This window comes from Camelus dromedarius, chromosome 2, assembly GCF_036321535.1.
Source record: "Camelus dromedarius isolate mCamDro1 chromosome 2, mCamDro1.pat, whole genome shotgun sequence".
Classification (NCBI taxonomy): Eukaryota; Metazoa; Chordata; class Mammalia; order Artiodactyla; family Camelidae; genus Camelus; species Camelus dromedarius.
In genome coordinates this window covers 110,311,775-110,383,863 of record NC_087437.1, presented here as the reverse complement: position 1 = coordinate 110,383,863, position 72,089 = coordinate 110,311,775, and the positions used below count along the sequence as shown (strand labels likewise).

The 72,089-nt window shown below is 35.9% G+C and overlaps 4 protein-coding genes and 1 pseudogene across 4 annotated transcripts; all 5 read left to right on the top strand.

Moving 5' to 3' along the window:
- The first annotated feature begins 39,910 nt into the window (after positions 1-39,910).
- Positions 39,911-40,483, top strand: LOC116155365 (keratin-associated protein 21-1). Its single transcript, XM_031460017.2, has one exon. It carries the CDS (start codon positions 39,954-39,956, stop codon positions 40,212-40,214), a length of 261 nt encoding a protein of 86 aa, XP_031315877.1. The 5' UTR covers positions 39,911-39,953; the 3' UTR covers positions 40,215-40,483.
- Positions 40,484-45,364: 4,881 nt separating this feature from the next.
- On the top strand, positions 45,365-45,950 carry LOC105086835 (keratin-associated protein 21-1). The gene has a single exon (XM_031459552.2). The coding sequence runs from the start codon at positions 45,464-45,466 to the stop codon at positions 45,704-45,706; it is 243 nt and encodes an 80-aa protein (XP_031315412.1). The 5' UTR covers positions 45,365-45,463; the 3' UTR covers positions 45,707-45,950.
- Positions 45,951-51,398: 5,448 nt separating this feature from the next.
- LOC135318985 (keratin-associated protein 21-1-like) lies at positions 51,399-52,091 on the top strand. The gene has a single exon (XM_064477864.1). It carries the CDS (start codon positions 51,556-51,558, stop codon positions 51,796-51,798), a length of 243 nt encoding a protein of 80 aa, XP_064333934.1. The 5' UTR covers positions 51,399-51,555; the 3' UTR covers positions 51,799-52,091.
- Positions 52,092-56,325: 4,234 nt separating this feature from the next.
- On the top strand, positions 56,326-57,052 carry LOC105086782 (keratin-associated protein 21-1-like). Its single transcript, XM_010977361.3, has one exon. It carries the CDS (start codon positions 56,482-56,484, stop codon positions 56,782-56,784), a length of 303 nt encoding a protein of 100 aa, XP_010975663.3. The 5' UTR covers positions 56,326-56,481; the 3' UTR covers positions 56,785-57,052.
- Positions 57,053-67,024: 9,972 nt separating this feature from the next.
- Positions 67,025-70,759, top strand: LOC116152659 (keratin-associated protein 21-2-like; annotated as a pseudogene).
- Positions 70,760-72,089: the final 1,330 nt, after the last annotated feature.

The following is a 72,089-nucleotide window of genomic DNA, read 5'->3' as shown; positions in this document are numbered from 1 at the left end:
GTTGTGAATTAAAATAAATCCCAATAATGTTATGGTGATATTTGTCTCACATTATGCTAAGAAAAGGTTATCCTTGTGAGTATTCTCAACAGGGAAGGAATATGAGAAATACATTTTAAATTTCTTTAAATATAAAAGGTCAGGAAAGATGACTATTGTTAGGTGAGTTGTATTTCATATTCTGATTTATTCCTGAATCACCAAACTTGATGTAAAAATGGACCTGGAAGACAAATGGCAGAATTCACTGTGTTAGGAGATCAAACTTGATCAAAACTACAGCTCCTAGAATAATATTCAAACCCCCTTGGGTCTCTAATTTTGTGCATTCATGGTCTTGCATTGAATTAGCTGTTGATGCTAAGTAATCTTTAAAAAATATTATTATTATTAAATATCACTTTAAGAACACTTCCATAATTAACGTTATAATGAGTTTATAATGTCTATTTCTTATAGTCACCTTCAATGCAAGCCTACATGGCAGCATAAAGCAAAATCCAGCATAAAGCATTCGTATAGGTAGCAAAATACAGAATTAAAATGTAATGTAGAATTAAAGCTCTCTGAAAAACATAACTGTATCTAAAGATAAAATCTGGATCATCTAAATAAATGGAGAATTTTATATCTTTAGGGAAATTATCAAGTCAGCTTAAATTTTTAAAAATCAACATACAATAAAATTGTATACATGTTTTAAAACATGCATACATATATCTTTGTAATTATCAGAGCATTTAGGATATAGAACAGTTTCATCACCCCAGAAAACTCATGCTGTCCGTATTTTAGTCATACTGTATCTCCTAATTTTGACAACCCTTGGCCTGTTCTCCATCACAGTATTTTGTCCGTTTGACAGAGACATACAAATGAAATTATACAGTATATAACCTTGTGAAACAGACGTCTTTAGGTATGTCCTATATGGGGTTTGCTAAGCTTCTTGAATCTATTTTTGGTTAGGAATAAGCTTAGAGTATAATCCATCCAGAATTTGGACCTCCAGGTTGATTGGCCTCAGAAAAAAAAAAAAAAAAGAGAGAGAGAGAGAGAGAAGAAATTTAAGGATAGAGAACCTGGAAGTTTCTGAAAATGTCTTATCAACCATGACAGATGTATGAAATAGTGTGAAATTTATTTTGCAGTGACCTACATTTCATGGTTTTCAAATCTGAGCATGCATAAAAATTCTAGCCAAGCTGTTAAAAGATGTAGACTTGAGGGCTCTGCTTCCATAGACTCTTCTGGTCTGGTGTCTGAGGGCACACCCTACTTATCTGCATATTTAACCAGCACAAAAGATTATGAGGTTGATGACATCAGAGTCACCTTTAAAGAAACACTGATCTCGATAAAGAAATTGACATGTTCACCACGTTTTCCTAGCTTTGCTAACTTGAGTGATAGTCTCAAACTTTGGAGATTAGGAATAGATTTCAAAGGTGACTGAAACAAAGTGACCAGCAAGAATGAAGTTTGGCATGAGAGGGACCAAGTACAAGGCAGTGCCAGGGAAAGAATGGAGAAATCTTGACTCAGGAAAATATTGTAGAAACCAAACTAGTCATACACTAGGAATGAATCAGTAATGTAACGTATAATTTAAAAAGAACCAGATACAAATGTGAGTTAGTAGAAGTATGTCACATAGAAAGTGAAAATTAATCCTTTCACTACATGGCTCTGTCCAGACCGTTATTAGAACAGTGATTCTGTTTTATCATCTGAATTTTGTTAAGAATGTAGGAAATTAAGGAAGAGTCTAGAGAAAAGCATTAGAAGATATTGCTTAGAAACAACTAGAAATTTCTCTATATTAGAAGTAAAGGGAAAGAAATTCAGCTCCATAGGAAAAGGTTAAAGGAACATGAGTTGTGATTAACTTTTATAGAAAAAATTAAAAAATCTATTTTTCTATGAATAATTATTCATTGCAAACTGTATGGAAAATAGAGTAAGAAAAAAATACGTATTATCCATTAATCAAGAGAGACTAAAAAAAAAAGAGAGACTAATATCATCTCTTTAGTGACTGAATGTACTTAATACTTTTTACAGTGTAATTATTTTGAAAGCTCTTTTATAAAATTGAAAATTATTTGAAAACATATTTTAAAAATGACTACATTGTATTTCTTTACATAAATACAGCATATTTAATGCATTTAATCTCAGTTTTACACATTCAGGGTGTTTTCAAACACCGATTGAAACAGTATTTTAATGAACACCATTAAATAATCACTATTGCCAATTTATTTCCTTGTTTTAGACTCCAAGTAGAGCCAAGATACTTAATCAAAGGTCAGAAATATTTTCAGTATTTAGGACACATGTTATCCTTCAATGTCAGGCCAGTGTAATGAAAATAAATTCCTTATTTCATACTATGTCCAATAGGGCCCTAGAGAGAACTTTCCTGAGCTAGTGGGTCTAAATTTTCTGTGGTCCTGGATGTCTGTTTATTTTATATCGACAGTTAACTTATAGATTGACTGGTTTTCTAGGTTAGAAATATATCTTTTTTTTTTCATCTTACTGAAAACATTGCTTCATTTTCTTCTGGCTTCCAATTTTGCTTCTGAGATATCTAATAGCATTCTGATCTCTAGTCCTTCGTATGAATGATTTCCCACTCCCCTCCCCTCTGTGAAAGTTTTAGGGTTCTCTTCATAAGTACTGGCTTGGAAATAATTTTTAAGATATATTTTATTAGCAGAGTAGATCATGCAGGACAGTTTCCTGTGAGTTTTCTTCTAGAATATCACACTTATTAATGTATCTGTGTTCTCCTTTAAATACTGTACATTTAAAAAAATTTCTCTTTCTCTTGGAAGATCCTTGCCATGACTCATGATCCATAACACAGCCCAACTAAAGGAAAAAAAAAAAAAAACAGTACAGGGTGAGAGAGCAGGTGATCAAACGGCAGCAACATTTCCTGTAAATTGACTGGCTGGTTGAGCTCAACATTGTTTTGTCAGTCAATAAAATGGTGAGGCCAACACTCAGGGCAACATGATGAAGAAGTTAAACAGTACTCCATGGGAAGAGAGTAGCAATAAATATTTTTCATTGACTGTTGATAAGAAGCAGGATTGGTCAAGAGAGCAAGGAAGTGTCCATGATAGCGTGGAAAAGATTACATTCAGACACCTGCCAAAATGTTGTTTCTTGTAACCCTACAAATCTTGCCTTTAAGGCTTCTGACCGCTACAATCCTTTATGTAGTTCTAACCTTCCCTTTGACAGCCTAGATTTCTATCATTACCGTGTGATTTTGTTGATGAGCATTATGTTAAACATGACCATTGGCTATAATTTTGCCTTGAACATAAAATGGCTTTCCATTTTACAGAATTTATGGCTATATGTATAATTATTTCTATTTACTTTCTATTCTTTTACTTGTGATAGCATAACAGTTTACCTTGTGTTTGCACAGCAATTCAGAGTTTTTTGTTGATTGCACCAGCACTTTGTGATTGTGAATAAATCTATCAGCACATTGCCCTTCTCAACGTAATATGAGAACAAATAGAAAAATAGAACTCTGGGGTGAGGATGGGATTTCTGTAGGTTTCAAAGTCCAATCCAGAGATGTACTGAGTAGATAAAATTTGTTTGTGTTGCTTTACTGTTACAGAGACAAATTAAAGTGTAGAATCGGCTTGATTTTCAAAAGCTCTTCTTGAGCAGAGCCTTGGGGCCTCTACTTGAGCTTTTCATCAACTCAGAGACTGGCAACTATTAAGTTTAATATAATTTTTATTGAGCTGAGGTATTCATTAAAAGACCTGCACACCCTGAAAAGTAAGTGAAGCCATTTACTATCTGTTGCTGCTTTTTGAGAGAAATAGCCATTACTTCATGTCAGCAGTGTTAGTTGTTGCTGGCGGTTGCCTTGGCTGGGGTCTGTCAATATTTCTGAATTTTATCTTTGGGCAATTACTACACTTAGCCATGTCCTGTCAGTCACTCAGCTTTCTCGGGGTGGGGGGGAGTGCAAGGTGTGTGTCACCTTCCAAAATCCTGTGCTATGAAGGCAACATTCTAAACAAGTGAGTTTGTTCAGAAACTCCCAGTTTCTGGGGAAGGTTCATCTCAACAGAGGTTTTGAGAGAGAGATATGAGGTCTTATCAGAGGGGAAAGAAATTTCAGAAAACTGAATGTGAACAGAATAGGATGCAGTCTAGTTCCAGAGCTTTACATTTGGGATCAAAAAATTGAGATTTTTCTCTTCTCAGTGTAGATCACAGATGGAGATGGGTTTAGGGGAGTTGCAACTTGACATCAAAGCATATTTAAGTGTCTTGAAATAAGTACAAAGTCGGTCCTCATGTAAAAGGACAACTGATTAATGAGGTTGATGAATATTGTTTAAATCAGTTATTAGAATGATGAGTTGGGGTTGACTCGCAGTGTCCCCCTCATTGTTAGGTAGACGTGGCTAGAGGTGTGGACCAAGGAGACTGTGACAGCCTAACTTTAATTACTTACTCCCAGGTATCAGAGGGTGCCGTTCGTTTCAATATAACATATTACAGCAACTCCTATTCTGACTGGTGCCCCCTTGCCTTTAGACATTTCTAAACTTTGTGATTCTTGATATGGTGTCTTGAGATCTGGGTTATTGCTGGGACTCTGGCCATGGGTACTGCTATGGTTGCTATACCCAAGTTTCCAATGACATGGATATGGTTGTGGTTGTGTCTTTGCTATTGGTTGGGGATATAGAAGCCCCAGCTAGCTGGGGAAGATACTGGCCATCTGAATTCTCCCATGTTTTAACTGGGGACTTCTGCACCTTGATCACTATGACTTGTCATCTTATCTGCCTGTTCACTTCATACCTATGTGCCAATTCCTATATAATTTTTTTTGGGTGACTAATTTTCCTGTTCTTTCTTTTACCTGGGACTCCAAGGGCAAGTGCTGAACTGACTTTTTGATTCAAAGTGGATTGACTGGAATGAATTTTATCTGAAGTTCCTCAGATCCTCTCTGTTTAAAAGTCCATTTTCCTCTTAATGGAATGCTATGCTTGGGAGATGGAGCTTATAGTTCACTATAGTTCAAGCTGAGGGCCATTTTGCTATGCTGATTATTCTAAGTATTCTTCACCTGAAGTAGCAATTGTTGGTCCTCCTTTCTTAATTTTTGGGGCTATTTTGTTGTGTTGTCATTGTTATGTATTTTTTTTCCATTCTGTATTCAGTTTGGAATTTGGTTTATATCTATATCCTGGATCCCAGAATAGTTTACCTGCCAGTTTTGCCTTTTGCTTTCCTGAATTTGCCCTCTGTTTGAGTGGTTTATGATTTTGAACTTTCAGAGGTTCACATTTGGGCCCAATTTTTTTCTATTCTGAAAAGCTGCTCAGATCTATGTCCATGTTTTGACGTTTCTTTTAGGATTGTGATCCTCTGAGGGTACTTTCCATTTGATCACTGTTGAAACATTAAGATATTTTGACTTGTGTGGTCCCAAAAATGTCCAAAGAGAAGCATTTCTGTGTCCCAAAATAATGTTACACCCCTCCTTTGGATTCAAGGCTTAAATATTATGTAAGAAATTCTCCAGAGGACGAAACATATTTGTTGTTTATACTAGACTATTTCTAATATTCAGTTAGTAGCAATGATAAAGGACGGAAGTCTTTAATTATTGACTTTCTCTTTTTTAGAATTTCTTTTAAGGGTTGAGTGCCTAGAGGAATGAATGTATAACGCACATTTACTTCCCTTAAAATGTAGCACCATGTAGGCTATGGTAGCCAGATAATTGATCATTTCAGATTGTATTTTCTGATTTGGTTCTGAGTATTTATAGATTACACCTTAATCTTCCTTGTGTGCATTCAGAAGGCATGATCATATCTATTATATAAAGGTCTTTTAGTTATTCTTGTTAATTTGGGGGGGGCATGGGGACAATATTATTTCTAAAACTTACGGTGTTCTTGTAATATTAATTAATCTTCATAAGAAAAGCACAATATACATAACAATCTTAACACTATCTTATTTAGTTTGTCAAGATATTGACATGGGCTATTTTACAGAAATAAAAGAGCATATCAATATGTAAGAGGGTAGAATTCATCCATTTTGGCTGAAAGATTAAGTATGTTCTAGATTGTATGTTAGGAACCTGTTGTCCTGCACTCATGCATGAACATATATTCTTTTTTAAGATGAAAAGTAGCAGAAAAAGAAAGAAAATACATTGGCCAGGTATGTACAGAATAAATTTAACATTTGCCTTGATATTAGCTTCTGGAGGTCTGCACAGCCTGATGTCCACTCTCTGAGCTTTTCATTTTTTCTGATCTTATGATGGTTCCAGTAGTGTGACGATCACCAGTCATCTAGACAAGGCATGTTGTTGGGATTTGTAGTTATTGTAGGTACCGAAAACTCACTTCAAATGCAGGCAAACAGCCCAGATGTAACTTGAACCACTCATGTTTTGTATATTGAAGTGCTAATCGAGGTATTTGTGATCATGAGAGAAACATGCTGCAGTAATTATGGATGATTGTGAAAGCTGTTGGGTTTTAGATCAAAACTATTAGGAATTGATAAACTTTTAAATGAAGAGAGAAACGCATTGATAAACAGTCCAAATAATATGGGAGTGTATGCTATCTAGATCAGTGTTTATCAGACTTTAATGTGGGCCCGTCACAGTGTGATTTATAATAAGAAATACGTGTTTGATCTTTGTCCCTATTTCTGCCACGGAGTTCCTAAAACCCTAGAATTTTCTAAGTGATAGGAGGGAAAAGTTATGTTTGTTCTGTTAATGAGCTGATATTTGAACCTCACCTAAGGATAGGGGCTGGTTGCCATGGGAACCAACTACAAGATCAAAAGGCTGGTACTTTCAGTCCCACCCTCCTGACCTGCAGGGACCCAAGAGGTGTTGGAGGTTGAATTGTGGCCAGTGGCCATTGACTTAACCAATTATGTCATGAAGCCTCCATGGAAACCCAAAGGAACGGGGTTTGGAGTTTTCAGGTTGGTGAACATATGAAGATTTGGGGGCAGCAGTGTATTCAGAGGGAACATGGAGGCTCCATGCCATTTCTCCATATCTTGCCTTATGCTTCTTTTCCAGCTGGTTGTTTGTGAGTCAAATTCTTTTATAATAGACTGGTGCTCTAGTGAGTAAAATGTTTCTCTGGGTTCTGTGAGCTGCTCTAGTAAATTAAGTGAACACAAGTAGAGGGTTGTTGGAACCTCTAATTAATAGCTAGTTGGTGGGCTTATGATTGGCATCTGAAGTGGGGAGAGGGGATAGTCTTGTAGGATTCATGCTATTCCAGGGAGATAGTGTCAGAATGGCATTAAGTTGTAGGATACCTAGCCTGTATTCTGGGAATTGCTTGGTGATGTGGAGGGAAATCCATCCCGCCACCATTGGAATTGAGGGCAGAACCCAAATTAGGGCCCAAATCACATGAAGTTTTGTTAAAAATCAGATTCCAATTTATTGGGTCTGGAGGGGGTCTGACTGTCCTCTTTTAGTCTTGACTAAAAGAGAAACTGCACGAAGTAAGAGCTGTGAGTTACGTTTTATTCAGGGTCTCACTGAATACTAAACCCTGAGAAATAGCCCTTCAGAGTTGCTGTGAGGGGATGGCTGGCTCCAGTGAGGTTGGGGTAGAGGCCAGTATATATATGATTTTTGGCTGGTGAATAGGTGCAGTCAAGCACATATCTCAGTAAAATATTACTGCTAGTTACAAGGAACAGATATTGTGTGAATGATTTTAGTGCTTTGCTAGGTATGGGAAGATGCAAGAATCTGGGTTTGTTGTAACTTTTCCCTAAGATATACATCTAACTACCTAAAGGGACTCTTTTCCCAAAGCATATAGTGCCTTATTCTGTCCTTATTTTTTGTTTTCCTTGAATTCCCTTCCAGGTGCGTAATCAGTCAGCAACTGTAGTGACAATCCTTATAGACCTGGATGGTGGGCAGCATTCTTTACTTCACACTAGGAAGCTCCCAGGAGTTGCTGACATTACTGGTCTGAGGACCACACTCTCAGTACCAAAGATCTTAGATAACCTTAGGTATACACAATGTGCCTTTTGAGCCAACAAATATTTTTAAAAATTTAAATATTGATATAGAGCAGAAAAAAGTTTTGGTTTACATATGAATTCTAATCTTTGTAGAATTGTTTATGTTCCAGTCTATACAATGTTAAACTATGTACCTTTTAATTTTAATTATTAATTTAATTTAGATACAAGTATTTCAAGAAATACTCTACATGGGATTTTTCAATATATCTTTTGAGAATGAAGTAGAAGCAGAATGTTAAATATTAAAATTCACTAGTAGCAAAATGACTTAGAGAAAAAGAAAGCACCCAAAAGACATTTGACTTTCACTAGAAAGATTCAAAACAACAGACTTTAGAAAAATGCTTAAGAAAGACACTGCCTTATAATTTTGAGTCTATGGAAAATGCATGTTGAAATTAGTGCCCCAGACTCTTAGGCTGGAATTAATGCCACAAACTCTTATGCATTTTTTTTTTGGCGGGGGGAGACTTTTGAGAGTTCCCCAAGGTATGACTTAAAGGTACAGATTTTCTTCCAGAAAATATTTAAATTAATTTTAACTTAAGTTTTCTTTTCCTGAAGTAAATTATTCTGTTCCCCAAAGGATGATATAATTCAATATGCTGTTTCTGTATCTTGTATATTAGACATCTGAACGCGAAGAAACAATTAAAAAAAATTCTCTTAAGGTAGATAATATGCTGCGTTAATAATGAAACCCATGGTGATTCTACTTTACTCTTTTGCTGAGAGATCTCTGGAACTCACACCGTGGACAATATTGTGACTCTTGTGAAAAAATATGTTTGTATAAAGGAAAGTCAGTTAAAGAAAAACAAAAGTAATTACCATGGACAGTGACAGTGGAAAAAACACAATGGAGGCTATAAGTGATTTAGTGATTATGCACGTGGTGATTTTTGTTCTCACCCTTTGGTTTTATGTTCAGGGCATAAATACAACACACAGTAGAGAAACAGAATTATTGCCTATAATCAGTGAGATAGTGAGCTAATTATTCGTTATTCTTTAGCCAAGGACAAACTGCATGACATAAAGAGAATCTTGGAACTTCTTTGTCATGTGCTTATATAAGAGGTTCCAAACATGATAGAATAACATTTATGATGTTAAGTGGTGCTTGAAGAAACACCAATATTGCATTTGAAAGATAATACCCATATAGCAGGATATCCAATTGCTTGCAGATAGTTAATCCATTGCTTGAATCTGCTATTAAAGTAACCAAATTGATGTATGTATTTCTTCCATCATATTTGCTTCCCATCATTCTGTTCTAGAGGAGATGCTGAACTTGGTGTCCATGCAATGAAATCCAAGGTGTAGATAGTTCATAAATAGGTTATATTGAAAGTCAATAACACTGCTCCATTACCATCCAATGTTTAAGGAAAATTTTTTGTCAAGTGATTGAATGAAGCAACAAGTATGTGCAAATGTATTAACCAAGTCCTTTCTTTTCTGTATTCTGTTGCTTTGATAATTGGGGTCTTGCACTCTAGAGGGACTGCTCTTCCCGGGGTTAACCAATTTCCGAAGAGAGCAAACAAATGACCATGAGTCTACCTTTCAAATGCAAACCAACAAATCCAGAGCCCACACCCCCAACCACCTCCTTTATCATGCTGCCACACTCTAACCCACTATCCACTATTCAAACCACCCCAGGACCGAGTACCAGACAACTAGGAACAGCCCATATACCTCAGAGCCTGCTGAATTATTCAGACCAGCCATTCCTAAGCCTGTTTACCCTGTTCTTTTCCATGGAAACTATAAGAAAGGCTCTTATCCTCCTTTCTCCCCTCTACCTTTGCCTTGCAACTGACCCTAGTGCTTTTCCATGTGGCCTCGTGCAGTGTGGCATGCCTAACTAAAACATCAAATGTTAAAATTTGTCCACATAATTTTAATAACAAAATAATAGTATTTTAAAAAATTAGATTTATTTCTATGTAGCAGAATTTTATTGTGATAGTGATATTTCCTGTTGGCCTCAGTTTCAGTTGAAACTTGATTTTAACTATGGCCATTTGGCTTTGGTCAAAATGTGTCTTTAATGCCCTTCAAAGATTGGGCTTACATTTACAAAGACACATTGAAGATTCCTGTTCATTGTACATTTTTTACAGTAGATTTTCCAATATACCCATTGACTGATTTTAAATCAAATATAAATATGTTGAGGATGAATAATTGAGCTAAAAGGAAATAAACAAGTGTCACCAAGACAATTTGTACCTAAATAAAGAAATGAATTTGCAGTAACCAATATTCTTTTGGAAAAAGTTCTGAAAATATGAGTCTGGATAAATGTTCAAGAAAATGCATAAAACTAACATCTTTTACTTGAAGATATAATAGTTATTTATTGGAAGTAAATATGGAAAAACTTTTCCTTATCATTAATATCACTCAAAGTATGCAATAATGCATAGACCAAGATATACTAAGCTCCTAAATGTGCATTAAGACCTAAATCTTCATCTTCCGATCTTAAACTTCTCCTGTCTATCCAGATTGCTTTGCTTCCTTATTTTCTGAACTGTCTTCTAGATGCACACAGATATGTCTCACAGTTAGTTCCCAGCTGAGTTAAATATTTTCGCTCTCAGTCTTCATCATCCCTCTGTGTCCACTGCTTCAGTGAATAAATTCCTAATCTGATCCCCAGGCTAAAAATCACTCAAGTGGCCTTGATCTCTTATCTCTTTAATGCAATAAATCCCCAAATCCTGCTGATGGATCTTCCATCTCTTGATCCCCCAATTTTTACTTTCTCATAATCTTCATTGCCCTTCACATAGTTTAGGACAATCTCAAACATGGAAGGTTTGCATTGGCTTCCTAATATTTTCCAAATCTTCTCCACTCACTTTTGTTCATTTTGTTGCTGTCAAATTATCTTTTAAAAACACATATCTCCTTACATCACTTACCAGTTTTAAGTCCTGCTTCCAACTGCCAATGAGAAAAATCCAAATTTCCTAGCATGCCATATAAGTAGGATAAATGTATAATCTATCATACAATCTAGAACATTTTGAACAATTTAAAGAAGCCTGCTATAGTCTGAATGTTTGTATCCTCCCCAAGTTAATATATTGAAATCTTGATTCCCAAGGTGATGGCATTAGAAAGTGGGACTTTTGGGAGGTGCTTAAGTCATGAGGGTAAACCCTCATGAATGGGATTAGTGTCCTTCTAAAAAAGCCCCAAGACAGCTCCCTTGTCCCTTCCACCACGTGAGGGTACAGAAGTCTATGACTGGGAAGAGGTCCCTCACCTGACCCTGCTGGCACCCTGATCTCTGACTTCTAGCCTCCAGAACCGTGAGAAATAAATTTCTGTTGTTTATAACCTACCCAGTCTGCATTTTGTCACAGCAGCCAGAAGAGACTAAGACAAAGGCTATTAATTATACTAGAATCACAGTGACTATCTCTGACAAACCAGAAACCATGGTCACTCAACATGAAGTTATCATCATATTGTAAATAAGACTTATATTTCAAGCGTCATCTATTATGAAACTTTGCTATATGCCTTGTGCATTCACTAGTCATCCATTCAAAAAATGAATTTTGGGAACCTACTCTCTACTAATTACTATTCTAGGTGAAAAATCACTAAACCAGTAGAGCTTACATTTTAGTATTGGGGAGATTTACAATAAATAAGTGAAAAACATCGTATCACATGCTGAAAGGGGATTTGGAGAAAAATAAGGGAGGTTAATGAGAAAGAACAGCAGGTAGGGGAGCTGAAATGTTAAATAAAGTGGTCAGTGAAGGTATCCCTGAGAAGATGGCATTCAAGAAAATCTTAAAGATAAAATGTGACTCATGTTTATGTGGGGAAAACATCGGAGACAGAGCGAATAGTGAGTGCAAAGGCTAGACTCTGCTTGGTGTATTGAAGAAGAAAGAGTTGGAGTTTGTGTAGGGAGGAGTGAAGTTGGTGGGTGGGGAGTAGGAAATGAGGTCAGAGAACCTACATGAAGGGTTTTAGCATTTATTCTAAGATGGGAGTCCATTGCAGGGTTTGGAGCAGAGGAGAGACACAACTTGACATATATTACCTGGATCTCACTGGCTGCTGTGTTGGTAATATCCTGCTAAGGAGTAGGGACGGGCAAGCAGGAAGGCCAGTCAGAAGGCTACAGTTTATTGCAATTGGATTTTGGTGATGGCAATGGAAATGGTGACATATTTCAAAGGTAGAATTGACCAATTTCATTGAATGATTGGATGTGAGGTGTAAATGAGGTGGTAAGGATGATCCCAAAGTCTAGGCTGAGTGACAGGAAAGATAGAACAGTCTTAAACTGAGATAAAATAAACTGAATGAGCAGTGACCAAGAGGTCACTTTTGGACTTTCTGTGTTTCAGATGCTCATCAGGTAGCCAAGTAGAGATGTGGATTAAACAGTTGGGCAAAAACATCCAGGAAGAGATCCGGGTCAGAGCTTTAAATCTGGTAATTGTTGGAAACATAGATGAGTATTTAAAGCCATGAAACTGGATGAGATCATGAAGGAAGAGTTTGTGGGCAAAAAAGGGAAGAAGTCCAAAGAGAGTTCCAGGTACAAAATCCTGCTACATCCTAACTGGATCATGACTCTCCCTACTCTCTACCTTCATATATTTTTCTTCCTCCCTGGAATATTTTTTTTTGATCCTTTGTCCTATGGTATCTTGCTTTTCTTTTTGGATCCTTCAGAACCCTCTATGACCTAGTTTGTCTATGTTCTCCTTGTCTTGTTAACTTGGATTTCCCTACTTGACATGTTTTTATCACACATCTGATCCTTGAGGAAGAGGATTATTTTGCATTTCCAGGACATAACACGTGAAAAACATTCAATTAATATTTACTGCACAAATGAATAGATACTTTAGTTCATGTAATACACCTGCTTATCAGACAGCAATAATGAAAAACCAGAACCAAGGTTTTGATTATATGATCCAACATGTTATTTCAATGATATTAACCATTTGAAAGAATGTGCTCTTGTTTTACTATAGACAGAGCCTTATATTTAGAGCAAGGAAACTTCACCTGCAATTTACGTCTCTTTTCACTATTTGGTTGTCCAATATGCAAATAGTTTAATGTCTCCAAACCTTGGTTTTCTTTTCTGTAAAATGGAATTAATAATTTTTAATCAGCATACAAGATCATATACCTGAAAACACTTTGTGTAGACTAGAAAACACTATAAAATGTAAGATGGTATCATTTGTCTGGAAAGACAATCATTATCAACCTATGTTTGCCCTAGGTGTTGAGTGTTAAGATCAGGTGTGTTTAGGATTAGTGTGCCGTGTTCCAGCATGCCACTTGTGGTTGACACAGCTTGTGGCAACCGAGTTTCTGTTATGACAAATCTCCTTTCATTTCGGGGACTGTAATGCTCCATTTGGCTGCTATTATGTTTTATATGTTGTCAGTTACAGCCTCCAGAGCAAGTTATCACAGTGATGTCAGAAGCAGATTAAAAGAAGGTTGTACTGGCTTCGAATAAAAGTGATTGTGGTGTTCATGAGTTGGATGCTTGAGCTGGAACTTGTTTTCCTTATCTGCGGCTCACCAGTCCACATTCTGAGGTGTTAGGCTGGCTTCAGCCTTCATTCTCCTGTTGGAAATCAGAACACGTGCTGATTCACAGAGTTGGGGTGAAATAAGAGAACTGGTTTCTCTTTCATATTGGAAATACACAGAGATTATCTCTGAATTCTCTTTCCAGTTCTGATCTGCCTGCACCTGGAGCAGAATGAAAGCTCCCATGAGTTCTGGCTCTGCTACGAGGCTCCTGTCTCTCTTTTCAGTTCAACAAGGGCTTCTTGCATCTGCTGCTCTTTGTTAGCCCCGTGGAGAAGTGTGATTTTTCTTCTCTTAAGGTTTTCCAGGTTGTTAGGGAGGGAAGATCTTTCTTAATCTTCTGTATGACAACTGGAAGTAGAAGTCTCTTCTTAGAGTTCTTTATTCACACTCTACTCACAAATCAACTTACGTTTTGGGAAGTTTCTGAACTTACTAATTTAATGACTGTGACTCTCTTGACTTTGCTGTATTTCCTGGTGCAACTGAATTCCCTGCTGGGGAAAACTCAGAACTTTGGAGTAATGCTGAGTATAAAGGAACATCTGGTCCAATTAGCGATTCCTGTCTATGGCTCCATCAATAATGTGGAGGTCACGGGTGTGATTCTTATTTGGGGGAGTTGAGCTCAAAGTGTTCCACCACCATGGCTTGGCATCCAATCTGGGTTAATCACCTTTGATCTGCATGTTGTCATTTCTAAAGGAGAAAAAAAAAAAAAAACATGGGTTAATTATTTCCAGTCCACCACTGCTCTTAGAAATAGCTACTGAAGTACATGTTCTACCCATGGCTTATTTCTATCATATTTATAAAAATGGGAAACTATGCGACTGCTCATAGAACTAGATAAAGCTGTTCAAAACATACCACACGCCTTCATAAAAGAATGTTCTCAATTCCCAGATTTTTAGAAACATTAGTAAGTAGCATATTAAGCCGTTCTGTAAGTGAAATACTTGGGCAAATAAATTCATTTTATTTCTCACTTTCCTCAATGCCCTCATAAATCCTAGAGAAAAGATTATTTTATTTTATCTTTCAAAAATAAAATAACGTATGAAGCATTTAATTAAAAACTACTCTATTCGTATTAACAATCACTTATTTATATCTGTTTCATCCTCAGAATTTCCTAAATGCATCGTGTTTGTATTCCATGACTGTTAAACTAAAACTAATATTCAAGTTCAATTGTTGATGTTTCTATGGAATATTAACATACATTTTGCCTCAGGTAAAATGTAGCAAAGCTAATAACTATTTCCTTCTAAAAGTTTCACAACCCCAAAGGTGCCTATTAATATTCTCTGTCCTTAATGCTATGTATAACCAAATAATACAGTTTTAGTTGGTTTTCTATCTCATATTTGTTTTACTTCTGAAGTACCAGAAGCCCTGAGGGTGTGTTGCTTTTCTCTCTCTCTTTCTCTCTCTGAATGTGTGTTTGGTTTTAATCTATGGAATAGTAACCGTGGCTAACATTTAACGATATAATAATAATAATTACCGCTTCCAGACACTTTTCCCAATGCTATCCATGTATTAACTCACTTAATCCTTAAAATTTACTCACAGCTGAAGCAATTGAGAGACAGAGGTTACACTTCTCCAAATTTACACAAATAGTAAATAATAAAACTTGGATTTGAAACTAGACAGGCAGGCCCTCAAGTCAGTGATACTAGGACACTGAGAGAATTTATTATCCAAGCTAGAATACCCTTGAGAGAAAAGGGTGTCAATATTAATAATTATATGGATGAATCAGACACCTGGTCCTGCTAGCTTTTATTGGTGAGTGCACTGTAATTATGCTGTTGCTCAGTAAAACAACACATTTAAAATGCATTATATTTACGATTATGATATTTCCTCATTTGGGTATGGCTGTATTTAGGCCAATGGCCAAAAGATGAGTGATGTTTGGCTATGGAAAAAAGAGAAACAGAAAGAAGGGCAGGAATTTGAAGAATACATTGGAAAGTGTAGAACATTTTTACTAGCTTTACTATAGGAATAACCTTTGAATAATAGAAATACTTAATACAATTACGTGAAGAATGGGTAAATTATTAATATATTATTAACTGCCAGGTTAGGCAGAAGAGATATTATAAAGAGAAAAAATAAATTATTTGCTTAGAGCAGACTTTTGATGCAAGTGTTGATGGTGTTCCTCATTGATTAACGCCATAGATTTGATAGCATCTCTAACATTGTTACATTGTTAGAGTTTTACATTGTTCTGAAAGCAGGTGGATATAGACATAATTCCATCTCTGCAGCTTTATGCATTAATGGGAATATAATCTCCTGCCTAATCTGATGTGTTAAATTGTAATGAGGAAGAAGCTGAGTTTATGGTCTTATGGGAACTTCACATTAATAGAGGGTGTCACACTGCTGCTTAAGTATCATAAAATCTGAGCAGTACTTTTCATAAAAACAGAACTTCTGCTTTTAGACTGAAGATTTATTTGGGGGAAACCTGAGTTAGCAGGAGGTGACCTGAAAACTTCCTGAGCTGCTGTGACAAAATCTTTTTTAAGAGGATCACCACAAAATAACGAGAGGCTGCTGCACAAACTGATGTGTTGGGCGAGAGGGCAGCATCTATGAGACCTGGTCCACCCATTCCTGGCACTGTCTGTGACTCTTAGTGAACTTCCCCATGTTTTCCATTTAATATAAGATTATTATAGGATAACTGCTAATATGACAATCTCTGTTTTACAGGAGTTGATTCTTCCTACATCAAGCTGAGATGTCTACACCTCCTCAGTCCTTTGTACACCCCCTCTTTTCTCTTGTCTATTTTCTGGTGTTTCTTGAGTCTATGGAAATTTCTTTCAGAAGCTTGTGTTTCTCATCCATAGGAGATAATGAGAAAATCAGAAAGGAGTATTAAATAATATACTGGTTCCTAGGACTGCAAGGAGAGGAGATCTCACTTCATTAGTTATTATTGGCATTGTTATAACTTGTGTCCCAAAGGGGTTCACTGGAAAGAATGTTCCACTCAACAGTAAGGTTGTTGGTTAAAACCCTGTGTTTTTGCAGATATTTTTCCTTCTATTTGTTCATTTTATGCATGTCTATGTTTCACAATGTTTGGCTCCACAGATTACCACTTGTGTAGACTGAACACCAAAAGAAGTTTTTCCCTCCTGAAGAAGAAAATATATATAAATTTTAATACTTTTAAATTCCCTCCTCAGAATTAAGCCGGAATTCTTAAATTGCTGATAAAATCAGGGAATGCTTAATCAGACGTAATGGTCTAGTACTCAATTGATTGCATTAATCAATGGCCTGAGGGGTTCCTCAGAAATGGAGTGCAGGACTGATTCTTTTTCTTTTTCTTGGACCGTGACAAATATTTGAAAATTAGAAATTTTAGCAAATATAGACACTGTGTTCAAGAACTAAACATTCAGATATTTTAAATAGCTAGAACACTGTCTATTTTTTTTTTCAGGTTTCAGATATGACATTTGATTACATGAAGACAGGATCTAGGTGTTTTCCTAGTTACATTGTTGAAAAATCCAGACCTTTCTGTGAGTTGGATTATATGAGGGGCCAATGAGAGGTGTATTTTTGTATTTATTTAATTTTGTCTTATATTTGATCAAGCACTATTCTGTGGTATTTATTACCTGAATTAATAGTTCAAAGCTTAAAACCTAGGCAGGGAGATAAAATCTTGCTACTGTTATGGGGTAGAAAATAAAAATACTTACTGCAATTAAAAAGAATCATCTACCAAGCTATATCAATTCATTTATTTTAGAGATATTTCAAGCATAAGGAAATGAAAAGAGGAGGTAAGAGATCTAATGTATTGTTTCCTGCTTATTTCTCATTGATTGAGTATAAAACTCAACGGAAGTGAAAATAATTGAATTGTGATATCATATTTATATGCTAATTTATTGATGCAATTGTTTATATTTTCTTTAGTATGGAAAGTCAGTTAATTTCTAGCTATGTGTTTTCTAGTGCCTTGTATAACTTTGCATTTGATGTTTAACTCCTCTATTTTTCACTGTTAAAGAGAACTGACGGTCCAGAAACTATTTTGTTTTCATTTTTTGACACTGTTTATGCTATTGTCCCTCCAAAATAAATTTTGAAAATTAAGCAGTAACCTCAAACCGTCTCCCCTCCTTCTTTCTTCTACTCAGCCATTTTCTTTTTTATTTTGCCTATTAGTTTCTTTCTACAACAATTTGTAATGAATAGATATTTACTCAATGATAATATAGAAAGGGCATCTTGCGAATTGATTTGCTCTGCTTTCTGCATAAAATGTTTAAATAAAAAAGTGATCAACTTGGTTCTCATTAAGATGAAAGTTTGCTTCCATTGAGATGAAACTGATTAAGAAATTTAGGAGAATTTTTTCCTTAAGTTTAACAAAAGAATTTGGATTTTAGATCTTTAACTTGTAAGAATAAAATAAGTGATTTAAAAAGATGAAAGTTTAGGAAGAGTCAAATTATATTGTATAAAACATACCGGATTGTAGCTTTGCAATTTGTTTGTGAGCTTCTTAAATTCTAGGGACTTACAAATAGAAAAGTTGGACTTGGATATATTATTTCAATTATCTGTTAAAATATAAAATTTTAATCTGTTCTAGACTTTTGTCTTTTTTTAACCGTACCTATCATTTGAGCAATTTCTATTTTGATCTGTACTCTTCTAGCCACTGTAATTAATCTAAATAGGAACAGTCAGCCTCCTGACTTGAGTGTTATTGTTGCAACTAAAGATGTCAGAACCAGATCTAAGCTGATAATAACTATATTAGTCAGCATAGACTGGGTGGCTTATATAGTAAGAATTTATTTTTCATGGTTCTGGAAGCTGGTAAGTTCAAGATCAAGGTTCCTTGGTGAGAAATCTCCTTCTGGCTTTCAGATGGACTCCCTCTTACTATGTCTTTCACAGGGCAGAGTGAGAGAGAAGAAGTAAACGCTTTAGTGTACTCCCTTCTTATAAGGACACTGATTTCTTCATGAGGAAGAAATTATCCTCATCCTCATGACCTCATCTAAACTTAATCAATTCCCCAAAGCCCCATCTTCAAATACCATCACATTGAGTGTTAGGGTTTCAACATATGAATTTAGGGGGACACAATTCAATTCATAGAAATAACCTTATGCCAATTGGAAAATTAGGTTAATTACCAAGTGTCATATATAGTGCAGAGAGGACCATCATGAATTCCCTTGCTACCTGTTTTAAAGTCTAGTTTATTATAGGACTTTTCATGAATTTCAATTCTGAGCTGCATATATATAACATTTCATAGGATTGTAGACACAGTTGTATCTTCTTTGAGATAATTTTCTTTTTCTTTCAACACCATATGCCATGTTGCTATAGATTTCTCTTGTGAAACACAGTGAAATTATACAATTGGCACAAAAAATATCTTGGCTCACATCCCACACGTGGTTTGCCATTCAGTTCTAGTTTAGGTGACTCGGCTGTTACAAACACAGTCTTAGTACTTGTGAAAGAAGCATTTCTTGCTTTTCTAACAGCATCAGCATAACTCAGATCACAAGACATGCACTGGCTCCCCTGAATTCTCCTATAATTTTAAAGAAGTATTGACCAGTTGTCATTGAAACTTATGTTCTCCAGACATTTAGCCAATTAGAGTTTGTTGGTGAACCAGAGTTTTTCAGGAAAAAAAAATATCTTATGTAAAGCTGGTAGGGTCATTCCTAACAGGGACACTTAGGCAGGCCCACATTTATACTTTGTCGTGGTTACCCCACTTGCTGTTATGCTACGATGACAAAATAAATGATGCAATGACTGCAAACTGTGTTTATAATAAGGGATTGTGGTGGTTACAGCAGTAGTCAAAGGTGCAAAGCTAATAACTAGATCATTCCTTTTATGAGCATCTCCAGGCTGTGAAATACCCAGCGGAGATGAATATCAGAGCTTTCATTACTCATTTTAATCACTGTTATTGCCAGGTAATGAAAACTGGGCCACTTTCTCATCATGTTTTGTGGGAATCTTTCCTTGATCCCAAAGAGCTTACACATAGAGAACTGAAATCACCTCAACTGTAAAGAGAAGTAAGATAATAAATATTAAAATGATGTCATCTTTGCCAAGTTGCAAAGGTCTTAAAGTTTAACATCATCCTCCAGTTCTCCTTTACCATCACTGCCAAAGCCCATCTCTTGTATTTGTGTATCTTATATCTTATCCTTCCTTGGAGTGTCATGTCAACTATCTAGGCTGGAAATTCCTTGCCTTTTATCTAGTGTAAAAATCTTATAAAGTTCTATATGACTTCAGTTTTTCTTTTCTGTAATCCATCCTAGACATTATCATGAAAGTTAACTTTTTGTATCCAAGCCAATTCCATTCCATTCTATCCCATTCTGTCTCATTTCATTCCGATCCATGTGAGAAATAATTAAGCCTATATATAGGCTAGTTTCTGTGCATGATAGGCAATGGGAGAATGTAAGGTAAATGAACAAACAAAATCAGTGTGCCCAAGCTATTCATAGACTTTACAAGAAAAGAAATTAAAAAATTAAATGAAAATTGTCACAAAGTTATGCTCAGCATACTATGCTGTTGCTTTTGATTAAGACTTATATATACATCTTTACTTTGTATTTAAGGCTCAAAATGAATACCAAAACAATAGATAAAAGTAATTCCTCTTTTTAATTCATGTGTCTACTAATCTGTAAAGCCATTAATGTAATACTGTGCTAGACACTGCCTAGTATAAAAGGAGGTCTTAAAAACTTCACAAAATACATAAAGGCTCGGTTTGCCCTGATATTCCAGGCAGTCAAAGTAGCATGTGAAAAGGCAGGAGAGTATGAGAAGCCTGCTATTCTTCTTGCCGACTAAATACAACAGATACTTATTAATAACCTCCTGCAGTCTAGGATCCATATCTTTGTACTGTGAGTAGTTTGGCAAAAGTAAGGCCATATTTAGTATGACATGTTATAATTCAGAATTTGTGTTTCACTCTCATGGTGATGGGGAGTATTGACTCGAATTAGTGAAGGCACTCAGTTAGACTTGCAGCTTAGAAAAGTTATGGTATGTTTGTAAAATGAATTGGTGTCAGAAAGACCAAATAATTCACACTAATAATGCAGGAAAGATGACGATGATGATGATAGTGAATAGAGCATGGCCTGAGGGGATGATGCAGATTCCAGAGATACACATAGGAGGTAGAATCAAGGCTTGATGACTACCTGGATGTTGGTGGTTGATGGAGATGTTATTGTTAAGGGTAATTCTTAAGTCTGTGGCTTGAGTGATTGGGTTGTACCAATCATGGGGAGTAGAAACATAGGAGGAAGAGAAGATTTAAGGATGAATAAGGTATATTTACTCTTTGATCCATGTAAGAATCATCTATTGGATCTAGCAAAGTTTTGGGCACTACTTCAGATCCTAAGAAATACAGTGGTGAGAAAGAGCTGTAGGCTTTATGGTATCTGGGGACATTCATGAGAAATTTTCTTCTTTAGCAAGCTGGATTTAGGTACGTGGAATTACAGGTAGTTAAAACAATGGGAGAGGAGAGGTAACTTGGTAAGCACACAGAGAATGAGAAATAGGTGGTGAAGACAGAATTATGGCAACCCTACTAAATAAAAGAATAAACAGAAGGTACATTAAGAGGAGCTAATGAAAAATAAGAATTTTTTTAGAGAAGCAGGATTAGAACTAAAAAAGCCTATTATCAGGAAACTGAAGATAGCAAGTTTTCAAGAAAAAGGCATGGTTAATATGCTAGAAAATGGGCAAATAAAATAGATATTGACAATTGTAACATGAGTCATTACTAGGGTTTTTTTTTTACCAAGAACAGTTGCAGTGGATGATGAGGTTGAAATGTCATGAAGAAGTAGAGGTCAATAACATGAAAAAAAAGTACAACTGGGTCACAGACAGGAGACATGCAGGGTTAAAAGGGAGTTTCTGAAAAAGAAGTTTAAATCTAGAAGACAGGGACACATTTAAAAATTCAATATATTAATGCATTTCAGATTGTACGTGCTTAATAAATGTTCACCAGTTGTCTGACAACCACAGAAAAGCAAACAAGAGAATTAATGCAAATAAAGATTATTGTAATAAGATCAACTTTGTGGTAATGGCAACGGAAAAACACATTTATAATAAGTCCTAGAACTGGAAGGATTGACATTTCAGAAGATTATTATAGGAAAGGGTAATCACAGCCCCCACAATAATAACACAGGCTGAGGAAAGTTTGAATAAAAGGCATGTCTTCAACATGGAGGTTGTGGATTTATGACACGTTATTACATAAGATTAAAAACTAAAACTATTAGAAAAATAATTGTTCTTTCTCCTTAACTCTTAGTATTCTATAACTCCTTGTCATAAAAATAATGGGGTCCCTCTTTCCAAAACCAGAGAATAACATAGAATTACCATAAGAACATGGCACCTTGAGTTTGAAGGTAGTTTTGCAGCAAATCCAAGAGCTTATTAAAGCGATTTGCTTAAGAAGCATTCCTGGTTCAACTACAGTGAAGAAGATCAAAAAGGAGATAAAAAGATTTGATATGTAAAAGGAAAGAATCATGAATGTTTGTTATTTAGAAGATGTAGTGAATATAAAAAACAGTAATGAATGCTTTTATTTATCTTTCTCTTGTTTTGAGACATTAAGGAAAAAGTATGGAAGTCAGATTTGAAAGACCTGGTAAGTTCTGATGCTGAAAAGCTGAGTGGTCTCATAAATAACTTAACCTCTAACACCAGTCTGTTTATAAAATGATGAGAACAAATATAAAATATTTCTCGCAGGACTCTTTTGAGAATAACATGGGCTAACATGGGTGGGAGTGTTTTATAATCAAATATGATTGCTAATATTTGTGGTTAACTATTACTGTTGAAATTTGTGTTTTTTTCTCTATATTAAAGTAATAAAAGTGGAATATTAGAATTAGAAGGATATTAAATATTATTAGATCTAATGATCCTTTGTCTTTCATTAATTTAATCATTTCCCACTCATTCATTCTTTCCTTTATTAAACCACCATTTGCTCCTTGCCTCCCTTGAATCAGACATTGGGCTAGGTCCAATAAACAAAATGAAAGGCATATCAGGTAAGCAAATGAAATTCAGTAAGGAAAGTAGATAATCAAAGAGCAAATTATAGGATAATGTGCAGGGGTCGTGGTAGAGATAGAATAAAGCTGCAACCTCAAAGAAGGGGTACGTGAATCAGATTGTGGGAACAGGGAGGGCCCTCTGGAGAAGGTGATGTTTGTGTTGAATCTCAAATGATGAGTTGGCTTTTGCCAGACATTACTCTGGTGGGAGTATGTGTTACACATTTGAAGCAGCTATGGGAGGTGTTGAATTTAATCGTCAGTATTCCTGGAAGTACTATGGAAAGAGGTCAACAAAGAGAGGCACTGTTATAATTTAAAACCGGGTTATTGAATATGTTTTAACAGCAAGGACTTGGGTGATGTTAATTTCCTTCAAGGGTTGGTGATTGGCTTGATACACTTTTTCAGTAAGAGCAAATTAAACAGAAATTTTATAACAAATCTGAAGTCACCAAAATAATGAGCTCATTTTATGCAAATTACTGGGATGAGACACAGATTCATACTGAGAAGCCCCACCCACTCCTCACAGATTTTGAGTCCTAGGTGTGAGTGACATTAGGAACTTCCTACTGTAACCCACTGGCCCTGAAACCAGGGGCTGCTGCTACTATGGGAGCTTCTGTGGAGGCTGTGGCTGTGTACCTAGTTACGGCTGTGGGTATGGCCGTGGCTATTGCTACGGCTATGGATGCAAGAGCTACAAAGTACTGAACTGTGGATACGGTTCCAGGCATGGTTGTGGCTATGGGTTGTGGGTGTGGATCCAGGTATGGCTGTGAATATGGTTCTGGCTATGGTTATGGTCCATTTTGCCTCAGACGATGTTATTTCTCTTATAGCCAAAATATATGAAAAATTATAAAATTATCAGAAAAAAAGACAGCCCAGTAGAAAAATGGAAATAAAACTTGGACACTTAACCAAGGAGGACATTCAAACAGCCAGCAAACATTTTAAAAGTCTTTGTCTTCATTATTAGGGATATGCAAACTGAAACTACAATATGATGTTATTATATATCCACCAGGATGGTGAAAGTGTTAAAAAAAAAAGATGATATCAAGGGTTATTAAAGATATAGATAATTAGGGTTTCTATTTACTGCCAGAGGGCATATATATTGGTATAATTTTGAAAAATTGCTGAACAGAATCTTTTAAAATAAGCTTACACATATTCTATGATCAAGTACTTTGATCTAAGACTGTTTCCAAAAGAAATGCATACATGTTTATAAAAAGACATAACACAAGAATATTCCTGGTAGCATTATTTTTAATAGTCAAAACATAAGACAATTCAAATGTTTATCAACAGTAAAATGCATAAATCAAATGTGATACTTTCATAAAGTTGTATATTGTGAAGAAATGAAAAAGAGCACATTACTTTGAAAATGTAAAATGGGAAAGAGTTGTAGAAGTACAACGATGAACAAAAGAAGTCATATATAAAAGACTCAAAATAACAGATGGGAAGATTCTGTTTATTTAAAGTTTAAAAACAGGTAAAACTCACTTATGATATTGAAAGTCATGGTATTGGTTATACTTTTGGTTTTCCTTTTTGGGAGGAGAACTGGGATGGTAGGAAGGAGGAGGAGAGAGGTGGCTTCAGAGAAACTGATGTTTTTTTCTTGATATAGACAGTAGTTACCCAGTTGTGCTCACTTTGTGAAAACTTACTGAGCAGCACACTTCAGACTTGTACTTTTCTGCATACATGTTAAATTGCAATGAAAGTTTTATAAATATTCTACCATCTGTCTCATAGAGGATTTCACTCTGGCTAACTCTCTCCTTATTAACCATCATTTGCTATGTCATCTCTGTTCTCCATTTCCAAATTCTCTCTCTCTCTCTTTTAATACGTGGAATAATTTAGTTTTCTTCATAGCTGTCTTCCAGGTTATGCTTCTGGGACCTTACTTTTCTCCAGTAAAATAAAAATAGTGTAGAAAGTTGCATTCCTAAGTTAAGAAACCGTTTACTTTCTGGAGATGAATCCTCTCCACTCACTCTTCTCCTAGATGTCTGGAATTAATTACACCACATTTTAAATTGTAATTATTAATTGTGGCATTCACAAAGGGCATAGGGAAGATTTTCATGTTTATTTATGAAGATTCATGATATATAATTATTTAAATTAGATAGGTATCTACATGCATTAAAATAAGATGCCATGGAGAGCAATCAGAATATAAGGAAAAATCATATATTTATCGTTGTGTGATATTTGGGACACCCTGATTAATGGGAACCTCTGCATTCTAGGTGATTATTGAAGGAAACATTGAACACCACTAAAATCTCCTGTTACAAGAAGTAATGATTTCAGTTCATTAAAATTGGGCATTTTTAAGCCTAAACTTAATGACATACAATGATTGAAATTCCAGGAACTAGCATGAAAATTCCTGATTTTGAAGCTATAATCTTCTCTCTCTTATTTACTTGTTTTGTGGTCTTGGAAAATTTACTTACTTTTGTTATAAGCTGCATTTTAAAAAATAAATTATGGGGAATAAGAACGCCTGCCTCATAAGAGTGTTGTGAAGATTAAATGTAGGTTTTAGACTAAGACATGACATTCTAAGAGTTAATCATCTAAATGTCATCAAAATCATTTGATGGTAATAAAATTTCAAGGAAGAATTGCAACTATTAATAATTAAACATATAGAAATATCTCCAAATGGAATGTTATGTGAAGATAAAATTTGTTCATCCCTTAGTTACTGAACTCCAAAGTATCATCTGATACAGAATGCTGTTATTAAATTTTAGATAATAAATTGTTATATTAAGCACTTCAGGCAAAGTGTAATAAGGCCACTAAAATTAAGAGCTTGTATTTCCATCATTGAACATAAAATAATAAAGGAATTATTTCAAAACTTCATTTAGGTTTGATGATTAAGAGGTTATGGTGTTCTTCATGAAAATACTGAATACTTTAGCAGAGTGGTGAGAGTGAATGCAGGTTGCTTAACTTGGGACTGAATGAATAGTAAAGAATTGAACAAAATGAGTACAGGTTACTGTTTCAAGAAGCATTATGGTCAAGAGAAGGAGGGAGATTAATGGTCATTGATGATGCAGGGTAAAGGAGGAACTTCCAAAACATGCTCTCTGAAAACATAAAGTGAAGAATATATATAGTCTTCAATTTTGCAACTCCTCCGGGATTCATTGCCTATAACTGTGCCACAAATTACCACAAACTTAGTAGCTGAAAACAGCATACATTTATTATCTGCCAGTAGGTCAGGAGCCTGGAAACAGCCTCACTGGGTCTCCAGTCAGGGTCTCCCAAGGCTAAAACCATGTTGTTGGCCAGGCTGAATTCTTAACTGGAGACTGAAATAGGAGTTACTTTGTTTCCTTGGGTTTTGGGCAGAATTCATTTCCTTGATCCTATAGAACTCATTTGTTTAATTTGATTCTTTAAAATCAGCAATGGGGGAGGGGGAGGAGAGAGAGAGGGGATGTGCTGTTTTTGAGTTCTAGCCTGACGTGGTCAGTAACATCCAGGATAATCTCCCTTTTGATTAACTTAAAGCCAACTGATTACAGACCTTAATTGTATCAGCAAAGTCCATTCAGTCTTATTTTTCCTTTTTCAGTTGTGTTAGGTAGAATTATTACAGTTTGACAGCACATATGCATTATGTTGCATGTAAATATATGTATACAATATATTGCACATCCTTTTAAAAAATTTATATATATATACTGATCATTTTTTTCCAAGAACAGATTAGAACTTTAGCTTTTTAAACTTACATAGTTATCAAAGGAATAAAGCCAACTACAAAATAAGAATCAACAGAATGCAGTAATCCAATTATAAAGGACAGTCAAATGTGCTTATACATATTCAAGAAATCAATCATCTAAGTTATAAATAATAAGTAGTTCATTGTGTCCTTATTTTTTTTTTTTTTTTTTTAGATTCCACCTATAAGTGATATCATATGGCATTTTCCCATTCACTTTTGCCATGGGAGGTAACATAATCCTTGGAATGATGTCCAATCACTTTTATGGTATTTTACTGGATAGAAGGATGGTACAGGTCCTGCCTATGATCAAGATGAGGGGATTACAACAAGCTTGGATGACAGTGGGTGGGAATCATAAGGGCTGTCTTAGAATTCTACTGGCCATGGCATGACGTCTTATATGTTGCCTGTGTTTAAAAGAGCTGTTGCTTATTAAGACAGTCATGTAATTAATTACAAATACTCACATTATAAAACGACTTGAGAGAGAAGACATATGAGAAGCAAATGCAGAAAAATGCTTGACTTCACGAAGAATGGAGGGAAGATGGCTCCTTTTTAATAGATAAAAGCTGTTGAAGTTTACCAATCATGATTGAATAATAAAGACTTCCTACAAATAGCTGAGAACTTGAGGGTTTGTTTTTAGGATGAGTATTTTTGATCTTTGATACTCTACTTTTCTTTACTATATATAAAAAAGGGAACTCCTGGAGTGATTCCACTTTTCTTTCTATAAACTAACAAAATACAACTTTTAGAAAAGAACAGCAGTGACAATGATATTCTGTGCCTCAGAGAAGAGGTACAATAGGATTGTGAGCTAGTCACAGTGGTGTGCTTGCAAAACAAACCATTATTCGTTCCATAAAGATAAAAATAAATAGAAAAATGATATATGGGAAATATAAGGAAATAATTTAGTGCTAAATTATCAGATGTGTTGAATACTAGCATTTAAAAGTGAAAAAATGGGTGATTCCTCATTAGGAAAAAGAAGCTTGCTTTCATAGTATTTAAAATGATAGAAATGAGGGCAGGAAATACTGTCTGTGGTGTTCGATGTTTGAAGAGTATTAAATAACTGCATTTGATTTGCTTTTTCTAACTCAAGAGGCCATAATTATTAGAAGTCAGTGGAAAATTCAAGGAGTTAGACTTCTCGACATAAGAAATTCCTCTAAAAATTAGTCCCTTCTGAAAAGTAGATTGGCACTATGCCTGGCTCCCCTAGGTCTGAAGATTTTAAGCCAGTTCAAGTTGCTAATTTGTGGACATGTTGTGGATGGAATTTTAGCATCCGGAGGAGAGGCAGAGCTAATTGTCCTCTCAACTCTCTTCTTACTGCAATACTTGGAGATTCTACAAGCAAAGAGCGGCATTGAAATATAAAGGCTTCAGAAGAAGAAGAATGCTGGATATAGAAACAGAAAAATAATATGATTTTCTACAAGTTTCTGTAATGGACGGTGAGATCAAATAGTATTAGATAGTTTTAGAAACCTCAGCTCATCATGGAGAAATGTCTTTCAGCATTGACTAATTTTGAGATCCAAAGTAAGGGGCAGATAAAATGTGAGCGTGTGTGTGTGTGTGTGTGTGTATAGATGCTTTGAAGAAAGACAAAAATTCACCTTTTATGGGCCACTCTGTATTTTAGATTCCGAATTATAAACATTCATGAAGTATGATGTATTGGACTTCACTAGGGGCTGTGAATTTAATGGTAAAAGATTAAGTTCTAAACTCCAAGGCATTCACACTCTGGTGTATTGGGGAAATAATGAGATCACGCATGCCATTTTATATCAAAAATACAACCTCTTAAGTAGCACTTGTTAGAGACCTGGTATTATTCTAGGTGATTTAAAGATATTTACTCGGATTTTCTCAACAACTTTAAGACATAGATAGTATCATTTCATATACTCATTTTATAGACGAGGGAATTGAGGCACAGAAAAATTCAGTGAATTGCCCAAGACTCAAGAGCTAGTGAGTGGAAGAGCCAGAATTCGAAGCCAGAATCCGTGTTTTTCAAGTGCCACACGAGGCCTCTCCTGCGGAATTGTGCTGAAGCCAGCCTGTACCAGCTTGTGAGGGCGACCGTGTGCTTCTCTTCCCAACTCCACATCAGCGACCTCGTGCTGGTGGTGTGAAATTAACCAAGATGGAAATATCTATCTATTTTTTTTCAGTGATTCAGTTTATGATACAGATGACATAATTGGTCTTATAGTTACACATGAGATATTTTAGAAAAATCAAAAAAGAGAGGCAGCAAAACCAGACATGATGGAGAGTGAGAAGATCAAGACACTCACATTGATAGCTGAAGGATGGAGGGGAGGTAATCATACAGATGACTGGGGAAATGACCTTGTTGGCCAAAGAAGGGAGAAGGAATCAATAAGGTGTCATCTTACTGAAAGAGGTCTGGCTTTTACTGGAAAAGCCAGATTAGGAGAAGCAATCCTAGGTTTCTGCTGCAAATATTCTTAGAGTCTGGGCATCTTGGAAGGCCTGGCGAGAAGATGTCATATCAGCTTATCTGCAGCAGTCAGTGGGACCCATCGTGTCATCTGGGAACTGGGATCAGAGAGAGACCACATTAGGCAAAGTGAGTCTGAGAGGAGCCCAGTGTAGATAATGGTATTTCCACCAGGGACCCTAAGTACATTGGGACTATTTATTGTTGAATTATGAGAGAATCTGGGGTAATTTGGAACTCTTTCTCAATGGAATGGGTATCCTTGGGAACCAGTTATCTCTTTATTATGACAAGTCTTCAGTAGGAGACTAGGAAATCACTTTGTAGGACACAGATTGGGTTCTGGATTTAAAAGCTGCTGTGTAGCCACTTGGGAGCTGGGAGAGGATGAGGAAAACCCATTCTTTTTCAGTCTCATTTTTATTTTCTCTGTAAAGCTGGAATTAAAATAACTGTGTTACCTCTTTCACATCATTTTTACTGGGATCAAATATTAAAAATTTTAAAGCCACTGTTTAATTTATTAAGCATGCATAGATATTTCTGTTAGAGGATAATTTTTCTTCATGTGAGAGAATGACTCCATAGTTTCTTGAATTAGCACTGATGGCATTTGCTGAGTTGCCACAGGAAAAGAGAGCATTTAGTATTAATATAGTATTTCCCTTCCTGTATACTATACATAAATCGGTTCCTAGGTCACAAGTATCTAGCAGGCAACAGCTATTTTAAGGTTGATGAACTCTAAACTATGGCATGATGCCATACCTAGTAACATAGTGTTTAACATTTATTTTTGGTAATAAATTACTATACAAAATGTTCCAGGCAACCTGTAAAATTCCTAAGGCTAGTTTGTTATTTGAGTGTTTGGCCTTGGTTGTTTCATTCTTTATCAAAATATTAATTAAGACCTATTTACAACAGAATAATCAGACTTTACTGTAGATCAACTTAGGAATATATTTTAGAATATTTTATGGCAAGATCAGTAGAGATGTCACCAGCAAATATAGATATTTGACCAGTTGTGTTTTGGGGGGACTTGTGCGTTTTGACGGAAAGATTATGAGGTAAGGAGTTAAAATTCAATAGGGAGTTGGAGGTGTATGTTGTTACATGGTCCAGGGAGATTAAACAATGCTGAGGTCTGTTCGGTAACCAGGCAACAAGGCCATACTTGGTGACTTATTAAGAGTAGCTGTAGACATCTGACGGGGACGGAATGTAAATTGCAATGACTTGGGAGACCACTGAGTACGAAGAAGGCCACACCCTGGGTGTAGCTGACTCTTAGAAGAAGTCTGATGGTGAAGGGAAGCAGTGAGGTAGAGTGAGCACTGGACCACTTATAGGGTCAAGTACTAATTCTGAAATTTTTTTTTAATGTTTCATTGCTTTATTTTAATTCTTAAAATATTGATGGAATTTTGAAGGTCTGAGAACACATGCTCTTCCTACTTACATCCTCCCAATCCTTGGCACTGTGCCGAGGGCCAGCTACATAATCTGCAGGGTCCAGTGTAAACGAAAACTGTGATACCCTTTGTTTAAAAGGCAAGAAGAAGGTCTTTTTCCAGTATTCTGTGGTCTCTTTTGGCATGCCATGGTGCTTTTTGCTTGCTATCTAATGTCAGGTGCTTTTGGGCATGAGGATGCCTGTTGAGTGAGTCTAGACCCACACTGGATTCCAACCCTTCCCATGCCGGTGCTCAGGTTCCCATCAGGGGAGAAGGTAGCAGAGGTCACTGGACAGGGATTGGGAAGTGGGAAATTGAAGACTTATTCTGGGGAGGCAGGAAAGTGATAAGAGGTGGGAATGCATGTGAGATAACACTGCATATACTCAGTTTTTTTTTAAACTTTTTTTAAAAATAGAGATACTGGGGATTGAACCCAGGACCTTTTGCATGCTAAGCATGTGCTCTGCCACTGAGCTACACCTTCCCCCCTAACATTGCATATACTCAGCACATGTTCCATCATCCCCGCAGACTCCACTTACAAACCACAAATTCAAAGACAAATGTGTTAAGAATTTAAAGCTGGTGACTGTGGAGACTTTAACACCAAGTGTAGGGCCCCTTCTGAGGACTGGCCCTTGTGCACATGCAGTGGCTGCACACTCGTGCAGCTGGCCCTGACTGTAGCTCATAAATTGGCGTGCACTCAGTACATGTTGAATAAATTGAATTGCTCTGTTTGGTGACTACCTAGCGAAGAATCCAATTAAACTTGTGCAAGTAAATATCAGCATTCTGAACTCGTCTGGAGAGATGGCAGGGAAGCTTTTGGCTATGTGGGTGGAATCATGGAATTATGGAGGACTGCATGTGTACTGGGGACTTTTTTTAGGGGTAGGATGGGCATAGGCAATGATGATGGACATCTGAGCCTCAAGGTGACTTTTACTTTATGGCTTAATTTTATGTGATCATGATTAATGTTATACTATTACACAGGTCTGGATCCAGATTTAAAGCACTTACAAACAGACTTAAACCTGTCTTTACCTACCTCTTCTTTCAGGAGGAAGAATAGTAGGCAATTCTGACCTCAAGGAACAAAGGCTGGAGTTGTATGCCTGGAGAAGCAGGTAATAATGGTACTTTGTTCTTGAATGGGTACTCAGAACTCACAGAAACATAGTTAAAATGATCCAATTGCACTTGGTTTATACAAGGCTACTGAGGTCAAATGAAATGTAAGACATGCTCTATTAATATAAAAAAGCGAAGCATGGCGATTGACAATTTGCAAAATGTAAATATTGGCATTTTGTTGTTTTTAATGAAAGCTCATTTATTAAATTCTGCCTTTTTTGGAAGTCAGATGTAATGTATATATAATTTGGAGTCAAATGTCTAAGTTACATCACCAGCCTTACACAGCTGTGTGATTCTGGCCAAGTCACTTAATTTTTGAAAATTTCAGCATCGCATAGTATTGTTTTCTATAAAATGAAGATAATGATAATAATAATACTAGCCTTGCCTTGTCTAACAAGAATAATCATATACACAAACCTTCACAACATATATACACACACACACGTGATTTCAAGGCCATGGAGTTTAATTAGAAGACAAAACACTGATTTTGGTCTTTGTAAGGTTATGAGTCACATGAGATATGTTTTCAGGAGAGTTGAGGTGAAGGAAAAGGAATCAATGTTATTCCAGGCTTATTATTAACTACAGAAAACCCTGGGTAAAAACAAATTAAGGAGACTTCCTAACAAATTTGCAGACCTAGTAAAATGAGCTCACTTGAAGCAAATCGTTATGTCACTGAGCAGGTTGACTCAGTGTTTCCTACCCACCTCTGATTGCATGTAAAAGTCTGAGATTGTGGGTAACACTCAGATTTGCAGCCCCCCTCACTCTCCACACACACCTTACATCGACACTTTCACCTCCTAATCCCCGTGAGTTGCTCCCGCTGTAGGAATTTCCATGGAGCGTGTAGATGCAGCGCTGACGCGGGCTAAGTCCAGGGATGAAGGCACTCCTGGACCCTGGGGTGTGGCTCTGGCTCTGGCTATGGTTGTGTCCATAAGCGTCAAGCTCTTGTTCCAGCTGTGGTTGCCATGGCTACCATTCATTTTGCTAGAGGAGGTGCTATTTCTCTTGCTGTTGGCATATCAGTACCAGAGCATCCTTTGCTGCTGAAGTGGCAAGTGGAAATCTGTTCCAAGGAGCAGTCATCGACTACTTTTATTCCTTTTAAATGTTTTTTCCATAGATGGGCTTTGATACCAATGGAAGAAAGAAGACAAAATTCCATTTGTTTTATGAAATTTAACTCTTACATCTGTCTCATGGTTTCTTTCTTTGCTGTGTCCTTGGCTGTGAGCCTTAGTGCTCCACACTGGGGCAAATCAGTTTCCCAATGAAATGCTTTCTTTGAGTCTGTCAGCTCTGTGTCATCAATCTTACGTTAAATCATCAACGACTACGGGTTTTGCAACTTCCTTGTTTAACAATTTTTTATTTTTTTACTTTTTGTGCTTCCCTGTGACTTCACTGGTTTAGCCAAACATTTCTCAAACATGTTTCTTCAACAATTTAGTGTTTAATGATTATTCACACCTAAAATAATAAACACACACACTTGTATATGCACATGCACAGAAATAAGAATTAACATTTATGGGGAATGAAACCAGTATTGTCGTACAGAATGGACTGGAAGAGGAAGAAATATGAGTCTAGGAGAATTCAGGGAAGAAGTGGTGTGGACCTGAATTGAGTATAGACACGTATAAAGGGAAAGAAGTGATAGACTTCTGAACCCATCTATAGGGTAAATCTCTGCTTTCTGGACACGATGAGAGGGAAGATAGAAGAGATGTCCAAGAAAGAGAAATTTAGTGGAAAATGTACCCTTAAAATTTCTAGACTTGTGAGGAAAGAAGTGACATGAGCTATCAAAACATATTTAAAGATTTATAATCTGATAGGCGAATTGGATTTGTTTCCTATGTCCCAGAAATCACAATTGAGACCAATAGGTAATAGCTACAGGGAAAATGATTTCTAAATATATCTTTCCAATAACTATGGCTCAAGAGCTGAATTGGCTATTCCATGGGAATGCACGTAATGGAAGCCGCGTGATCACAGGCAATGCAACCAAGATCACCAAAGTGAGAATTCCAGGATAAGTGGTGGCTGAGTGGACATCTGGCCCTGAAATTCTGTGAACTGTTCATCAAGAATGACTGAGGAATATTGAGCCTGACTGGCAGGGAAAATGATGTTGGTACTCCAGAAACAAGAAAGTAAAGGGGGATATTCTTTCTCTCACTCTGATTTTTGTCTTCTGTATTTCTGGCAGGAGTAGGGAGTGTGGATGAAAGGGACAGTCAGCTTGTCACACTGCAAAGTATGTAGAAAAATAGGAAGAACATCATGGCAGGTGTGAATTTCAATCATTCTGTCTTTAAATAGAATCAGCACAGGTCTTCTGGATACTCTGTGGTGTAGGAAGGTGTTGTTACCCAATTTAAAGGCTAAGGAAAGAGAGGAAAGGCTTGTGCTATGGTAGATGCTGTGGACAATTTATCTATGTATCTATTTACCCATGTATGTATGTATGTCTGTGTCTGTCTATCTATCCAAATGGGTCCAGTTCTCAGTGAATTCATAATCTCCTGTAGAAGTAACATAATAAGACTAAAAATAGAATGAAGTAATTGTTTTTATAGTAATATGCTATGAAAGTTATAAAATACAGTGTTATTTAGCACTGTGAGAGTCAGGAAAGAGTTCTGAGAAGAGGGGCACGTGAGTTGAGGCCTGAGGCATGAGTAGGAATTGGCCATCAGATAGGGAAGTGGGATAATCAGTCTTTGTGCACATTTATGATCACTTCTGGGGAAGTGTAATCACCATCTATATCTGGAAAGGAATTCTCAGGCTTCCGTACTCTCATAAGAGTAGCTAGAGATCAGTGCATCTCTCTCCCATGAGCAAGAGGGGGCCTGGCCAGAAGGAGCACATGCCAATGAGCCCACCAGCAGAAGACTAAGAAGACTTGGCTCTGATACTCATCTGCTGTGTGACTTCAGGCTAGTGACTTAATCACTCTGAGCCTCAGCTTCTTTCTCCAAACACTTGTTTGTCAAGTACTCACTCTGTTCATTTTACAAAGTTGTGAGAATGAATTGAGATAATGTGCATAAAGGCACTTTACAACATAGAATGTAGATGGACTGGTTAGAAGGAATATTTTTGTTGTTAATGAGAGTTTAGACTAGAAGATTTTTGACTGGAAGCTAGAAAAAATATAAGGGGGAAATTTATGCACATTTCTAATTATGGGAAATTCTAGAACATATTTCACATGGATATTGAAAATTTACTGTTTAGTAAATCTTTGATATTGACTAAAATGTCTTTCTTCAAGATAACACTTAATCCAAGCTATCAAACAAACAGAGTCCTGAAAAATAAAATACTTTTTTTACTATGAACTGATCTTTTGACTTTTGTGGAGTTTCAAAAAAATCAGATATACTTTTGACATAATATAAACCTAAACATGTTCCCAAGTCATATGCTGTATAAATACAGCATAAAGTCACCTTTTAATTGCTGAACTTAAAAATATGCGTGATCTCACACCCAGTGACTTAATGTTGACACTGTATTTTGGTTAATAAATTACTATACAAAATGGCTCTGTCAGGGCACAAAAAGGCCACTAGGAGGGTAATTTATTTTCTGAAAGGTTTTGCTTCCTCATCATAAAAATGTTTTTAATTAGGGCATATATATGCATATGATTGAATAACCTCTTTTAAGTTACAAAGCTATTACATCAAATTCAGACAAAATCATCATTTCAGTACAAATAAATATGGGTATTTGGAAATATTCAATAGACAAGAATTTAAAACTATGGTGTAAGAAAAATGAGATAAAGGGAATAACATTTATTAAGCAAAATTCCTGCCCCAGAGTACCGAACAGGCATGAAACATGAAAAACAATTACGTAAAAATACTTACACCACATTTTAGAAAGAAGAAACTGGTGTTCCGGCAACTTAAGCATATAATCAAGTTTCTTATAGCTTATAAGTAGCACACCAATGTTTGAACATATGTTTGACTTGATCCATCCATTTTTTTCATGGAGAGATATTGAATTCAAATTATGTGTCAAGTACTGTACTCAGAGCTGGTTATTCAGGGATGCACAGAATAGAGGTGGTTTCTGTTGTTATAAATGAGTGTCCAGAGACTTGAAAGATATTAGAAATAATGCAATAAAGACAAAAGATGTTTTCAATAATCCAGGGGTATTATGACCATAAAGAGTGTGTTGGCAATGGCATTGAAAAGAAAGAGTCTATTCCAGAGAATCTGTGAAGTAGAATTTATAATTTTGAATTTCAATGAGGAGAGAAAAGGTAAGAAACTAAAGAAAAAGAAAAATTGACATGGGAATTTATTTTCTTTATGTTCATGGTTAAGGGTGAAGCGTAACAGTGATCAGAATAGACCAGTGATCAGTATCAGGAAAAAAAATAAGTAGAAAGATTTCTCCACTAAAGGAAAATTATCTAATAATGAAAGTTCTCAAGAACTGAAATCAGCAGCTTTGTGAAAATCACTGTTGAAGGCATTCCATGAAGCGCTTGATCGCCGCATTCCTTTGCTGTTGAAATTCGAGTATCCAGTTGAGAGAGTGATCTTGAATTTAGACTCCCTTCCACCTTGGATTGTGGTTGTTACAGTAAAAAATAATTTAAATTTTAGAGTCTACCTGATTTTGAAAATGGTGATTTAAATCAAACCTAGAAAGTAAGATAAGCAAAAACAAACAAGCAAGCAAGCAAAGCAACACCTTTTTTTTGGACTGCATGTGTGGTCATGGAAAGGTTGGACGTTTGGTATAGAGTGAGGAGAAAGGGTACGTTTGGATTTATAGACTTAGAGATGCTTATTTATAGATGCAGAGCTGTAAACCAAGGTTTCCAGACCTCAGCACTACTGACATTTTGGACTAGAGGCTTGTCGTTGAGGCTGTTCTATGTTGTGCAGAATTAGCCACATCCTGATTTCTACCACTAGATGACAGTAGTAGTATCTCCCCACTTTCAAGTCTTGACAATTTGAAAATGTCTCCAGCTATTGTCAACTGTCTCCAAGAGTCCAAGAGGGCAAAATCATCCTGGTTTAGATCTACTGACTAGAAGTGTCAATAGCTTCATTGTTTCTATTCTTCTTGTAGTGTGGAAAGAAGATGAACCCTAGAGAATAGATGGTTGAAAGGTAGAGTGACCCTGAGAACACTAGATCTCCTTTTGGGGAGCCCCATTATGTTTGTAGATGCTTGATCCTGGGGCAAGCATTATATGTGATCTGTCTTGGCAAGCTTCCATTTCCCAGGATAGCACCTTATTTGTAGCGTGTGGCTGATTAGTGTCTGTGGAAGTCAGCTGAGTTGTTCAAGGAATACATAGCAAGCAAAACCACCACCAAATATGTGTAAGTGCTTATTATATCTTAAAAAACATATGTGGAGATGGGAAAACCTAATTAGAAAAATTGTGTATTATGAGTAGCTTCAGTGAAAATTCAATATATTTTCATTGGAAGAGAGGATGCAGGAAAATGGCTCTGTGGTCTCCTTCTTTGGATTAAATGTGGTATGAGATCTCTAGGGGTAGATTTTAGGGCTACAGGCTCCCTGTGACACAAGAAAGCTGGGAGGGGATATTTATTACAGAGACCAGGGCGCTGAGGGCACAGACATTGTGTCCATACCCCTCCACATCCCATGGGAAAGGTGTGGAATTCCTTTCTAAGTTTATTTCAAGAACCAGTCATCTTTAGAGTTTAAAATATTGTCTTAAATGGAAGTTCATAGAGTTTAAGTGTTAAGTCTTTCCAAGATGGTTATATAAATGCAAGTGCAAAAAAAAAAAAAAAAAGCAATAGATCAGGAATTTTCCCATTTATTTGATTCCAGCAGGACCTTACTACATAAAGAGTTGTTTGTCAATAGTGTAACCTGTGGACAAATCAAGGTGAGAGGGAAAAGTCAGGCCAAGATATGATGCTCAGTTCTACTTAGCACCTCATTTTCTACTAAGCTTTTTTCTATTATGGCTTTTCTGAAATATCAAGAACTTAGAGCAAGGGTCCTTACGATCACTTCCCACTATTATAAACCACCTGGATCATTGCAAGGCAAATCAGTCATAATAAGTCTGAGGAGTTCTGATAAGTGATTCCAAACGCTAATCTTTCCTGTTTTATGAGTGTGGATAAACTTTGTAATTCTTTAGTGATTGGAATGCAAAGTTCAACTTCATTGAAAAGTATATTTTTCCCACAGATTCTTTGCTTATTTAAGTCACTTTTAGTATATCAGAAGGATACTTTGCAGGGAGTCTGAGTTGTGTTGCACATGAAATTTTGCAATTGAGGAAATACATGGATGAGGTCTATACCTGCATCTATCTATCTATCTATCTATCCATCCATCCATCCATCTATCTAATCCCAAGTGCTAAATACAGGTATCTTCTTGCAGAATTACCATGGTTCAGTTGAGGCTATAAAGATAAAATTTTAAAAAAATTCATAAAAAATAAAGAAGTCATAATGTCAGACATTTTTGAAAGGTGGTGGAATTTGAAGGTCAAAAACAAACACCATTTCCTGAATCCGGGCCACACTTTGAGCTTCAGTGAAAGGCTACTCAGTGTGGCATCAGAACAACTTGTCACAGTTATGCCTCCCAGAAGTGGCTTTAATTTGGGTCTATTCTTTAACCCCCACTGATCCTTAAATTTCTCTTTTGTAAAACAAGGATCAAATGCCCTCTCTGCCTGAAAGTTCTGATGTGGAAGGCGCAATCCTTCCTCAAAAACATCATGTTTTAATTAGTGAGGCAAGACATAGTTTCAGTAAAACTTGACAAGTGCTATGACTTGTGTCTGCACATAGGAGCAAAAAAGAGGGTGATCCAATCCAGACGATAGCAGTGAGGAAAGGATTCCGTAAGGAACTGATTCTAGTTCTGAGTTTTGATGTATATATAGGAGATTTATTAGCTGAGAAGTAAGGGTGGCAAGAAAAATATTAATAGCAGAAGAAATAAGGCTCATTTTCATCTTTTGTATGTTGAAAAGGTAAGTGTGATAGGATTATTTGGAAGAAAGGGGACACATTATCTTTCAAACTCACAATGAACATTTTTGTAAAAGGTTGAGAACTTTTGATTAATGAATATATAAATAGAGGACAAAATTGAGTTTTGTCCTACTTTATGTCATGAATGTTTTAGGAGTTGACGGTGAGCTTTTGCTGTAGGTATCAAAGTTATCCACTCACCTTCAGCTTCATCTTGTATGAACTAAACATTCAAGGAACACTAGTCATAGGAGAAGAAAAGGCTGGTTTATTGAATTCTAGGAATGTACTGACATTTCATAACACAAAACTCTGGTTAAGATCTGCACATGAAAAAAAAAATTTCTGGGCTGAAGTTTCCTGCTTCCTACACAAATAAAGTTGGCTAGGCTGTGAAAGTTTCATCAGTGACAAGACATATGTAGCTACAAGAACTGGGAGAGAAAAAAGGGCTGCCTGCCTGCACCCTTTGCTGGGTACATGGAAGGAGGAAATACAAGAAGAAGCCCTTACATACAGCACACTGTATCTACCCCTGTAAAGTAGTCACTGCCCCAGTGGGAGGACTTGGCTTTGATTTATCAGATATTGATCTGCTTCTCAGGGTTTGAGGAGAGTTGGACAAGGGGGAGATAATGGAATACAGAGTGGGTAGGAGAGGCCTGGCAAGAAGTTGCAATGATTCAAGAAAGGAGCCAGTATGTCTTTCCCTATGGCCAGAAGCAGGTGTTTTAGGAAGATGAGAAGGAAAAAGGGAGAAAATTTTCCTATATCCCCACAACTTTGTTTTATAAGATATATGCTAAATGATAGGAAGTTTTGAAAATGGATATCAGTTTGGGGGTACATGATTCTACTGAACAATTCTTAGGCAGAACAAACTTAAATGATGCTCTTTAAATAAAAACTGGAGTCTCCAAAATAATGAGCTGTTTTAAGTAAACCATTATTGTCAACCATGACTGGCACATGATGGTTGCTCACATATTTGTTGTCTAAGTCAGCGAATGGATGGTATGTCTGTCAATTATTGACAGTATATAAAGGTCCCAGGGAAATAGAACATAGACACCCATTTGAGAAACCTCCTCTTGCAACCCACCGGAATTCACTTCCCTTGACAACATGTGTTGCAACTACTACGGCAACTACTGTGGCTATGGCTGTGGAAACAGCTATGGCTGTGGATTTAGCCCTTATTATGGCTGTGGTTATGGAACTGGATATGGCTGTGGATATGGCTCCTGCTATGGCTGTGGATGTGGAACTGGATATGGCTGTGGATATGGTTCCTGCTGTGGCTGTGGATATGGCTCTGGCTCTGGCTCTGGCTACTGCAGCTACAGGCCAGTTTGCTATAGGATGTGTTATTCTTCTTGCTGCTAGACCATCACTATCCAAGCCCCATTTGCTTCTGAAACAACACATTTATAGATAAGGCTGATTCAAGGATCTATAACCCATGGTTGCTATGTTCGAGAAATTATATGCCTGAGAGAGGCTTTGACCTCTAACTACCCATTTTTTGATTGGCATCTTTGTGGCTGGAGGCCCCGTGATATCATCTGACTATTTTCCAAAAGGTATCTTCTATGCACTCAAGTTCTGATTCTCTGCTATGACTGTATTGATGATCCCAGCATTTTATAGTTGGGGAAATCACTTATTGTCAATAAAAATAGTTTGTTGTTTCTAATAATTCTCTGTGTAATTGCTTGTGAATTAATCTTTTTTTTAAGTGTTATGAACTCTCTTGAGGATCAGGCTCACATGTTGCCTGAATGTTGAATTCTTCCTTGACATAATATAAGCATATTTTCCTTATATTTGCATCAGGAAAAATGTCTTCTCCATTTCTCATACCTCATATGCTCAGACACTCACATACTCAGGAACAAATCTCACAATTTATCAGAATGGTGCTTTGCAAATCCCATTGTATCTAGGATGGAGCTGGAGGGGAAAGAGAAGGTGGAATGACATCTATTCAGGAGGTCATGACAAGGGAGGACCAGCAACCTTACCGGATTCATGGAATATAAGAGGTTGTTTCCAGAATTAATGAGAAATTACAAGTAGACATAGGTTTTAAACACTTCAGAATGAAAAACTAAGGAACAGATATGTCAGAATAAAAAATTCTATCATATTATCTGCTTTAGATAGAATTATAGAATTTTTTTGCATAAACTGAGGTAAGGAAATTGATTTCAGTCACTTAATTGACAAATATTTTTGAGAGGTTCTCATCGTAGACATTGAAGACACAAAAGCAAAATCATGAGCAAGTTTCCTACTCTCACAGTGTTTAAATTCTAGTAGATGAAGATAAAAAATAGTAAAAATAATGGAGATACATTCTGTCAGACAATTGCTATGGAGGGATTACAACAGCTTAATGGGAAAGAGCTGAAGATTAAAGTGTTAGAGGAATAGTTCAGGGAGGTATTTTGAAGTTGTGACAAATGAGCTGATGTCAGTTGCAAAGAAAGACTAGGAAGGACAGAAGCAAGTGTAAAGGGGGAAGAGAAGTTCACTCAGTTTTGGAAGAATATAATTTCATTTATTAGGCATGTATGATATAATTTATATATCCAGAAAAGGATCTTCACAAATGAGCTCTTCACATACCTTGACAATCTGAAATGTTGTGACTTTCTTAGTAAAAGAGCAGTTGATACATTCAGCTTTAGAAAAATGAGATAATGGTGGTAATACATCCAAATATCTTACAGCCTATGAGGGACACACCAGTGTTTGAATTAATTCACCTGTTTTTTAACTGATGAAATTTTGACTGAGTACAAATTATGCACCAAGCACTGTTCTCTGTGCTGGTTATTCAGTGATGCACAAGACAGATAATTGTTTCTGTTACTATGCATTGATATCTAGAGGTTTGAATGGAAAGATATTAAAAGTAATGCAGTAAAGATAGAAGAATTTTCCATATGATTTCATTCATATGCTAAATCTAAAAAAAGAAAAAAAAGCAGAACTCTAATGAACTCATCTGAAAAACAGAAACAGACTCTCAGACATCGTAAACAATCTTTTAGTTACTGGCGGGGGCTGGGAGCAGGTATGAAGGGATAAATTTGGGAGTTTGAAATTTGCAAATGTTAGCCACTATATATAAAAGTAGATAAAATTCCAAGTTTCTTCTGTATAGAATAGGGAATTATATTGAATATATTGTAATAACCTTTATGGAAAAAGAATATGAAAAAGAATATATGTATGTAGATGCATGATGGGCCATTGTGCTGTGCAGCAGATTTGACACATTCTAACTGAATATACTTCAATTAAAAAAAAAAAAAGTAATGCAGTAAAAACAGAAGACTTTCAATAACTCAGGGTTATTGTAGCCAGAAAGTGTGTGTTGGCAGCGGAACTGAAAGTAAAATGGCTAATTCCAGAGAATTTGTGCAGTAAAGTTGATAATTTTGACTTTCAAAGAGGACAGAAAAGGAAAGAAACTGAAGAATAATAAAATTTGTGATGGACGTATATTTCCTTTATGCCTATTTTTAAAGATTAAATATAGCAGAGTGATCAGATTATACCAGAGAACAATGTCAGAAAAGTAAAAAGATTTATCACCTAAAAGAAAATTGCCTAATAATTAATGTTCTCAGAAAATGAAATTGGCTGCTTTGTGAAAATTCCTGTTGAAGGCACTCCATAAATTACTGGATCATAACTTATTATTGTTGTCACAATATGAGTGTCCAGTAGAATGAATTATCTTCCCAGTTTATACTCCTTTTCAACTTGGATTTCAGAATTGTTACTGTAAAAAGTCACTTCATTTTAATAAGAAATAAAAAAGAGGAGAAAGAACAAGTGATATGACAGACATGCAAAAAGCCATAAGAGTACTGTGAATAGTTATATGCCAACAAATTAGACAACCTATAAGAAATAGACAAGTTTCTAGAAACATACAAAATTCCAAGACTCTGTCAGGAAAAAACAGACAATTTGAGCAGACTGATCACCAGAAGTGAAATTGAATCTGTTATTTGAAAAACTCCCAGCAAACGAAAGTCCAGGACTAGAAGGCTTCATGGGGATTCTACCCAATGTATTAATAAACCATTCCAAAAAGTTGAAGATGAGAGAGCACTCCTAAATTCATTCTATAAGGCCACAATTATACCTCAACCAGACAAAGACACTAAAAAAAAAAAAAAAAAAAAAAGGAAGGAAAGAATAGGCCATTATCTTTTATGAGTATAGATACAAAAATCCTCAACAAAGTATTAACAAACCAAATTCAACAAAACAAAAAATGATCATACAATGTGAACAAGTTGAATTTATTCCAGGATCACAAGGATGGTTTAATGTATGCAGATCTATCAATGTATACACCACATTAACAAAAAGGACAAAAATCACATGATCACCTGAAAAGATGCAGAAAAAACATTTGAAAAAATTCAACATCCATTCATCATATAAACTCTCATCAAAGTGGATAAGAGGGAAAATAGCTCAACATAAAAAGGCTGTTTATGACAAACCCACAGCCAATATAATATTCAATGATAAAGTCGAAAGCTTTCCTGCTAAATTCGGGGATAAGATAAAGATGCTCTGTCTCACCATGTCTATTTAATATAGAACTGGAAGTCCTAGCCACAGAAGTCAGACAATCAAAATATATTAAAAAAAAAAAAAAACTCCAAAATGGACAGGAAAAGGTAACACTGTCACTATGTGCAGATGACATGGTACTTTATGTAGAGAACTCCAGTGTCCACCCAAAAACCATTAGAACTAACAAATGAACTCAGTAGGCTGCATGACACAAAATTAACATGCAGAAATCTATTGTGTTTCTATACACTAATAATGACACATGAAGAAATGTTGGTGAAAATAAAAAATACCATTTAAATCACATAAAAAATACACCCAGGAATAAATTTAGACAAGGAGGTGAAAGACCTATAGTCTGAAAATTATAAAATTTTATGAAGGAAAGTGAAAATAATATAAAGAAATGGAAAGATATCCAGCAGCCTTGAATTGGAAGAATTAATATAATTGAAATGGCCATGCTACCCAAAGAAAACTACAGATTTAGTGTAATTCCTATCAAATTACTCATAACATTTTTCACAGCACTAGAACAAATAATCTTAAAATTCACAGAACTAGAACAAAGAATCCTAAAATAATCCTAATATTCATAGAAAAATAATCCTAGGACAACAAAGGACCCTCATTTGATAAATCACTCTTCAGAAAAAATGGAAAAATCGAGAGGAATAACCCTCCTAGACTTCAGACTATACTACAAAGCAACAGTAATCAACACATCATAATATTGGCACAAACACACACAATGGAATATTACTCAGCCATAAAAATGAAATATTGCCATTTGTAGCAAAATGGTTGAACCCAGAGAATATTATGCTGTGTGAATCAAGTCAGACAGAGAAATAACCCAAAGACAAACAGCATATGATATCACTTATATGAGGAATTTGAAAATATAAAATAAAGGTATATGCAAAACAGAAACAGACTCATAGACACAGAAAACAAACTTGTGGTTACCAAAGGGGATAGAGATGGGGGGAGAGACAAATTAGGGCCATGGGATTAACAGACATCAAGTACTAAAATAGATAAGCAATAAGAATACACCATATAGTGTGATGTCTTGTAATAACCTATAATATAGTCTTCAAAAATACTGAATCACTAAGCTGTACACCTGAAACTAACACAATATTGATAATCAATTTTACTTGAATAAAAGAAAAACATATTTTGGAGTCTGCCTGATTCTGAACATGGTGATATAAGTAAAACCTATACAAGTAAGATAAGCAAAACATCTCCCAAATCAAACCAACCAACAAACAAAACAACTACACTTTTTTGACTATATGTTGGTGATGGAAAGGTCAAGTGTGTGTTTTGAGGGAGAAGACAGTGTATGTTTGGATTTAGACATCTCTAGATTGAGAAGGCATAGCTATAAATCCAGATTTCTATTCTTAGCACTACTCACATTTGGGGCCAGATTTTTTTTCCCTTATTGGGGATTGTTTCATGCTCTGTAGAATTAGCGGCATCTTTGGTTTCTATGCAAGATGCCATAGGTATCTGGCATAGTAGGTATCTGGGTGGGAGAAGCCTGGCAAGAAGTTTCAATGATTCAAGAAAGGAGAAAGGAATATTTCTCTTCCTACAGGCAGAGGCAGATGATTTAGGAAAGGTGAGAGACAAAAAGGGCCACATTTTTCTACACATTCCCCAAAACCTTTTACTATAAGATATATGTTAAATAATAGAATGTTTTGAAAATGGGTGTCAGTTTTGGGGTACATGATTTTACTGAGACAATTTAGCAACAAAAACAATTAAAATGATGCTCTCTAAATAAAACTGGAATCTCCAAAATAATGAGCTATTTTAGCAAAGCATTATTGAATGTCAACTGTGACTGGCACATGATGGTTGCTCACATATTTGTTGTCTAAGTCAGGGAATGAATGGTATGTCTGTCAATTACTGACGGTATATAAAGGTCCCAGGGAAATAGAAGACACACACCCATTTGAGAAACTTCCTCTTGCAACCCACCTGAATTCACATCCCTTGACAACATGTGTTGCAACTACTATGGCAACTCCTGTGGCTATGGCTGTGGAAACAGCTATGGCTGTGGATTTAGCCCCTATTATGGCTGCGGTTATGGTACCGGATATGGCTGTGGATACGGCTGTGGATATGGCTCCCGCTATGGCTGTGGATATGGAACTGGATATGGCTGTGGATATGGCTCTGGCTTTGGCTACTGCAGCTACAGGCCAGTTTGCTATAGGACGTGTTATTCTTCTTGCTGCTAGAACATCACGATCCAAGCACCATTTGATTCTGTAATTACGCATCTGAAGGCAATGATGATTCAAGGATCTATAACCCACAATTGCTATGCCTAGGAAATTACATGCCTGACAGAAGCTTTGACCTCCAATTTCTCATTTTTTCGATTGGCATCTTTGTGGCTTGAGGCTGCATGATAACATCTGATAATGTTCTAAAAATTATCCTCTACTCCCTCATTCTCTGACTCTGTTATGACTGTATTGATGATCCTAACATTTTATAGTTTGGGAAATCACCTATTCTCAATAAAAGTGGTTCATTGTTTCTAATAATTCTCTGTGTAATTGCTTGTGAATTAGTATTTTTTTTGAGGTATTATGGACTCTCTTGAATATTGGGTTGACATGTTGCCTGAACCTTGAATTTTTCCTTGACATAATATAAGCATATTTTTCTTACATTTGTATCAGAAAAAATGTCTTCGTCATGCATTTCTCATACCCCAAATGCTCAGACACTCACATACTCAAGCACAAATCTCACTATATATCAGAATGGTGCTTTGCAAACTTCATTGTATTTGGGATGGAGCTGGAGGGGAACAAAATGGTGGGATGACATATTCAGGGAGTCACAATAAAGTCCCTGGTAGAGAAGAGGGGGCCAGCAAGCTTAAAGGAGTCATGGAATATAAGAGGTAGTTTCCAGAATTAATGAGAAATTACAAGTAGACATAGGTGTTAAACACTTGAGAATAAAGAACTAAGGAAAAAATGAGTTAGAATAAAAATATTCTATCATATTATCTGCTTTAGATAAAATTACGGATTTTTTTTGCATAAACTGAGGTAAGGAAATTGATTTCAGTCACTTAATTGACAAATATTTTTGAGAGGTTCTTATCCTAGACATTGAAGACACAAAAGCAAAATCATGAGCAAGTTTCCTGCTCTCACAGTGTTTAAATTCTAGTAGATGAAGATAAAAAATAGTAAAAATAATGGAGATACATTCTGTCAGACATTTGCTGTGGAGGGATTACAACAGCTTAATGGGAAAGAGCTGAAGATTAAAGTGTTAGAGGAATAGTTCAGGGAGGTATTTTGAAGTTGTGACAAATGAGCTGATGTCAGTTGCAAAGAAAGACTAGGAAGGACAGAAGCAAGTGTAAAGGGGGAAGAGAAGTTCACTCAGTTTTGGAAGAATATAATTCCATTTATTAGGCATGTATGAAATAATTTATATATCCAGAAAAGGATCTTCACAAATGAGCTCTTCACATACCTTGACAATCTGAAATGTTGTGACTTTCTTAGTTAAAGAGCAGTTGATACATTCAGCTTTAGAAAAATGAGATAATGGTGGTAATACATCCAAGTATCTTATAGCCTATGAGGGACACACCAGTGTTTGAATTAATTCACCCGTTTTTTAACTGATGAAATGTTGACTGAGTACAAATTATGCACCAGGCACTGTTCTCTGTGCTGGTTATTCAGTGATGCACAGCATAGACATTTTCTCTGTTACTATGCATCAATATCCAGAGGTTTGAATGGAAAGGTATTAGAAGTGATGCACTAAAGATAAGAAACTTTTCAATAATTCAGGGGTATTTTGGCAAGAAAGAATGTGTTGGCACTACTGAAAGTAAAGTGGCTAATTTCAGAGAATTTGTGCATTAAAATTGATAATTTTGACTTTCAAAGAGGATGGAAAATAATAGAAACTGAAGAATAATAAAAATTGAGATGGACATATATTTTCTTTATCCTATTTTTAGAGATTATACATGGTAGAGTGATCATATTATACCAATGACCAATATCAGAAAAATAAAAAGATTCATCACCTAAAAGAAAATTGCCTAATAATTAATGTTCTCAGAAAATGAAATTGGCAGCTTCGTGAAAATTCCTGTTGAAGGCACGCCATAAATTACTGGATCATAACTTATTATTGTTGTCACAATGTGAGTGTCCTGTAGAAGGAATCATCTTCCCAGTTTGTACTCTTTTCCAACTTGGATTTTATGGTTGTTACTGTAAAAAAGTCACTTCATTTTGATAAGAAATGCAAGAGGATGCATAACAGGTGACATTACAGGCACACAAAAAAGTATAAGAGAATACTGTAAATAGTTATATGCCAACAAATTCTACAACTGAAAAAGAGAATAGTTTCTAGAAACATACAGAATGCCAAGATAGAGTTAAGAAGAAACAAGCAATTTGAACAGACTTCTCACTAGAAGTGAAATTGAATCTGCAATTCGAAAAACTCCTAGCAAACATAAGTTCAGGACTAGAGAACTTCAATGGAATTCTACCAAACTTAGAAAGAAGAACTGATACTCATCCTTTTCAAATTATTCCAAAAAACTGCAGATGAGAGAACACTCCCAAATTCATTCTACAAGGCCACAATTACCCTGATATCTAAATCAGACAAAGGCACTAAAAAAAAAAAAAAAATGGCCATTATCTTTTATGAGTATAGATGCAGAAATCCTCAACAAAGTATTAACAAACAAAATTCAACAAATGAAGAAAGGATCATACACCATGATCTCATTGAATTTATTCCAGGGTTACAAGAATGGCTCAATGAATGCAAATCAATCATTGTGATATAGTACACAACAAAAAGAAGGACAAAAACCACATGATCATCTGATTAGATGCAGAAAAAACATTTGAAAAAATTCAGCATCCATTCATGATAAAAACTCTCATCAAAATGGGTATAGAGGGAAAATAGCTTAACATAAAAAGGCTGTTTATGACAAACCCACAGCCAACATAGTACTCAAAGGTAAAAAGCTGAAAGCTTTCTTCTAAATTTGGCAACAAGACAAGGATGCTCAGTCTCACCATGTCTACTTAACATAGAATTGGAAGTCCTAGCCACAGCAATAGACAAACAAAAAAATTTTTAAAAATCCAATTTGGAAACAAAAAGGTAACACTGTCACTGTGTGCAGATGACATGGTACTTTATATAGAAAACTCCAGTGTCCACCCCAAAACCATTAGAACTAACAAATGAATTCAGTAGGTTACATGGTACAGGATTAATATGCTGAAATCTATTGTGTTTCTACACACTAATAACAAAACATGAGGAAGAGAATATAAAGCAAAAAATCTCACTTAAAATCACATCAACAAAACCCATCCAGGAATAAACTTAAACAAGGAGGTGAAAAACCTATAGCCTGAAAATTATAAAACTTTGATGAATGAGATCAAAAATAATATAAAGAAATGGAAAGATATCCAGTGGCCTTGGATTGGAAGAATTAATATTCTTAAAATGGCCATACTACCCAAAGAAATCTACAGATTTAATGCCATCTCTATCAAACTACTCATAACATTTTTCACAGAACTAGAAGAAATAATCTTAAAATTAACAGAACTAGAACACAGAATCCCTAAATAATCCTAATAAAATAGTCCTAGAACAACAAAAGACCCTCATTTGCCAAAGCACACTTCAAAAAAATGGACAAGCTGAAGGACTATTCCTCCCAGACTTCAGAGTATACTGCAAAACTACAGAAATCAACACAGCATGGTATTAGCACAAAGTAAAACACATATATCAGTAGAACAGAATACAGAGCTCAGAAAACCCACACAGCTATGGCCAATTAATCTATGACAAAGAAGGAAAGAATATACAATGGACAAAAGACAGTCCCTTCAATCAGTGGTGCTAGGAAAACTGGATAGCCACATGTAAAACAATGAGATTAAAATATTCCCTCATACCATATACAGCATAAACTCAAAATAGGTTAAAAACCTAAATGTAAAACGTGAAAAAATAAACCTCTTTGAAGAAAACACAGGCAGAACATTCTTTGTCATAAATTGTGGCAATATTTATTTGACTCTATCTCCCAAGGCAAAAGAAATAAAAGCAAAAACAAACTACTGGTACATAATTACACTTAAAAGCTATTGCACAGCAAAGGAAGTAGCTAATCAGATGAAAAGACAACATACAGAATGGGAGAAAATATTTGCAAATGATGTGATTGACAAGGTGTTAATCTAAATTATATAAACAGCACATACAACTTAATATATATAAAAAAGAGCAACTCAATCAAAAAATGAGTAGAATATCTAAATAGATATTTTTCCAAAGGAGACATAGAGATGGCTATAAGGCACAAAAAGAGTGCTCAACATACCCCATTAGTAGAGAAATACAAACCAAAACAATAATGAGACATCACCTGTCAGAATGGCTATCATCCAAAATCTACAAATAGCAAATGTTGGAGGGAATGAGGAGAGAAGTACACTGTTGGTAGGAATGTAAATTGGTGCAATCACTGTGGAAACAGTATGGAGTTTCCTTAAAAAACTAAGACTACCATATGATCCAGCAGTTCCACTTCTGCATATATATTTAGAAAAATAAAAACATCAATTTGAAAATATACATGCACCCCAATGTTCATAGTAGCACTGTTTACAATATACAACACATGAAAGCAACTCAAGTGCCCATCAACAAATTATTGAATTAGGAAGATGTGGCACACATACACACACACACACACACACACACACAATGGAGTATTACTCAGTCATAAAGAATGAAATGTTGCCATTTGTAGCAAAATGGTTGAACCCAGAGAATATTATGCTGTGTGAATCAAGTCAGAGAAACATGCCAGACAAAGACAAATAGCATACGATAACACTTATATGAGGAATTTGAAAATATAAAATAAAGGTATATGCAAAACAGAAACAGACGCATAGACACAGAAAACAAACTTGTGGTTACCAAAGGGGATAGAGATGGGGGGAGAGACAAATTAGGGCCATGGGATTAACAGACATCAAGTACTAAAATAGATAAGCAATAAGAATACACCATATAGTGTGATGTCTTGTAATAACCTATAATATAGTCTTCAAAAATACTGAGTCACTAAGCTGTACACCTGAAACTAACACAATGTTGATGATCAATTTTACTTGAATAAAAGAAAAACATATTTTGGAGTCTGCCTGATTCTGAACATGGTGATATAAGTAAAACCTATACAAGTAAGATAAGCAAAACATCTCCCAAATCAAACCAACCAACAAACAAAACAACTACACTTTTTTGACTATATGTTGGTGATGGAAAGGTCAAGTGTGTGTTTTGAGGGAGAAGACAGTGTATGTTTGGATTTAGACATCTCTAGATTGAGAAGGCATAGCTATAAATCCAGATTTCTATTCTTAGCACTACTCACATTTGGGGCCAGATATTTTTCCCCCTTTTTGGGGGTTGTTTCATGCTCTGTAGAATTAGCAGCATCTTTGGTTTCTATGCAAGATGCCATAGGTATCTGGCATAGTAGGTATCTGGGTGGGAGAAGCCTGGCAAGAAGTTTCAATGATTCAAGAAAGGAGAAAGGAATATTTCTCTTCCTACAGGCAGAGGCAGATGATTTAGGAAAGGTGAGAGACAAAAGGGGGACAAGTTTTTCTACACATTCCCCAAAATCTTTTACTAAAAGATACATGTTAAATAATAGTAGCTCTCGAAAATGGGTGTCAGTTTTGGGGCATATACTTCTACTGAGACAATTTATCAACAAAAACAATTAAAATGATGCTCTCTAAATAAAACTGGAATCTCCAAAATAATGAGCTATTTAAGCAAAGCATTATTGAATGTCAACTGTGACTGGCACATGATGGTTGCTTACATATTTGTTGTCTAAGTCAGGGAATGAATGGTATGTCTGTCAATTACTGACAGTATATAAAGGTCCCAGGGAAATAGAAGACACACACCCATTTGAGAAACTTCCTCTTGCAACCCACCTGAATTCACATCCCTTGACAACATGTGTTGCAACTACTATGGCAACTCCTGTGGCTATGGCTGTGGAAACAGCTATGGCTGTGGATTTAGCCCCTATTATGGCTGCGGTTATGGTACCGGATATGGCTGTGGATACGGCTGTGGATATGGCTCCCGCTATGGCTGTGGATACGGAACTGGATATGGCTGTGGATATGGCTCTGGCTCTGGCTACTGCAGCTACAGGCCAGTTTGCTATAGGACGTGTTATTCTTCTTGCTGCTAGAACATCACTATCCAAGCCCCATTTGTTTCTGTAATGATACATCTAAAGATAATGCTGACTCAGGATCTATAACCCACGGTTGCTATGTCCAAGAAATTACATGCCTGACAGAGGCTTTGATCCCCAACTGCCCATTTTTCTATTGGCATCTTTGTGGCTTGAGGCCCCGTGGTAGCATCTGACTATTTTCCAAAAGTTAGCCTTTACCCTCCTCATTTTTTGACTCTCTGTTGTGACTGTATTGATGATCCCAACATTTTGCAATTGAGGAAATCACTTATTCTCAATAAAAATGGTTCATTGTTTCTAACAATTCTCTGTATACTTGCTGGTGAATTAGTTTTTTTTTTTTTTTTTGAGGTATTGTGGGCTCTCATAGATTGGGCTAACATGTTGCTTGAACCTTGAGTTCTTCCTTGATATAATATAAGCATATTTTTCTTATATTTGCACCAGGAAAAATGTCTTCTCCATCCCTACCTGCTCAGACACTCACATACTCAAGCACAAATCTCACAATACATCAGAATGGTGCTTTCAAACCTCACTGTATCTAGGATGGAGCTGGAGGGGAAAGAGAAGGTGGAATGACATCTATTCAGGAGGTTATGACAAAAATGCCAGGTAGAGGAGAGGGGACCTGCAAGCTTAAAACAGTCACAGAATATAAGAAGTAGTTCCCAGAATTAATGAGAAATTAGAAGTAGACATAGGTGTTATACGTATGAGAATAAAGAACTAAGGAATGGATAAATCAGAATAAAAATATTCTGTTCTATCATCTGCTCTTAATAGGATTGCAGATATGCTTGTTTGCATACAATGAGGTTGAGGAAATGTATTTCAGTCACTTAACTGGTAAATAATTTGAGTAGTTTTGAAAGATCCTCATCCTAGACACTGAAGATGCAGAAGGAAAATTAAGGACAAGTCTCCTGCTCTCATAGTGTTTACAAATGAGCTGATGCCAGTTGCAAAGGAAGACTAGAAAGGACAGTAGCCAGTGTAAAGGGGGAAGAGAAGTTCACTAAATTTTGAAAGAATATCATTAGGCATGTATGATATACTGGTCTTTACAAACTAGTTCTTTTTTTGGAAAGTTTTTTTTCTTTTTTGAAAGGTATTGGAACAATGCAATTATTACTGTAAAAGTCACCTCAATATTGACAAAAAAATGAAAAAGGAAAAATAACAAGTGATATCACAGACATACAAAAAAAAATAAGAGAATATTATGAATAGTTATATGCCAACAAATTGGGCAACCTAGTAGAAATTAGACAAGTTTCCAGAAACACGCAGAATGCCAAGGCTGAAGCAAGAAGAAACAGACAATTTGAACAGACTGATCACTAGAAGTGAAATTGAATCTGTTATTCAAAAACTCCCAGCAAACAGAAGTCCAGGACTAGAGGGCTTCACAGGTGAATTCTACCAAACATATATCGAATTTATACCTATCCTTCTCAAACTATTCTAAAAAATTGAAGATGTGAGAACATGCCCAAATTCATTCTATAAGACCATGATTACCGTGATACCAAAAACAAAGACAAAAAAAAAAAAAGCAAAATTATAGGCCACCATTTTTGATGAATATAGATGCAAAAACCTTCAACAAAGTATTAACAAACCAAATTCAACAATACAAAAAAGGATCATACACCATGATCAAGCTGAATTTATTCCAAGATCATAAGGATGGTTCAACACATGCAAGTCAATCAATGTGATATACCACATTAAGAAAAAGAAAAAGTAACACTGTCACTGTGTGCAGTTGACATGGTATTTTATATAGAGAACTCCAGTGTCCACCTAGAAACCATCAGAAATAACAAATTAATTTGGTAGGTTGCATGATACAAGATCAATATACAGAAATCTGTTGTGTTTCTATACATTACTAATAAAACATGAAGAAGAGAATGTAAAAAAGTCCCATTTAAGATTGCATCAAACCCCCCCCCCCAGGAATAAACTTCAGCAAGGAGGTGAAAGACCTATAATCTGAAAATTATGAAACTTTGATGAAGGAAATTGAACATAACATAACAAAATGGAATGATATCCAATGACCTTGGATTAGAAGAATTAATATAATTGAAATGGCCATACTACCCAAAGAAATCTACAGCTTTAAGGCAATCCCTATCAAACTATTTGTAACATTTTTCACAGAACTAGAACAAATAATCTTAAAATTCACATAACTAGAAAAAAAATCCTTAAATAATCTTAAAATTCATAGAAAAATAATCCTAAAACTAGAGCAACAAAGGACCTTCATTTGCCAAATCATTCTTCTGAAAAATGGACAAAGCTGTTGGTATGACCCTCCCAGACTTCAGACTATACTACAAATCTACAGTTATCAACACAGCATGATATTGGCACAAAAACCAGACACATATATAAGTAGAATGGAATACAGAGCCCAGAAATAAACCGACGCATCTATGACCAATTAATCTAGGACAAAGGAGAAAAGAATGTAAAATATAGAAAAGACAGTCTATTCAACCAGCAGTGCCGGGAAAACTGGACAGCCACATGTAAAGCAATGATATTACAATATTCTCCCACATCATATAAAAAAATAAACTCAAAATGAGTTAAAGATCTAAGTGTAATACTTGAAATGTAAACCTCTTAGAAAAAAGCACAGGCAGAACATTCTGTGTCATAAATTGTGGCAACGTTTTTTTTGGATCAGTCTCTTCAGGCAAAAGAAATAAAAGCAAAAATAAACAAATGAGGCATGATTACGCTTAAAAGCTATTTCACAGCAAAGGAAGCAGTTGATGAGATGAAAAGACAGCCTACAAAGTGGGAGAAAGTATTTGCACATGATGTGACTGATACAGTGTTAACATCCAAATTACATCAACAGTACATATAACTCAATATAAAAAAGAACAACTCAATGAAAAAAATGAGCAGAAGACCTGAATAAACATTTTCCTAAAGAAGACACAGAGATGGCTACTAGGCATAAGAAAAGATGCTTAACATATCCCATTATTAGAGAAATGTCAATCAAAACAATAATAAGATATCACCTGTCAGAATGTCTATCATCCAAAATCTACAAATAACAAATGTTGGAAAGGATGTAGAGAAAGGGAGCCCTTGTACACTGTTGAATGGAATGTAAATTGGTGAAATCACTATGGGAAACAGTATGGAGATTTTGTAAAAAGACTAAAAATAGGACTACCATAGGATCCAGCAATTCCACTCCTGAATATATATCTGGAAAAAAACCCCACTAATTTGAAAATATACATGCACCCCAGTGTTCATAGCAGCATTGTTCTCAATATCCAACATATGAAATCAACTCAGTTTCCCATTGACAGATTATTGAATCAAGAAGATGTGGGGCACACACACACACACACACACAGAATGGAGTATAACTCAGACATAAAAAATGAAATATTGCCATTTGCAGCAAAATGAATGAACCTAGAGATTGTGCTTAGTGAATTAAGTCAGAGAAGTAAGTCAGGAAGAGAAAGGCAAATAGTGTATCATATTATTTATATTTGAGTCTAGAAAAATACAATAAATGTATATGGAAAACAGAAACAGACTCATATATACAGAAAACAAACTTACAGTTACTAAAGTGGACAGAAAAGGGAGGAGTGACAAATTAGGGCCATACAATTAACAGATATAAAGTATTAAATATAAAGTAGATAAGCAATAAGAATACACCATACAGCACTGAGAATTAACTTGTAATAAACTATAACATAGTATAATCTTCAAAGTTACTGAATCACTACACTGTATACCTGATGCTAACACAATATTAAAAATAAATTTTACTTGAATAAAAAAATAAATTTTAGAGTCTGCTTTACTCTGAACATGGTGATATAAATAAAACCCATACATGTAAGATAAGCAAAAAATCTCCTCTATCAAACAAACAAAACAACTACACTTTTTTGACTACATGTTTGGTGATGGAAAGGTCAAGTGTTTGTTCAGAGGGAGAAGACAGGTTATGTTTGGATTTAGACATCTATTGATTGAGAAGCTTATTTATAGATTTCTATTTTTAGCACTATTAGCATTTTGAACTAGATAATTTTTCCTTGTTGGGGGCTGTTTTGTGCTTTGTAGAATAAGCAGCATCTTTAGTTTGTACACAAGATGCCAATAGGTATCATGTCATAGTGGGTATCTGGGTGGGAGAAGCCTGGCAAGAAGTTGAAATGATTTAAGAAAGGAGAAAGGAAAATTTCTTTTCTTATGGACAGAGACAGATGATTTAGGAAATACAAAAGAGAAAAGGGGGCAAATTTTTTCCACATCCCCCCCAAATCTTTTAATATAAGACATATATAAGGAGGTTTTGAAAAATGGATATCGGTTTTGGGGCAAATGATTCTATTGAGGCAATTCTTCGGCAGAACCAATTAAAATGGTGCTCTTTAAATAAATCTGGAGTCTCCAAAATAATGAGCCATTTAAACATGGCATTATTGATAGTCAACCGTGACTGGCACATGATGGTTGCTTACATATTTGTTGTCTAAGTCAGGGAATGAATGGTATGCTCTATTAATTACTGACAGTATATAAAGGTCCCAGGGAATAGGAAGACACACACCTATTTGAGAAACCTCCTCTTTCAACCCACCTGAATTCACATCCCTTGACAACATGTGTTGCAACTACTATGGCAACTCCTGTGGCTATGGCTGTGGAAACAGCTATGGCTGTGGATTTAGCCCCTATTATGGCTGTGGTTATGGTACCGGATATGGCTGTGGATACGGCTGTGGATATGGCTCCCGCTATGGGTGTGGTTATGGTACCGGATATGGCTGTGGATACGGCCATGGATATGGCTCCCGCTATGGCTGTGGTTACGGAACTGGATATGGCTGTGGATACGGCTCTGGCTTTGGCTACTGCAGCTACAGGCCAGTTTGCTATAGGACGTGTTATTCTTCTTGCTGTTAGAACATCACTATCCAAGCCCCATTTGCTCTGAAGTGGCACATTTATAGATAATGCTGATTCAAGAATCTATAACCCATGATTGCTACATCCAAGAAATTACATGCCTGACAGAAGGTTTGACCTCCAATTACCCGGTTTTAGATTGGCATCTTTGTAGCCTGAGGCTCCATGGTATCATCTGACTAATTTCCAAGTGTTCTCTTAATCTCTCATTGTCTATTATATATTGATGATTCTCTATCTGTACTGATGATCCTAACATCTTAAAGTTGGGGAAATAACTTATTCTCAATAAAAATGGTTCATTCTTTCTAACAAATGTTTGTGTGTTTGTGCATTTTTCATTTGTTTTAGATGTTATGGCCTCTCTTGAGTATTGGGTAACATGTTGCCTGAACCTCAAGTTCTTCCTTGGAGTATTACAAGCATTTATTCTTATCCCTGTATAAGCAACAACATCTTCTCCATATATTTCTCTTATCCCACATGCTCAGGCACTGAGCACAAATCACACAGTATTTCAGAACTGTTTTTTTGTGAATTGCACTGTGTCTAGGATGGAGTTGGAGGCAAAAGAAGGGTATGAATGACACTTGCTCAGGAAAATCATGCAAAGTTCAAGGTAGAGAAGAGGTGACCTGAGTGCTTAGAGGAATAATGGAATGGAAGAGATTCTTTGCAGAATTAATGAGAAATTAGAAGGAGAGGTGTTAAGCACAGGAGGAATAAAGAACTAAGGGAAGAATAAAAACATTCTATTGTATCATCTGCTTTTGATGAAACTGCAAATATATTTGCATGTATTTATTGAAATTGAGGAAATTGATTCAAGTCACTTAACTGACAAGTAGTTTTGAGTACTTCTGAACGGGTCCCATCCTGGACACTGAAGACACAGTAGGAAAATTATAGACAAGTTCCCTGCTCTTACAGGGTTTACATTCTAGTGCATGAAGATAAAAAATATAGTACAAATAATTAAGGTAAATTCTGTCAGACAAGTCCATTCAGTTCTGAGTATGGTAGTGCTACATTTTTCAGTTGGGAAAGAGTAAGTTCCACTGCTTAGTAAAGTTCTCTAATGCCTTAATTGGGGCAGATATAAGAACGGGATTAAAAAAAAAAAAAACCCGGTCTGCTTCCAGAATTGGAGAGCTTATTACTTTTTTGTGTTCTGACTTTCGTATTTTTTTCTCATCTGACCTTCCTGAACTCTAACATTTAAGTGTTACAACAGAAAACCCTTTTCAGACTCAGTAGGCATCAAGTTTCATCAGCAGTAATAAAGGTGTTGCCATCTCATTTGCATGACCTGGGTTACTGCACAATATGTGACCCCGAGATCCCTGGAGCTGGGAGACCCCACAAATCACCCAAACCAAGGAAGATGGCCCTGCCATTAAGGTCAGCCCTGGGATGAGGTTATGCTCAAGACAGAGTTTCTCCAACTTCTCCAAATGATGAAGAAACAGTGGTTTGACTTAGTCAGCTAGAATGTGGGAAGAGAATGTCAGACAAGGGTCACGAATTTCTTCCGAAGGAGAATGGTATATGAGCAGAGCTGTAAAGGATGAGTTGAAATTGGTCAGTTATATAAGATGGAAAATAGAATTCGAGGGGAATTTAGAAAAACAAGCAAATAAACTGGCAGCTTATTACCAGAGTAGTAACTGCTGTTGGAAAAATTATACTCAATGGCTACACCCATAGAGGAATCTTCAGATTGTCTCAAGCTGCACTGTCCAATATGATAACTAACCACTAGAGAGAGGTGGCTATTGAGAATCTGAAATGTGGCTAAGTACAAAATTAAAGGTGCTGTAAGTGTAAAATACACATCAGATTTCAAAGACTTAGTGTAAAGACAATTATGGAAACTATATCAAATAATTAAAAAATAGTGGTTATATATTAAATGATAATATTTTGGATGCATTAGGTTAAATAAAATATGCTGTAAAATTAATTCACCTGCTTATTTTTGTCTTTTTTAAATGTGGCTACTGGAAAGTTTAAAATTATGCATGTGTTTCATGATATATTTCTACTCTGCCATGTGGCTTTAAAAGGTCACAACAAGCTGGACAAGAAAGAACTATAGTCAGGAAGAGAAGACATGTTAGGCTACCAGTAAAGACGAGGCAATCTGTCCATGTTATCAAGGTATAGGCAGTAGATGGTTTTAAGCCAGTAAGACCACAGTACCTACTGCAGAAGACTTCAGGGGGGTTCCCAGTAAAGACAGAGTTTTCATCTGAGGTAGTTTATTTGATCAGTGGGCCTTGTGTTTAGACACAGAAAAGATGGGTGACTGCCTCACACTATACACAAAAAATTCCATATTATTTAAAATTTTAAATATGAAATTTAAAGTACTAGCAAATGATATAGATTTTCAGCAATTTTGTAAGCCATTTGCTAACTTGAGACCAGTCATGCTAGGAGGATGAATGCCATGGAAATGAGCATATTAGACCCCTACTCCCAGCAGAAGTCATTAAACAATTAACAGCACCCCACTCCCATTTCCCTCCTGTCATTGAGAAAAAAATTTTTCTTTGAAAGCTTTGTAATAGATATGTATTACTTATGAGCCTGAAAAAGAAAAAAAAAAAAGAAAAAAAAAGAAAGAAAAGAAAAATCCATGGAAATCAATGAAGAGGGGCTGCAATATTGCTCTAGATCCAGGAATCTTTAAAGCTTATTTTTAGTTGATATTCATGTTCTCCAGCACAAGAAACATTGTCTTTAACTGTACGTTCCTGCAAAATATCATTTCCCCAAAGTCATACAACTGATCACACTTACAATAAGAAGATTGTATAGATAGTGATTAAAAGACTAGCTTCCAGAGTCACCCCACTTATGCTCAAGTGTAGGTTCCATCAGTATTTGTTGTGTGATTGTGGGCACATTATCTAACTTTTCTGAGCCTCAGTATAATCAAAGACAAAATGACAAAATAGGGATAGATCAGGATTGTTGAGAGTACTAAATTAAATAAAATATGCAAAGGTATGCCACTCTGCAAACTCAGTGGATTTTTGTCATTATATTTATCATTACGCTGCTTATTATGGAAAAACTGGTGACACTTAACATCTTAATTTATAAAAATGACAATTTTATGTGGCTCAATCCTATATATTTTTCTTATTAGTATTGACGATATTTTGAAAATCCAGGAAAATCAATAGTTTCAATTTTCTCATGTAAAATTCATAGGCACTCTCCTGTTAGATGTTTTGTACATCTATCATACATATATTCCATAGTTATGAACTCTTAACATGCACTATGACACCAAATACATTGATACGTTTGTCACTGTATTATTAGTACAAATTACTGGTTTTAGTGAAGTGGCTTGTTTTCTGATAAGTTGGTCTTGCTTTTTACTTTATCATCCTATTGTATTAATTACTTGAGAAGTTTCCATTGAATTTGGCAAATGATATGAGATTTTTCATGAAGAGAGCTTTTTTGGGGGGGGGGTGTTAACAGTAAATATTGATTGCAACAAATTGAAGAGTGAATGAGTGAGGAAATATAAAGATTGAAAATAATCTTTCCTGTAGCATGTGGTGAAAGGATGGAGACTGGTCCAATGAAAAAGGTGTTTCACTCTCTCTGGAGAGTTTCTAAACCACAGAGCTCATTCTTGGGCTCTTGATATGTAATTTTATTTAATTCTATGCCTTGGAATATTGCTTACATGATGTAGGTACTCAAAATTTTGTTTAAAGTTAAATTGTTCAGTCACTGTCTAGTAGGGCAGTTAATGAAAAGATGCAAATAAACATGGTCAGGCTAGAGCTATTATGGGAGAAAGCATGTGAAATATGAAATGTAGAAAGGGTCACAGAGTTTGCAGAAATGGAGCCAATTTGAATATATTTTAGTGGAAAGAACTGCAAAAGCAGGACAATCATAATTAGGAAGTACACCTAGAATCTGACGTTTTTATTTTGACATGGAAGTTGCTGATCTAGAGTGCTAATACATACCCTATATTGATTAAAATTTGGAATGTCTAGAAAAGTTATAATAATTTCCACTCAAAATTTCTAAAATTCTTAAAATTTAAAAAATTTTTAGAAATTCTATAATTTCTGAGATTAACTTGCAGTATTAAGAAGATTGTATTCTCAATAGATAATGCATTTGCATGATTAGAGCCGCCATAATGCCGCTGTGTGGTACTTAGAGTTATGGGGCAGGTCTGAGAGGGGACTGAGTTGTTTTCTTGATGGTTCAAAGCACACTTTAGCTAGAATGGCAAAGATGACAAAGAAAATTTAGAGGGTAGAAACATAAGGCAGAAATTGCAAAATATTGATAATTTTACTCAAAGTGAATATTTTCCATCTTAAAAACTAAGAAAAAATAATTCATGGGTTCTTCCTTAACTTTTATGGTTATAACAGGATTTGGACCAATTCAGCTCTACTACTGAAAGCTGAGAGACTTGGGCAAGACTTAATTATCCTTGGCCTCTGTTTTTTCATCTATGCATTTAAAAATAAATACCACAGCTTCCCATTTTACATTGTTTTTGTAAGAATTAAATGAAGTAATAAGTGTGAGTGTGCCTCAAAGCTATAAAGGGAAATAAAAACATTATTAATTGTTATTATTATTATTTCCCTATATAACAACCTATACATCAAAATAAAAACAATTTTTACAAGAGGAAAAAAATTTATAGGCACTCATTCAACAGTTTCTGAGTGCTTAGTTCTTTAGATTCACAGAAAATAAAGACAAAGTTATTTGCATTAAATTACAGTTGACTGCGGGAATCAGGTAATTAAAATCGAACATGCTAATATAACATGCAGTATCACAATAGATTTAGATTTAGGCGCAGGGAGCTATGGAAATTAAGGCTAATGTATGTTGTGAATGCCCAGGAATGCTTCTTATATGAGGTGTAGCCTAAGCTGTGTTTTGAAAATTCAAGTAGGATTTGAGCAGATACAATTTTGATGATTTTTTTTAAAGTGGGCAAAATGTTTCTAAGAAAGTAATACTGAAAATTTCCAAGAACTGTTAATTAGAGTGGGTTATGTTGCATTGGACAAAATCATGGCTGTTTTTATTTTGGCATATTATATCAAATCTCTGCTTTGCACTAATTCAGATCTTCTTTGCCTCATCTGACCCTTGCTTCAGCCACCACTTTAGTGGCCACTCTACCTGGTTCCATCCACTTTTTTGTAGGTATAACCTGAGAATTCCTCACCTAATGCCCCTCCTGTTTGCCTTTCTTCTCCAGCCCTGGTGTTTTCCTGTCAGTGATGCTGAGATATAAGATGCTGCAGCATCTCCCACATATATGGGACTAGAAGTTGCAGAAGAGTTAACGCCCTTTGAGGTGAAAAATCTAAATTTGGTTTGATTACATTCCACAAGACATACTTGTTCAGTGTGAAGGTTACATCTGTTTCCTTACAATTTTCATGACTAGCTAGGGCATAACTATCCCCCAAAACTGTTGTCCTTAGTGTGATAAGCTTTTTAGAAATAAAAATTGCGGTGATAATGAATCCACAGAGTCTGTGTTACGTGCTCCACCCACTTCTGGTAGTATATAAAGGTCTCAGAGCAGGAGATGACATTCAGACTTCAGAAACCTCCATCTGCTCCTCTGTAGAACTCCTGAACTCCCGCCTGTAAAATACCATGTGTTGTGACTATTACAGAAACTACCGTGGTAGCTGTGGCTATGGCTCTGGATATGGCTGTGGCTGTAGTTCTGCCTGCGGTGGTTACCAACCATTTTTCTGTAGAAGATACTATTCTTCTAGCTGCTAGAATGTAACTGCAGTGCACTTCTCCTCTAAAATAATTATTTCAACCTTTTTCCATTTCAGTGCCTCAAAAATCACATCATTTCTCATCAAATAGAGAAGTCACAGCCTGATTGCCTTCTAGAAAGTCCTATTTCTAATTAAAGGAGCCTGAGTTACTCCAAAATGCTCCTGGAAGGCAGAAAACTTCATTTTGTACCTAGTTCAAGTGTAAACCCACTACCTTCTTATTTTGTTTCTATATTGTGATTATTTCCAAATAAACATGTTTCACTGGTCCTAACAAGTTTATGTGTCTTTTGTGTCAGCCATGCTGTTGGTTTATATTTTTGACTCCAATTTCTGTGCCTTCCTTAGAGACTGGCAGAGATAATGCACAGCTGTTCATTATGATTGTGTGTCTGGCTTCCGTTCTGGTTGGTCAGTACGCATGACATACAGCATGTTATGTATCTTGAATTTCCCTGAAAAAAAAGGCTCTTCTTTGAGTCTTGTGTTCTTAACTCATTTTACTCAAGGTTTGTTCTTAAACATTTGTGTTTCATGACCCTAGGTCTATTCATTTCTTTCTTTCCACACTGATCAGCACTTATGTACTCATCATCACATTCACACACATATACACGCACAGACAAGTGCCTCAGAAAAATCTGTTTTCGAAAATGCTAATGGTGAAAAAAGATGCATTGGAAGAGAAGAGGCAGAAGGCTAAATAGTTAGGTATATACATGACCTGGAGACTGGTAAAAGCCCCTGGATATGGGTGGTAGCATAAATAATGAAAGGAAACAGAACAGCATCAGGAAACTTGTAAAGGTCTAGCCTGTAAGATCTTACACATCAACAGAGAAGGAGAAGAAAGAGAAACCTAGAGAAGATAATTTTGAAAAAAGATATATTTCTTCTTAACACTTGGAATTGTGGGGAATTCAGCGTGGTGTATACAGTTATGTATCTGAAAGTCTGGTATTGCAAAACTAATAAGACTAGTATTGGAGACATGCTCTGGTTCTTTCTAGAGACACTAAATAGGGTGAAGTGAAAGGATGATAATGACACACAAATTTCTCAACACAAAAGCTCTTTCTAATATGTGACACCATCTGAAACAAGAATGACTTCTTCGTTAGGTGCTCAATGACCTTTGGGAAATAAAGAGGAAGAAATCTCTAAACCCAGGTAGGATCACCCACTGTAACCAAACAGGACTCTATAGGGGCTTCCCAGGACAGAGCCCCTCTCATGTCCTCCACTTGCCTCTTGTCTATGGAAACACTAGGAAGTTTCCTAGGCTTCCCTGAGTCCCAAAGAGTACATTTAATCAGAGAAGTGAGAAAATGGAGAAAGAAGGGAAAACAGTCAAGTAAGACAAAATTATAACAGTTTCGCCATTAAACAAAAATCAAGAACATTTTGTTCATTTTCGAAGGCAATGGATAATATTCTGAGCCGTGTGCTTTGAGCTGTTCTGCAGTTACTGCAACCTCCATCAGGTGGAAGAAGTTAATTGTTTGCTGCCCACAAACATATAGACCCCAGACGGGTTGGAACCAAAAGGTTAATGATGTTGACTCCAGATTACCTCCCACCAACCAATCAGAAGAATGACTGTGAGCTGATGACACACCCCACAACCCACCTCTCTCACCCTGTCTTTGAAAACCTTTCCCTGAAAGCCTTAAGGGAGTTGAGATCTTTTAAGCACTCACTCGCTACCTGGACACCTTGCTTGTCTCCCTGCAATAAAAGCTGTACTTTTCCTTTACTACAACCTGGTGTCAATAGATTGGCGTTACTGAGCGCTGGCAAGCAGACACAAGTTTGGCTTTGTAAGCCCACTACTAGGGTTACTTTAGGAGAAAATTACAAACTCAGGGAGAGGGGTAGAATGAACTGATTTTACATGCAAATTTTGTCCCACCCTATTTTAGGCTACTATAGGCTAGGAATGGAATTGAGCTTCGAACCCTGATTGTGAAAATGGAGATGCTGATACCAGGTAAACACAGAACTGCAAACTTTTATATTTCTGCATCGGGGAGGAGAGGCCAGTTATAATATGTTTTGGCTTTAGAAGTTCAATCTTCATGCAGGATATAAGAAGACCACAAGAACTGGAGTCAAGATTCAACCATCCATGGTTAAATAACTTCTGTGGTTTCTCAAATTGCTGGAAACCTGAAAGAAATTGCAGTCTTGAGAAGAGTAAGAGCAAAAGAGAATGTGTGGATAGATCGTTATTCTTGAAGAAATAGAACTACATCTTACGTTAGATGAAGGAGTAGTCTCATTCACCACTTATTAAGCTCCTAATAAAGGACATTTCCATATGTGCTATGAACAGAGAGCTAAAATAGCTCATCCCTGCTTTCTGAAGTGTGGAACAGACAAAAACAAACCTCTATTCAAAATCTTTATACATACTCTATACAAAGATTAGAGTATGGCTACAATAGAATCATACACTGGAGTGTTTGGGAAATACAGAGGAAGAAATCCAGAGAGAGGCCAGGACAAAGAGTAAGTAGAGAGAAGGATCAGGAATCTTTCTAAAAGAGACAAACCGCTAGTTTAATATAAGGGATGAATTGAAGTTGGTCAATTATGGATGAAACGAAATATCCTTCTTGACAAGGGAAAGAGAAGAAATACATTTTGGAAAATGTCCATATGTTGGAACCTTACTGCAATAGCCCTCAACCGTCCTGGAAGAAATGTGATCACTAGTTGGGGTTAAGGAGTAAATTCCCAGGTATATGTAGTGAGAATTCTAAGTTGACCCCAGTGAGAAACCTTGTATGATCCCCTCCTCTTCGGTGCAGGAAGAAGGATCTGTAACTCACCTCTAACTTTGAAAAGATGATGGGATATACTCCTGTGATTATGCTATGTTTAGAGTTGGCACATAAAACACAATGTAAATAAATTTGAATTTCAGATTAAAAAAATGGATTGCTTTTTAGTGTAAACATGTTTCATGGAATATTTTGGGTATGTGTTCTAAACCCGGTAACTCTAATTAATTTGTACAGCAAAGAGATTTTGCAGATGTCCTGGCTGATACCTTGATTGCAAGATTGTGAGACCTTGAGGAGGGACCCCAGTTAGGCTGTGCTTAGACTCCTGATACACTAAGACTGTGAGATAATGGATGAGTGTTTTTCTAAGGTGCCATTTTTGGTGTAATTTACAAAGGCTTCCTCTACTGTTCTCTAAATTATCTGGCCAATTGTGTGGATATCATACCAGCATATCAGCGGAGCCTAGGAGACCAGTCACACCAATGGATATCAAGGGTAGATCACTTCGGAGTGAAAATGAAAGGGTGAGAGGAACTATCCGCCATACTCGATGGGAAGGGCTTGTGAACAAAACACTGAAGTACATTTTAATTAGTATCCAAAGTGACATTGAGAATCATGAAAGATTCTGAAGTATGTGGGGATTTTACAAAAGAGTAATTTCACAAAAAAATTAAATGAGTCACCACAATAAACTAGTTACAGCAAGTGTTCAGGTCTCCAGTGATTGGAAGGGAAAACCATGTAGCATAATAAAGAAGAACAAATACTCAGTCTTGGCAATGAATTAGCTGTGGACTTTTAATAACTTTCCAAACCTCTTTGTACCCGGTTTCCTTATTACAAGTTACCTACCACTTTCCCATTTTCACTGGGACCCAATAGATTAAAATGTCTGAAGGAAATTCGTGATTTAGAAAACATTCAAAAGTGTCATTGCAAAGGATCTTTTTTGTATTTGTTGCTCTGGTTTGAACTAAATGACCACCTGGAGTTGATAAAAATTTATTGAAAAATGGCTCTTGGGATAAAAAAAATATTATCAGAAAGTTACATTCACAAGTGTTTGGGTTCATAGGAACTCTATAAGCTAAAATGTTGAGGAGTTTCTGTATAGAGCAGAATTGTGTTCCAATGAAATATCTTACAATGTAATTGATAATTAGTAACCTACTCAATGTAATTAGTCAAGTTCATTTTAATAGTTGCATGCCCAAACATTAACTTCCCTGCCTTCCACAGAGCCTTGTTACATGAAATATATCTTTGGAATCACGTGTTCAGGTGATTGGGTAATTGATGAAAACTTTATAGTTTTGTAATTGGCTCAAAACAATGCTTGGGTGACAAAAAGCAAACATGATTTCCCAGTAAAACTGGAGACTCTGAAATAATGGGTTTATTTATGACAGATGCTGTAGCTATGAAAAGACCAAGTGCTCTCATTATCAACTGACAGGAGTGACTTGCAAACACTGGGTATTAAGTAAATATTTATTGCACGAATCATAAAATTGATGGTATGCCCTGGACTTCCTGTCAGTATGCAAAGGTTCCAGAGTAGTAGGTGACATTTAAACTTCAGAAGTGTTCTGCATCTCACCTGAAACCTCACCCTCTGCCATCATGTGTTGCAACTATTACAGGAACTCCTTTGGGGGGTGTGGATAGAGCTCTGGCTGTGGTTGTAGATATGGCTGTGGCTCTGGTTGTGGCTATGGGTCTGGCTGTGGCTGCTGTATCTACCGACCACTTTTCTACAGAAGATGCTATTCCTCTTGCTGACAGAAAAACATCCTAGAATACACTATGCCTCTGAAATAATATTTAAAGTTTAACACTTTTCTCCCAAAGGATGCTTCATTTTGTAATCTCTACATTCAAGTAAGGGCTCGATACCACCTGTGTTTACTTCAAAGAAGCTGTTTGTTATTGAGAAATTATGAATGCTCTCATTGTTACCTGAAGACAGAAGATCTGAGTCTGATTATGTCCAAAATATGAATTCTTGGTTATTCTATTCTATGGTTTTGTATTGTCCATGAGCATAAGTACTCCAAAGTTGGAAGAAATTGCATTTTTTTTCAATAAACAAATGTCATTTGTTCCTGCAAGTAATTGCGTCTTTTGGGCCAGAATCGTTACTGATGTTGGTATTTGTGGCCTCCCTGAAAAGTTGGGCAGCTACTCCACTACCTCAGCCTTAGGGTCATTTACTTCTTTATCCACAGTTTATTCAGTGCCCATAATTCCACTAATACCACACGGTTTTGTTCACTACACAGTTGTAGTAGATCTTGGTGTTAGGTAATGTGAGACTTCCTACTTTGTTTTTTTTTCAAGATTATTTTGTCTGATCTAATTATTTTGTTTTTCATCTAATTGTTGAAATCAGCTTGTCAACAACTACAAATATATCCTCCTGAGATTTTAACTGAGATTGAGTTGAATTTGCAGATAAATTTTGGGAGAATGGACTTCATAACAATATTGAGTTTTCTAATCGATGAACATGGCACATCTCTGCCATTTAGATCTTTTTGGTGGGCTCTAATGTAACACTGAATAAGAATGGCTATCTGTGTATTCACAGAGGGCATATTTAATGAAGGAGACAGACAGAAGTCAAAAAAACTAAACAGACATCTAAACAACTAAATAAAAATGAATAAACAATTATAGGCTGTTCTAACAATCATTAATAAACTTGACTTGCTATAAGAAATCACATGGTCTGCCAAAACTCATGCAAGAAGAAATAGACAATCTTAATGGAACTGTATCTATTAAAGAGTTTGAATCAATAATTAATAACCTTCCAAAACAGAAAGCACCAAATCTAAATGCATTCACTGATATATTCTACAAAACACTTATGGAATAAGTAATACCAATTCTCTGTAATTACTTTCAGAAGATAGTAGCAGAGGGAATACTCTCTGACTCATTCTATGAGGCCAGCATTACCCTAATATGAAAACCAGACAAAGGTATTACAAATAAGGAAAACTACAGACCAATATCTTAAATAAACACAAACGCTAAAATTTTCAACAAAATATTAGAAAATTGAATCCAACACCATATGAAAAAATAACTATACAGCATGATCAACAGGGATTTGTCCCAATAATGCATGGCTTGGTTCAACATTAAAAAAAATCAATTAATGTAATCCATCACATCAACAGCCTGAAGAAGAAAAACCATGTGATCCTATCAATAGATGAAGAAAAAGCATTTGACAAAGTCTATCACCCACTCATGATAAAAAGTCTCAGTAAACAGGAATAGAGGGGAATTTCCTCAGCTTGATAAAGAATACCCACAAAAAGCTACAGCTAACATCTTGCTTAATGGTGAAAACTAGGTTTCCTGCTAAGATCAGGAAGAAGGCAAGAATGTCCTCCTTCACTACCCCTTTTCAATAATAGGTATAAAATAATAGGTATACAAGAAAATGAAATCAATTGGTATCATGATGCAGTAAGACAAAATAAAATAATAGACATTCTTTCTTCCCTCTCTTCTCTGAAGAATACTATATAGATTGTATGAGACCAAGAAAACTTGATTTTGATTTGGAGCCCAAGCGTCCTGAGCCGCAGCCTTTGTTAAATGACATCGTAATTCATAATCTGCTGGTCTCACCAAATGGTTTTAGGGTTCAGATATAGACATCTGAAAAGGAACTCTTTTCAACAAATAAAGTATTGTACAGGTAGAGAATACTGCCTAGCTGTGTGGGCATTTGGATCAGACTACATTTTAAATCAGATTGAATTGACATGTAGTGGAAAGAGGGGAAAAGTGCATGTTCTATTAGTGTGATTCTCATAGAACTTTTAGAGTATGACCTCATGAATCAGGAGGCGCCCCTGTACAATGACACATTACTCATTTCTTCTGAAATTGTCAACTGCAATATGGCCATACTTCCGTATAGAGACTGACTTTACTCTTACACAGCAATCCTGTGACAATCTTGGAATGCAGAAATCTAGTTTCTCTTTACTAAATACACAGGCTTTCCTCAACTAGGTTCTTGTAATTTCAATAGATGTTCATGATTATTGATCTTCAAAATATGCTATGAAGCCAAGCCCTGGGATGTATTGCTAGAGACTATATTTTTACAGAAATATTATTTAAAATGCTTCAGGCAGGGTGCAGTGTGGCCAATCGTGTGATAGTTAATTTTCTGAGGGAGTTGGGTCATTTTTGAAAAGTCGTTATAAAAAACACTAATTAATAGAGCAACATTAAAGTAGAGCGACTTTGAAGTAAACCTTAAAATTTTAGTATAATAACTATATCAGTACAAGTAAATATAGATATTGGAAAAGATGTTGTTATTTGGGAATGTTTTTACTTGGATTAAAGCAAAGGAGGAAAGAAATAGAATGTATTGAGTCTCCACTATATACCAGGATCTGTGCTGCGACCTTTGTATTTCCCATGTATTTTCTACAGGCCTCTTGACAAATTTTTAAATATATGCAGTTATTTTTGTTCCCATTTAGCAGTTGCAGCAACTGCATTTCATAAAGTTGAGGACGTTTTCTATGATCAGATGATTGGTAAATGGCTCAACTAAGAAATGAATTAATCTGTGTGCCAGGAAAATCTCTGCTACAGAGCCTCTGAAACTTAGAAGAAAGATGTACCATTTATAAGTTTACCAGCATTATACTGTGGAGTGTGTTATTATAAAGGAAAAAGCAAAATATTTGGGAAGGGAAAAAGAAGATGATCTATGATGATGATGATGATGATGAAAAGCATATTAATAGCAGTGAATAGAGCTTCATGTCTGATAGATGATTTCCAAGATATCAAAAGAGCAAAATAATAAGCACATATTTATAGGTCAAGCATACTTTGGTGATATGTTCTGTTATGGTCATGAAATGCAATGATGGAAGATAAAATTACGATTGCATAAATTTGGGGGCTTGGCAAGTGTATTATTATTTTGTTTTAAGGCTTGAGAAGATTCCTAGGATAGCAATAAACAATGTCAAACTAACAAATTTTTTGTAAACAGAATGAGCTCATTTTAGATAAATTGTTGTCAAATTAGAGAAGTGAGCCCATGTGTGGTATGACCTATCCATCCCTGGAATTATATGAAAGTCCTAGGAGACTGGATGCTATTCAGACTTCAGAAATGCTTCTACACATCAACTGAAACCTCATCTCCTGACACCATGTGTTACAACTACTACAGAAACCCCTGTGGTGGCTGTGGCTGTGGCTCCTGCTACAGCTGTGCATGTGATGATGGTTGTGGGTACAGATCTGGCTGCTGTGGCTACCAACCACTTTTGTTACAGAAGGTGCTATTCCTCTTGCTGCTAATCATCACTGCAGATCATACTGTGCCTTTGAAATGATCACTCCAAGTACATGTCCAGTTGAAATCTACCTCTTCCCTCCCTGGCTGTTAACTTCACACCAAAGTAAAGAATTACTATTGTCTGTCAGGAACATGATTTAATTTCAAAGAAGCTGTTTGCAGTTGATTTAGATGGAGTAGTTCCATCACATCGCTGAAGACAGATCTCATTTCTGATCATTTTTCAAACATAACTTCTTACATCTTTTTCTCTCTCTGTACTATGGCTGTTTGCACAAGCCCAGGAAGAATATACAATTGGAGTATACTAAAATGGAGCAAAACCTGCAGTCTATTATTAAAAGGCTTTATTGACGAAGAAGTCTGGTTTCTTTAAGTCATAGTCATCACTGACTTGAGAGTTTGTGGCCTCCTGGAGAGCCAGCTGAACGCAACTTAAGATAAGTTTCCTTAGTCAAAGGGAAGAGCTTCCCAAGAGCACTGAGCTGTTTTCTGGAAACGCATGTGTCCTGCCCTTAAATATAAATGACATAGAAACTATAGACGCCGATGCTAAGAAAAAATAGATGAGAAAAAATATTTGAGAGATTTAAATAATTCTTACCTCAAAATAACGGAAATAAATTGCAAAATAAGAAAACTGTTTAAATATAATAAGGGAATTTAACAAAAACCAAAAGACAGTATTTATCTACATCAGCCAAATCATAAAACAATTCCAGTTAAAGTTAGGAAGAACACAGTGTTGGCAGTTGTCATGATCATCCTCAAGTGTAGAGGGGTAAGAAAATAAAATTGGGAAAACTCCTGAGAAAAAGAAACACGTTTCTGATTAATGCATTCTTGTGTACATAGAAAGCTCAAAATACTAAAAGTAAAAAAATACTAAAATTAAAATCAGGAAATTTGGAAGATATATGAACACCAGAAAAATATGTAAAAAGATTCTGAATTATCTAGAGTTAGAAAATAGGGAAATAATTGCTATAATGTGAGATATCTAAAATTCTCAGGAAAAAAATTAAGAAAGATGCAAAGACCTATTTGAAGAACACTAATAAGATATTCTAAAGAAAAAAATGTAACAATTTGATATGCTGCTCTTGCCTTGAATGGGAAGAGCTATCATAAAATGTTAATTCTCCCAAATTAATATGCAAACTAAGACATCTACCAGATTCTTCACTGAATATAATTATTCTAAATGCATATAAAATACATTCCCAAGTCCCAATAAAAAATATGAAGGGATATATTTTTGGTTTAAGAGTAGGAAAGAAATAATTTGGAAATAATTAGGAAAGAAATAATTTGGAAATAAAGTATATTTGA

Coding starts and splice junctions, on each gene's coding strand:
- LOC116155365 (XM_031460017.2), top strand. CDS start 39,954: ATGTGTTGCAACTACTACGGCAACTACTGTGGCTATGGCTGTGGAAAC.
- LOC105086835 (XM_031459552.2), top strand. CDS start 45,464: ATGTGTTGCAACTACTATGGCAACTCCTGTGGCTATGGCTGTGGAAAC.
- LOC135318985 (XM_064477864.1), top strand. CDS start 51,556: ATGTGTTGCAACTACTATGGCAACTCCTGTGGCTATGGCTGTGGAAAC.
- LOC105086782 (XM_010977361.3), top strand. CDS start 56,482: ATGTGTTGCAACTACTATGGCAACTCCTGTGGCTATGGCTGTGGAAAC.